General features: G+C 45.1%; 2 protein-coding genes across 2 annotated transcripts; one reads left to right on the top strand and one right to left on the bottom strand.

Moving 5' to 3' along the window:
- Nucleotides 1–3,001: 3,001 nt before the first annotated feature.
- LOC142916539 (mutS protein homolog 4-like) lies at nucleotides 3,002–16,498 on the bottom strand. Its single transcript, XM_076061661.1, has 10 exons — nucleotides 16,259–16,498; nucleotides 14,651–14,902; nucleotides 13,389–13,585; nucleotides 11,113–11,220; nucleotides 9,938–10,053; nucleotides 9,215–9,388; nucleotides 7,629–7,798; nucleotides 6,430–6,497; nucleotides 5,632–5,706; nucleotides 3,002–3,085 (listed from the first exon to the last, which is right to left on the bottom strand). The coding sequence occupies exons 1-10, from the start codon at nucleotides 16,494–16,496 to the stop codon at nucleotides 3,017–3,019; spliced, it is 1,467 nt and encodes a 488-aa protein (XP_075917776.1). The 5' UTR covers nucleotides 16,497–16,498; the 3' UTR covers nucleotides 3,002–3,016.
- Nucleotides 16,499–20,519: 4,021 nt separating this feature from the next.
- LOC142916570 (uncharacterized) lies at nucleotides 20,520–54,791 on the top strand. Its single transcript, XM_076061690.1, has 3 exons — nucleotides 20,520–20,631; nucleotides 49,068–50,234; nucleotides 54,786–54,791. Exons 1-3 carry the CDS (start codon nucleotides 20,581–20,583, stop codon nucleotides 54,789–54,791), a joined length of 1,224 nt encoding a protein of 407 aa, XP_075917805.1. The 5' UTR covers nucleotides 20,520–20,580.
- The last annotated feature ends 15,843 nt before the right edge of the window (nucleotides 54,792–70,634 follow it).

The following is a 70,634-nucleotide window of genomic DNA, read 5'->3' as shown; positions in this document are numbered from 1 at the left end:
AGATCATCGGCATACATTACATGGTTGAACAATCGGGAGCCATCCCTTGACCGCACCCGGGCATCGATCAGCCTCCCATTCTATCTGTACCAGATGGGAATTCCTCCGGTACAGCTACTGAAGGCTTCACGAACTACGTGGTCAAAATAGATGTTTAATAATGTGGGAGCCAGAGGACATCCCTGTCGCACCCCAAGGTGTACAGGGAATGGCTCCGACTCCCGGCCACGTAGTTTTGCCTGGGCCCGCTCACTATCATGAAGGTCCTTAATGATCATGAGCAGAGGGTCAGGGACTTCGAAAGCACGAAGAACAACCCAGAGCCCAGGCCTACTGATGGTGTCATAGGCCTTGACCAGGTCAATAAAGCGGAGATGTAGGTCTTGTTGGAATTCCCTACACCTATACTATACTGTAGACAGAAAATATGACATGTTGCAGGAACGCCTTTTCCTGAAACCGCATTGGGGTTCCGCATGCCTCTCCTAAGCGTGCCTTGAAAGGCGATGTTGAATAATCCTTGCCAGGACCTTTCCCGGCACACTGAGGAGTGAGATACCCCTGTAGTTGTTACAGTCTGTGCGGTCCCCTTACTACAAAGAGGGGGACCACCAGGGCATTCTTCCAATCCTGCGGAACCCATCCAGTGGTCCAGACTGTTGTTATGATGTCATGTAGGGCAGTTTGTGAACAAACGCCACCCTCCCTCAGCATTTTGCTTGGGAGATCGTCTCTGCCCGGTGCCTTTCCTGGTCTCAGACTCTGGATCGCCTTCAGTACTTCCTCAACAGATGGCACCTCAGCCAGCTACTCACAGGGGGTGACTTCTTCCAATATTTGAGGCACCGCAGCCTCAGTAGTGTCATCCCCACTTTGGCCCACGATGTTTTCCAGGTTGAGGGATTTTCCCTCCCCCAGGACCTCACAGAAATGCTCAGCAGATATGCAAACCTGTTCCTCGGGGTCGGAGATCGGATCACTGTTCTTTCCCCTAATGATGGTAATAGGTGTGGCGCTGCTGGTTATATTTTTTATGGAGTTAAAGAGCGATTTGTGATCGCGGGCCATTGAGGCAGACTCCATCTCCTCAGCAACCCGCGACCACCACCCATCCTTGCAGCGCCTCACGGCTCTCCAAACCTCCGAGCGAAGGTTGCGGTAAGCCTCCTCATTCTCCGACGTGGGATGCTGTAGGCTATGAGAGTGGGCCTGTCGCTTTTTCTCAGCCAGCCTGAACACCTCCTCTGTCAGCCAAGGTCTCTGGGGAGGTCTGGACCGTGTACCCAAAGCAGCCATTGCAGCTGCATGAGCCACAGTCCTAAATCTCGCCCATTGTCCCTCGACATCAGGAGGAGTGGGGGACGATGCCAACCCCAGCCGCACTGAGACCAGGCCACTATGAGTTTGAATGGGGTCCTGGGTGTACACCCACTACCGGAGTGGAAGAATGGCAGGCGCATCTTACAGATGACTAGTCAATGGTCAGTGGGCAGATCAGTACCATGGAAGGTCCTGGTGTCAAGGACATGGGCCCGCATCCGCTGTTCCGTCACTATAACATCCAGTAGATGGCCTTGCTTAGACCTGGCATGCATCCATGATGTTGTGTGGATGCGCCGATGCCGGAACAGCGTGTTGGTAATTATAAGCCCATGGGCTGCACAAAAATCTAGCTGCCTCCTGCCGTTGTTATTGAACGGATCTGGCTCATGCCTTCCAATCACTCCAGACCAGGTGCCAGCATCATGACCAACTCGGGCATTGAAGTCACCCAACAAGATGACTCTATCCCGAGGGTCCACTTTAGCTAGCACCTGTGACAGGAGGTTATAGGAGGCATCTGACTCATCGGCCTTGCCTACATCCCTCCACGGATGTTCATCTTCGGTGGGGGCATAAGTAACCACGACCACTACTCCTCACCTCCGGTTGATGGGAAGGCGAGCCCAAAGTAGCCTGGGGACTACAGCTTCCCACACCTTACCACCACGCTCCCACGCCCCCTTCATTCTTTTGTTTAGAAGAAGAGCCACTCCCTGTTGTTTGGCAGTCTCCTCCCCTGAGTAGAAGACTGTCCACCCCTCACAGTGGCAGGAGCCAGAGCCGGTCCACCGGACCTCCTGATTACAACAGAGATCCAGGCGGTACCGGTCCAGCTCCCAACAGAGAAGTGGCAACCTCTCCTCCGCAGTGAGCATTCGAACATTCTACGAGGCCATCCGTAGTGGCTTTTCGTTGTTAAAGGAGGAGCCCCGAGGGGAAGGATTCAGTCTCCTGACTCCGCCAAATAGTGTTTGGCCAGGAGACGTCATAGATGCCTATCCCCCCGGGGCCTCTGGCACAAGCTTATTAATTACATTTTTCATTCATGGTTTGGTGATAATTAATTGAACGTGGATGGGTTACCAGCCCCTCGCACCCATCCAGAGCCCCCAATTGGCCGCTGTGGTGGCTACAAACGTCATGAAGGGAAAAGCCAAAAATCTAAATAGGCACCTCCCCCCATGGCACTGCCCACCACAGCGTTGCCATCCAGCACCAAAGAGGAGGTAGGGGGTTGTTTTTGCCACCGTCACAACCCCCACCATCACCACCATCACCCTCACTACCGTCACCACCACCACCATCACCACCACCCCCACCACCACCCACACCACCACCCCCACTACCACCACCGTCACCACCGTCACCACCGTCACCACCACCCCCACCACCACCCCCACCACCAGCACCACCACTACCACCGTCACCACCATCACCCCCACCACCACCACCACCCCCACCACCACCCACACCACCACCCCCACCTCCACCCCCACCACCACCACCACTGTCACCACCCCCACCATCACCACCACCTCCTCCACCACCCCCACCCACACCACCACCTCTTCCTCCACCACCATCACAAACCACCACCACCCCCACCACCACCCACACCCCCACCACCGTCACCACAGTCACCACCATCACCACCACCACCACCCCCACCACCACCACCAGCCTGGTCTCCTCGTCACCTGCAGTCCAACAGGGAGCTCTGGTAGGCTGTCAGCAGTGGAGTCTTGCAGGGGCTAAGCGCTCGCTGGGAACACAGCAGGGGAGAGATAGGTGAGGGTGACACCTGCACCTGTCACTCACCACTCACCACCTCACCACTCAACTCACCTCACCCTTCACTCAACACTCACCCACCCCTCACCAACCCCTCACCTCACCACTCACCACCTCACCACTCACCACCTCACCACTCACCACCTCACCACTCACCCCACCACCCACCTCACCACGCACCACCTCACCACTCTCCTCACCACTCAACTCACCTCACCCTTCACTCAACACTCACCCACCCCTCACCAACCCCTCACCTCACCACTCACCACCTCACCACTCACCTCACCACCCACCTCACCACTCACCTCACCACGCACCTCACCACTCACCTCACCACTCACCTCACCACTCACCTCACCACCCACCTCACCACTCACCTCACTACTCACCTCACCACTCACCTCACCACCCAACTCACCACGCACCACCTCACCACTCACCTCACCACCCAACTCACCACGCACCACCTCACCACCCAACTCACCACGCACCACCTGACCACTCAACTCACCTCACCCTTCACTCAACACTCACCCACCCCTCACCAACCCCTCACCGCACCACTCACCTCACCTGCCACTCACCCTACCTGTGGGTGTTGTGGAGGCACCCCCAGTGGCAGCTGTCTCTGTGTGTGAGTCTGCTGTTGCCTAGGGGCACCCCCAGTGGCAGCTGTCTCTGTGTGTGTCTGCTGTGGCCTAGGGGCACCCCCAGTGGCAGCTGTCTCTGTGTGTGAGTCTGCTGCTGCCTAGGGGCACCCCCAGTGGCAGCTGTCTCTGTGTGTGAGTCTGCTGTGGCTTAGGGGCACCCCCAGTGGCAGCTGTCTCTGTGTGTGAGTCTGCTGTTGCCAGGGGCACCCCCAGTGGCAGCTTAATGATAATGATAGTGATGATAGTGATGATAGGGATTAACGATAATTAGTGATGACAGTGATTAATAATAATTAGTGATGATAGTGATTAACAATAATTAGTGATGATAGTGATTAACAATAATTAGTGATGATAGTGATTAACAATAATTAGTGATGATAGTGATTAACAATAATTAGTGATGATAGTGATTAACAATAATTTGTGATGACAGTGATTAATAATAATAATTAGTGATGATAGTGATCAACAATAATTAGTGATGATAGTGATCAACAATAATTAGTGATGATAGTGATTAACAATAATTCGTGATGATAGTGATTAACAATAATTAGTGATGACAGTGATCAATAATAATTAGTGATGATAGTGATCAACAATAATTAGTGATGACAGTGATCAACAATAATTAGTGATGATAGTGATTAACAATAATTAGTGATGATAGTGATTAACAATAATTAGTGATGATAGTGATTAATAATAATTAGTGATGATAGTGATTAACAATAATTAGTGATGATAGTGATTAATAATAATTAGTGATGATAGTGATTAATAATAATTAGTGATGATGGTGATCAACAATAATTAGTGATGATAGTGATTAATAATAATTAGTGATGATGGTGATCAACAATAATTAGTGATGACAGTGATCAATAATAATTAGTGATGATAGTGATTAACAATAATTAGTGATGATAGTGATTAATGATAATTAGTGATGATAGTGATCAACAATAATTAGTGGTGATAGTGATCAATAATAATTAGTGATGATAGTGATTAACAATCATTAGTGATGATAGTGATTAATGATAATTAGTGATGATAGTGATTAACGATAATTAGTGATGACAGTGATTAACAATAATTAGTGATGATAGTGATTAACAATAATTAGTGATGACAGTGATTAATAATAATTAGTGATGATAGTGATTAATAATAATTTGTGATGACAGTGATTAACGATTAGTGATGATAGTGATTAATAATAATTAGTGATGATAGTGATTAACAATAATTAGTGATGACAGTGATCAATAATAATTAGGGATGATAGTGATTAATAATAATTAGTGATGATAGTGATCAACAATAATTAGTAATGATAGTGATTAACAATAATTAGTGATGATAGTGATTAACAATAATTAGTGATGATAGTGATTAACAATAATTAGTGATGATAGTGATTAATAATAATTGGTGATGATAGTGATTAACAATAATTAGTGATGACAGTGATCAATAATAATTTGTGATGATAGTGATTAACAATAATTAGTGATGATAGTGATTAATAATAATTAGTGATGATAGTGATTAACAATAATTAGTGATGATAGTGATTAACAATAATTAGTGATGATAGTGATTAGCGATAATTAGTGATGATGGGTGATCAACAATAATTAGTGATGACAGTGATCAATAATAATTAGTGATGACAGTGATCAACAATAATTAGCGATGATAGTGATTAACAATAATTAGTGATGATAGTGATTAACAATAATTAGTGATGATAGTGATTAACAATAATTAGTGATGACAGTGATTAATGATAACTAGTGATCATAGCGATGAACAATAATTAGTGATGACAGTGATCTTGGGCAGGCGATGTAACCTGCAGTGGAGACACCAACTCCAGGACATGCTTGAGGTGGATGGCGTAGTTGATCTTAGACTCAGCAGTTCTCAACTGGAACAGGGTAGATGGATAGACAGATACATAGATAGATACATTTTGATTTAAAGCTTTCGTGACTGCAGGGATTAATATTCTTGGTTCTTTCGGTAAAGTCACCACGTAGAAAGGGAAACTATAAAATAATAAAAATATAAAACAATAAAATTATCACGAAGTTTCGACTGCAACACGAGCAATCATCATCAAGGTGTGAAAACCACAGCAAGAAAATGTTATTCTTTTATATTTATATTATTTCCCTTCTACGTGACTTTACCGAATATAGATAGATACATGTAGAGATAAATATAGACAAATAAATAGATCACTAAATAGCCTCTCTCTCTACATCACGGGTGGGGAACCTTTTTTCTACCAAGGGCCATTTGGATATTTACAACATCATTCGCGGGCCATACAAAATTGATCAACTTAAAAATTAGCCCGTTATATCTGGTCAAACGTTTAATTAACTCGCCCCTAATGTGATGGCCTGGAACTGCTTCTCTTTGGCGAGGCGTTTGGTGATGTTAGCCGGTATTGATGATGTTGTTGCTACTCACAACTGCTCTTCCAGGATTGCTCTACCTAGATTTATTGAATTTCGAGTCCCGCCTGCGGTTGCCTTGGCAGGGCCAGAGGCTGGACGTTCCCCACCCCTGTTTAACGTGATGAAGGGGTACTGTGTGGTGCTGAGCGAGGTGATGCTGATGATGATTAAAGTGATCATCTCACCGTCTCTGTCTTAGGGATTTGAATCAGCATTGAGAGCAGGTGGTCTACATCCAGAAACTGACTGATAGCTGCACACACATACACACAGACATCACACATATACACACAGACACACACACACAGACATACACAACAACAACAACCGCCATTCGCCACTAAGTGGCGGTGACGTCACCACGACGCTTGTGCCAGGCCATGTGCACCTTGAGGCCACGTGAAGTGTCGAACGCCCACCGGCAGGAGGTCACGGGGCAGACCCAGGTGCCACGGGTCGACTGACTGAGATGACTGGCTGATGCACCACCTGTGCCCCCTACTGTGCCAACCTGCTGTGCTTTAGCCACCCGGCGCTCCGCTCATTGTTGTGAGCGTCGCTCCTCCGCCCTCCGTTGTTGTTGGAGGGCGACTGCCTCCAACTGCCCAGTAGCGTCCTTCACGAGCCTCCTCCACAGAGGCCGATCTTGACACCGCTGGTACCAGTCATCGGCAAGTCCACTCAGCTCCACGTCCTCCTGTACCACATCACTCCATCTCTTATCTAGCACAAGCAGCATCCGTTTAGCCCCCTCGATCCGGCCGAACAAAATCTGTTTGGGCATGTGGTGATTGGGCATGCGGGCTACATGGCCCAGCCAACGCAGTCTTGCCTGCCGGAGGAGCTCACCGATGGGACTTTGTCCAGATTTTTCGAGGATTTGTGAGCTCCTTACACAATCCAGCCTGGTTAAACCCAGGATTGATCGTAGGCAGGCCAGCCTAAATATTTCTAACCGGCGAAGATGTTCCATTTGGGGGGTCCACGTTTCACAAGCGTAGAGAAGGGAGGGAAGACCCAAAGCTTCGTGCGGAGCGACAGACCAGGTAACTTCCACACAGCGTTACGCAACCGATGAAAAGACATTGCCGCTCGACTGATTCGGAGTGCGATCTTTGCTGTTAAACCAGAGCCGGTCATGAGCGCACTGCCCAGGTATGGGAAACTCTCCACTCGCTCCACAACTGCCCCATCACCCACCCACCCACTCACCCACCCACATACCCACTCACCCACCCACGCAACCACTCACTCACCCACTCAACCACCCACGCACTCACTCACCCACTCACGCACTCACTCACCCACTCACGCACCCACTCACCCGCCCACCCACATACCCACCCACCCACTCAGCCACCCACCCACCAACCCACCCACCCACCGGCCTGCACTCTATAGAAGTTGTCTTCCTGCATCAGCTCATCCACACAGTCGAGACGGCCTCTGAGCGTCTCTTCGTCCACCAGCGGCTCGTGGATGTTGGCTCTGAGCCGGCGCGCTCCTCCACGCGTCCTCGTGTAGTTGAGCACCCCGAATAGCGAGTGGGAGCTCCTGGGTGCACGCTCGCACGCACACACACACACACATGCACACACACGGGTGGAGGAGGGTCACACACACACACACACCAACACACACCCACACACACTCATACCACACTCGCACCCACACATACACGCACACACACCAACACACACACACACTACCACACTCGCACCCATACACACCCCCACACACACCAACACACACCAACACACACACTAACACACACACACCAACACAAACCACAAAACAACAACAACAACCGCCATTCGCCACTAAGTGGCGGTGACATCACCACGACGCTTGTGCCAGGCTATGTGCACCCTGAGGCCACGTGAAGTGTCGAACACCCGCTGGCAGGAGGTCACGGGGCAGACCCAGGTGCCACAGGTCGACTGACTGAGATGACTGGCTGATGCACCACCTGTGCCCCCTACTGTGGCAACCTGCTGTGCTTTAGCCACCCGGCGCTCCGCTCGTTGTTGTGAGCGTCGCTCCTCCGCCCTCCGTTGTTGTTGGAGGCCGACTGCCTCCAACTGCCCAGTAGCGTCCTTCACGAGCCTCCTACACAGAGGCCGATCTTGACACCGCTGGTACCAGTCATCGGCAAGTCCACTCAGCTCCACGTCCTCCTGTACCACATCACTCCATCTCTTCTCTAGCCCGTGCCGCACCCATTTAGCCCCCTCAATCCGGCCGAACAAAAGCTGTTTCGGCATGCGGTGGCTGGGCATGCGGGTTGCATGACCTATCCGAGGGGCCACTCTATCCCGAGGGGCCACTTTAGCCAGCACCTGTGACAGGAGGTCATAGAAGGCATCTGACTCATCGGCTTTGCCTGCATCCCTCCACGGATGTTCATCTTCGGTGGGGGCATAAGTAACCACGACCACCATTCCTCGCCTCGGGTTGATGGGAAGGCGAGCCCAAAGTAGCCTGGGGCTTACAGCTTCCCACACCTCACCGCCACGCTCCCACGCCCCCTTCATTCTTTTGTTCAAAAGAAGAACCACTCCCTGTTGTTTGGCAGTTTGCTGCCCCGAGTAGAGGACTGTCCACCCCTCATAGTGGCAGGAGCCAGAGCCGGTCCACCGGACCTCCTAAATGCCACATAGATCCAGGCGGTACCGGTCCAGCTCCCGACAGAGGAGTGGCAGGCTCTCCTCCGCAGTGAGCGTTCGAACATTCCACGTGGCCACCCGTAGTGGTTTTTCGTTGTTTCTGGAGGAGCCCCGAGGGTAGATATTCAATCTCCTGGCTCCACACACAACCACACACACCACACACACCCACACACCCACACACCCACACCACACCAACACCCACACACACACACCACACACACCAACACACACACACCAACACACAGAAGGGGGAGTGGCTATCCCCGCTAGCGAGGGAGGAGGAGGAGGAGGCATCGTCTACCGAGGGTCGTGGGAGTTGCGCAGCAGCTCCAGGTTGGCGGCCGTGGTGCCGTCGATCATGGCGGTGCGCTCACTGCCGCAGAAGGAGACGCGCACGGAGGCCGGGGCGAGCACCACGCCCTGGATGAACTCCACATACTGCAGCAGCGCCGCCAGCGAAGCCAGGCAGTAGTATCTGGGGGTGGTGGGCAGGGGCGAGGGTGAGTGGGAGGGTGAGAGGGGGGTGGGTGAGTGGATGGGTGAGTGGGTGGATGAGTGGATGGGTGAGTGGATGGGTGGGTGGGTGAGTGAGTGGGTAACCCTAACCCTAACCACTCCATCTCTTCTCTAGCCCGTACCGTGCCCGTTTAGCCCCCTCGATGCGGCCGAACAAAAGCTGTTTGGGCATGCGGTGGCTGGGCATGCGGGCTACATGGCCCAGCCAACGCAGCCTTACCTGCCGGAGGAGCTCACCGGTGAGCTCCTCACCCACTCACCCACACACTCACCCATAGACCCACACACTCACCCACACACTCACCCACACACTCACCCACACACTCACCCACACAATCACCCACAAACTCACCCACTCACCCACATACCCACACACTCACCCACACACTCACTCACCCACTCACCCACCCACTCACCCACCCACACACACACCCATAGACCCACACACTCACTCACCCACCCACTCACCCACACACACCCACACACTCACCCACACACACCCACTCACTTCCCCTGCACGTCCATGAGCACGGTGGCCATGTGGGGCACGCAGAGCCTTCGCACGGCGTCCATGCCCCGCTCCTCGTTGAAGTATTTCCTCAGCACCGTGGTCACGTGGGCCTCCTGCACACGCACTCACCACGAGGTGGCAGCACCCACTGTGGTGCGTCTGTGGGTCTCTGTGTGATGAGTCTATCGGTCTCTGTGTGGTGAGTCTATGGGTCTCTGTGTGGTGAGTCTGTGGGTCTCTGTGTGATGAGTCTATGGGTCTCTGTGTGATGAGTCTATGGGTCTCTGCGTGATGAGTCTATGGGTCTCTGCGTGATGAGTCTATAGGTCTCTGTGTGGTCTGTGGGTCTCTGTGTGGTGAGTCTATAGGTCTGTATGTGATGAGTCTATGGGTCTCTGCGTGGTGAGTCTATGGGTCTCTGTGTGATGCGTCTGTGGGTCTCTGTGTGGTGAGTCTATGGGTCTGTATGTGATGAGTCTATGGGTCTCTGCGTGGTGAGTCTATGGGACTCTATGTGGTGAGTCTATGGGTCTCTGTGTGGTGAGTCTATGGGTCTCTGTGTGGTGAGTCTAGGAGTCTCTGTGTGATGAGTCTATGGCTCTCTGTGTGATGAGTCTATGGGTCTCTGTGTGATGAGTCTATAGGTCTCTTTGTGATGAGTCTATGGGTCTCTGCAGGATGAGTCTATGGGTCTCTGTGTGGTGAGTCTATGGGTCTCTGTGTGGTGAGTCTATGGCTCTCTGTGTGATGAGTCTATGGGTCTCTGCGTGATGAGTCTATGGGTCTCTGTGTGGTGAGTCTATGGGTCTCTGTGTGGTGAGTCTATGGCTCTCTGTGTGATGAGTCTATGGGTCTCTGTGTGATGAGTCTATGGGTCTGTATGTGATGAGTCTATGGGTCTCTGCGTGATGAGTCTAGGAGTCTCCGTGTGCTGAGTCTATAGGTCTCTGTGTGATGAGTCTATGGGTCTCTGTGTGATGAGTCTATGGGTCTCTGTGTGATGAGTCTATGGCTCTCTGTGTGATGAGTCTATGGCTCTCTGTGTGATGAGTCTATGGGTCTCTGTGTGATGAGTCTATGGCTCTCTGTCTGATGAGTCTAGGAGTCTCTGTGTGATGAGTCTAGGAGTCTCCGCGTGGTGAGTAGTGGCGATGCCGTCCGTGCGTGCTCACAGGGAAGTAGTCCCTCAGCAGGGTGAACATTTTGCTGGCGTTTGGGTTGCAGGCCGTGTGGGGCATCACCACCTCCAGTGGGCGTAGCACCTGCAGCTTGGTGATCGCCTGAACAAGCAGCAGCAGCAGCAGCGCCAGCAACGAGAACAACAGGCTGAGGTGCAGCAGGAGGAAGTCACGGGACAGACCCAGGTGCAGTGGGTTGACTGCTGTGCCAGGCTAGGTGCGCCAGGAGGAGGTCACGGGACAGACCCAGGTGCAGTGGGTTGACTGCTGTGCCAGGCTAGGTGCACCAGGAGGAGGTCACGGGGCAGGCCCAGGTGCAGTGGGTTGACTGCTGTGCCAGGCTAGGTGCACCAGGAGGAGGTCACGGGACAGGCCCAGGTGCAGTGGGTTGACTGCTGTGCCAGGCTAGGTGCACCAGGAGGAGGTCACGGGACAGACCCAGGTGCAGTGGGTTGACTGCTGTGCCAGGCTAGGTGCACCAGGAGGAGGTCACGGGACAGACCCAGGTGCAGTGCGTTGACTCCTGTGCCAGGCTAGGTGCACCAGGAGGAGGTCACGGGACAGATCCAGGTGCAGTGCGTTGACTCCTGTGCCAGGCTAGGTGCACCAGCAGGAGGTCACGGGACAGACCCAGGTGCAGTGGATTGACTGCTGTGCCAGGCTAGGTGCACCAGGAGGAGCTCACGGGACAGACCCAGGTGCAGTGCGTTGACTCCTGTGCCAGGCTAGGTGCACCAGGAGGAGGTCACGGGACAGACCCAGGTGCAGTGGGTTGACTGCTGTGCCAGGCTAGGTGCACCAGGAGGAGGTCACGGGACAGACCCAGGTGCAGTGGGTTGACTGCTGTGCCAGGCTAGGTGCACCAGGAGGAGGTCACGGGACAGACCCAGGTGCAGTGGGTTGACTGCTGTGCCAGGCTAGGTGCACCAGGAGGAGCTCACGGGACAGACCCAGGTGCAGTGCGTTGACTCCTGTGCCAGGCTAGGTGCACCAGGAGGAGGTCACGGGACAGACCCAGGTGCAGTGGGTTGACTGCTGTGCCAGGCTAGGTGCACCAGGAGGAGGTAACGGGACAGACCCAGGTGCAGTGGGTTGACTGCTGTGCCAGGCTAGGTGCACCAGGAGGAGGTCACGGGACAGACACAGGTGCAGTGGGTTGACTGCTGTGCCAAGCTAGGTGCATGAGGTAAGATAAAATAAAAAAAACTAGTGTTTAATAGTTTAAGACTAACCTAACCTGTCAATGTATATATACTGCATACCGTCAGAATAACGACACGCACACATTGGCACGTAGCTACTTACGTGGCTACGGGGCCCCGCACTTTCAAGGGCCCTGCGCTAAACGCTTTCAAGCGATCAATTCCGGTTCGGTGATTCCGCTCTCTTACCAGAGTACGAAACCGCCCTTCAGCTTTTACGAACGGCCGAGTGTGTTGAAGGTTCAGTTTCAGTTTTCAGTTTATTTTGGGTATAGTCCTGTGAGCCATCCGGCTCTTGAATCGGAGTGCAACCGCAACAAACCAACAAAAACACGAGCAAGAAAAGCATCAAATTTTGACTTAAAGCTTCCGTGACTGCAGTGGTTCATATTCTTAGCTCTTTCGGTAAAGTCACGTTAAAGGGAAATAATAAAATAATAAGCACAGAGACAATTTAAACCGAGAAGATGGATTCTGGCTTAGCAATCATTGGAAGGATTTGATAAACCATTTCAGGTCTTAATTGATTGTTCACGCTTACGGTGGCATTTAGACAGCATACATTAATTTTTCGTCTCCCCCCTCCTCTTTTCAGAACATAGATGGACTCGTCCTTCTAAATAAACTGTCAAATCGCTGCCCGTGGTGCTAACGTTTTATAAATAAATAAATGCACCCTTTAAAAATAAATACATAAATGCAAACCGACACACCTGATGACGACTGTTTGTGTTATGGTCGAAACGTCGTGAGAATTTTTATTGTTTTATATATATTTTATTATTTTATTGTTTCCCTTCAACGCGACTTTACCGAAAGAGCTAGGAATATTAATTACTGCAGTCACGAAAGCTTTAAATCAAAACAACCACAGCCACAAGCAAACTTAGGTTAGAAATGCGTCGCATTATCCGGCCGTACGGCAAGTGACAAAAATGACAATCGCTATACCGCACAGGTGAAGAATGTGCGTGTTTTAGTTTTTAATTCAGGGCCCGCTTCATAACACGCACTGCACGGGGGGGGGGGGCCCTTTATGTTCATGCACGGAGAGAGAAGGAGGCTGACCTTGACGTAGGGCTGGCTGTCGGGGAACTGACACAGGACCAGCTCGGGGCAGCGCAGGTCGATGCTGGCCAGGCCGACCTCGCCCCGAGCGATACCTCGGCCCTCTGCCAACGCCACCACCACCGACCTCGCCTCCACCTCCTCCTCCTCGTCGTCGTCGCCGGCGTCGGCGTCGTCAGTCGTGGAGAACGAGGTCGCTGCGGGGCCACAAGAGAGACGGGGTGCTGCCTCCTGTCGTGAGTCGATGAACGGTGGTGAGTCTACGGGTCTCTGTGTGAGTCTACGGGTCTCTGTGTGAGTCTACGGGGCTCTGTGTGTGAGTCTACGGGTCTCTGTGTGAGTCTATGGGTCTCTGTGTGAGTCTACGGGTCTCTGTGTGAGTCTACGGGGCTCTGTGTGTGAGTCTACGGGTCTCTGTGTGAGTCTATGGGTCTCTGTGTGTGAGTCTACGGGTCTCTGTCTGAGTCTATGGGTTTTTGTGTCAGTCTATGGGTCTCTGTGTGAGTCTATGGGTCTCTGTGTGATTCTACGGGTCTCTGTGTGAGTCTATGGGTCTCTGTGTGAGTCTACGGGTCTCTGTGTGAGTCTATGGGTCTCTGTGTGAGTCTACGGGTCTCTGTGTGAGTCTATGGGTCTCTGTGTGAGTCTACGGGTCTCTGTGTGAGTCTATGAAGGGTGGTGAGTCTATGGGTCTCTGTGTGAGTCTATGGGTCTCTGTGTGAGTTTACGGGTCTCTGTGTGAGTCTATGTGTCTCTGTGTGAGTCTATGGGTCTCTGTGCGAGTCTACGGGTCTCTGTGTGAGTCTATGAAGGGTGGTGAGTCTATGGGTCTCTGTGTGAGTATATGGGTCTCTGTGTGAGTTTACGGGTCTCTGTGTGAGTCTATGTGTCTCTGTGTGAGTCTATGGGTCTCTGTGCGAGTCTACGGGTCTCTGTGTGAGTCTATGAAGGGTGGTGAGTCTATGGGTTTCTGTGTGAGTCTGTGGGTCTCTGTGTGAGTCTATGGGTTTCTGTGTGAGTCTATGGGTCTCTGTGTGAGTCTACAGGTCTCTGTGTGAGTCTATGGGTTTCTGTGTGAGTCTATGGGTCTCTGTGTGAGTCTATGGGTCTCTGTGCGAGTCTACGGGTCTCTGTGTGAGTCTATGAAGGGTGGTGAGTCTATGGGTCTCTGTGTGAGTCTATGGGTCTCTGTGTGAGTTTACGGGTCTCTGTGTGAGTCTACGGGTCTCTGTGTGAGTCTACGGGACTCTGTGTGAGTCTACCGGTGGACGTGGTGGCCCTGCTGCTGCTGCCGGGCGCATGCCTCTGGCGTTGCCGCCGCGAGCTGCCCGGCGCTGCACGGAACCGGGAAGCGGGGAGGGGCACCCGCGGGGCCCAGGAGGAGAAGCCTGGCATCACCACGGTGGGAGCATCACCGCAGCCGCCACCGCCACCACCGCCGCCGCGGGCCCTGCCGCCGCCGCTGGTGGTTGTGGCGGTGTCGGCGTTGCCGCTCCGGTCGGCCCAACCCGACTCTGGGAACAAGAGAAACGGGGGGGCGGCGGACGGAGACTTAATTAAAGCGATCCGTTTTCTTTGAGGCTTCTCACGCTCTCGGCCCTGTTCTAACGTGGCACGTGGGGAGTGCGATGGCGTCCCCAGTGGACGCGGGCACCAGAAGACCGACATCGTTCAAGAGAGAGGCTTCACCAAAAACAGAAGCGAGAGAGCTTGCATACTTCGACAGCTGGCGAGGAACGACGCCTCCCTCTCGTCTCCCACCCACCAACCCCAGCGAGGTCTTCTGCAAAAATCCTGTTCGGCAGGATTAACGGTGCTCCCCTTTGACAAGACCCTAGCGGAGGGTGCGAGCTGATTTTTGAAAGGGGGGGGGGGGGGTGGAGAGGCTGCGTAGGGCCACACATTCGCTCGACGCAATATCACAGAACGGTGCCCGGAATGGAAAGCCGTGGGCTTGTTGGGGCCTTAACGCTCCGCAGGGAGCAGAGAGCAGCGAGATGCAATCTGTTCCTTAAAACTGCCGTGACCGCAGGAATTCGTGTTGTTGAGTTATTTCGGCAAAAACTCACGTAGGTACGAAAACATTTTAATGGATCACGACGTTTGGATCGCGACACAAGCAACCGTCACCAGGTGTGAAACGAACACAGAAGGTGGACCGCCGACGTAGGAGCTGACGTAGGAGCAGTCCACGTGACCTCACCGAAAGAACCAAAGGATAAGGAGCAAGAGGATCCAAAGTACGGTAATCCGTCAACATCAAAATAATCCGCGGAGAGGCGTCATCCCCCTCAGGGGCGGAGCCAGGATTTTCAGCCCGGGGTGACATTCAACAAATGTTAACTTCAAAAATGATTAGAGATTTCGATTTAAAGCTTTCGTGACTGCAAGGATTCATCTTCTTTGGTTCTTGCGGTAAAGTCACCACGTAGAATGAGAATAAAATAATAAAACAATAAAATTCTCACGAAGTTTCGGCCACAACACAAGTGGCTTTCTTCAGGTTTAAAGGGACAGACCTGTTTGGACGACAGGTGGCCTGAAGAAGGCCACCTGCGTTGCGGCCGAAATGTCGTGAGAATTTTATTGTTTTATTTTATTATTTTATTCTCATTCTACGTGGTGGTGACTTTACCGAAAGAACCAAAGAAGATGATTAGAGAGTCAGGCTTGTTGAACCAGACGCCATCGGTTTGGCGACACGCTCTGACGGTGCAGTTACACGAAGTCCGCCAGACCAAGTGTCGTGCACTTACACGCACAATGTTTCAGATTTTTCGATTTTTTTTCAGGGGTGACAATTGTCTAACCCTGTCACCCCCCCCGCCCCCTGGCTCCGCCGCTGATTGCCCTCCTGCACTCTCTCCGACCTTGCATCCTGGAGTGGCGTGCCGCGGGCGTGGAGCTGAGCAAAGACGAGGAGGCGGAGGAGGTGGTGGTGCTGTGTAGCTTGGCTCTGGTCTTTGTGCGCCGGGGAGGAGAATCCAGCAGTAGGCCAAACGAGTACTTGGGACCCTTCGTGGACATCCTGCAACCAAGCCTGGGGGTGAGCGAGATGTTGACTACCTCACCTGGTATACAGCAAGACGTCGTGTGTTCCACCACCATCATCATCACGGTGGCTAGGAGATGTTGACTACCTCGCCTGGTATACAGCAGGAGGTTGTGGGTTCCACCATCATCATCATCACGGTGGCTAGGAGATGTTGACTACCTCGCCTGGTATACAGCAGGAGGTCGTGGGTTCCACCACCAACATCATCATCACGGTGGCTAGGAGATGTTGACTACCTCACCTGGTATACAGCAGGTCGTGGGTTCCACCACCACCATCATCATCATCACGGTGGCTAGGTGATGTTAACTACCTCGCCTGGTATACAGCAGGAGGTCGTGGGTTCCACCACCACCATCATCATCACGGTGGCTAGGAGATGTTAACGTCTGAGCCTGGCAGTGATTAGGAAGCTTGGGGAATATTCAAATCTGTGCGAGGGGCTTAACGCTGCTCAAACGATGAGGATCTGCGAGATTACCTCATCCGATTTCAAAAGAGCGGATTACCTGTCAGACACACACACAGACATCACACACACACACAAGACACACACAGACATCACACACACACACAAGACACACACAGACATCACACACACAAGACACACACACAGACATCACACACACACATCACACAAGACACACACAGACATCACACACACACAGACACACACAAGACACACACAGACATCACACGCACACAGCCATCACACACACACACAAGACACACACAGACATCACAAACACACAAGACACACACACACAAGACACACACACAGACATCACACACACAGACATCACACACACAAGACACACACACACACAGACATCACACAAGACACACACACATCACACACACATCATACACACAGACATCACACACAGACACACACAAGACACACACAGACATCACATACACACAGCCATCACACACACACAAGACACACACAGCCATCACACACACACACATCACACACACACAGACACACACAAGACACACACAGACATCACACACACACAGCCATCACACACACACACACAAGACACACACAGACATCACACACACATCACAAAAGACTCACACAGACATCACACACACATCACACACACAAGACACACACAGACATCACACGCACACAGCCATCACACACACACACACACAAGACACACACAGACATCACAAACACACAAGACACACACAGACATCACACACACAGACATCACACACACAGACATCACACACACAGACATCACACAAGACACACACAGACATCACACACACATCATACACACAGACATCACACACACACAGACACACACAAGACACACACAGACATCACATACACACAGCCATCACACACACACAAGACACACACAGACATCACACACACATCACACACACACAGACACACACAAGACACACACAGACATCACACACACACAGCCATCACACACACACACGCACAAGACACACACAGACATCACACACACATCACACACACACAGACACACATAAGACACACACAGACATCACACACACACAGCCATCACACACACACACAAGACACACACAGACATCACACACACAACACACATACAAGACACACACAGACATCACACACACAAAGACATCACACACACACGACACACACAGACATCACACACAGACATCACACACACACACACAGACATCACACACACACGACACACACACAGACATCACACACACACAGACATCACACACACATCACACAAGACACACACAGACATCACACACACAGACACACACAAGACACACACAGACATCACACACACACAGCCATCACACACACACACAATACACACACAGCCATCACACACACACACACAAAAGACTCACACAGACATCACACACACATCACACACACAAGACACACACAGACATCACACGCACACAGCCATCACACACACAAGACACACACAGACATCACAAACACACAAGACACACACACAGACATCACACACACAAGACACACAGACACACACACAGACATCACACAAGACACACACAGACATCACACACACATCATACACACAGACATCACACACACACAGACACACACAAGACACACACAGACATCACATACACACAGCCATCACACACACACAAGACACACACAGACATCACACACACACAGCCATCACACACACACACACAAGACACACATAAGACACACACAGACATCACACACACACAGCCATCACACACACACACAAGACACACACAGACATCACGCACACACAGCCATCACACACACACACACAAGACACACACACGACACACACAGACATCACACACAGACATCACACACACACACAGACATCACACACACACGACACACACACAGACATCACACACACACAGACATCACACACACATCACACAAGACACACACAGACATCACACACACAGACACACACAAGACACACACAGACATAACACACACAGCCATCACACACACACACAATACACACACAGACATCACACACACACACAAAAGACTCACACAGACATCACACACACATCACACACACAAGACACACACAGACATCACACGCACACAGCCATCACACACACAAGACACACACAGACATCACAAACACACAAGACACACACACAGACATCACACACACAGACATCACACACACAAGACACACAGACACACACACAGACATCACACAAGACACACACAGACATCACACACACATCATACACACAGACATCACACACACACAGACACACACAAGACACACACAGACATCACATACACACAGCCATCACACACACACAAGACACACACAGACATCACACACACACAGCCATCACACACACAGCCATCACACACACACAAGACACACACAGACATCACACACACAACACACACACAAGACACACACAGACATCACACATACAAAGACATCACACACACACGACACACACACAGACATCACACACAGACATCACACACACACACAGACATCACACACACACAGACATCACACACACAGACATCACACACACATCACACACACACAGACATCACACACACACAGACATCACACACACACAAGACACACACAGACATCACACACAAAGATCCCCCGTACAGCCTTAACAATCTGTAGGGGCAAGTGCTGTAAGAGAGTAGCAGCACCTATAAGGGCCGGCACTGTGGTACACAAGGGGGTGGGTGGCCAGTACCACGCCCGACCGCCTTTGTCTCCCCCAGTGGTGATGTTTACTACACACCACCACACCAGGTACTCATTTGAGGCTGAGTCGACCTAGGGGAGGCCCAGGACCGGTTCAGAGAATCGTAGCGCGGCGTAGCGCTAATCACTACACTACCGCTCCCCACATACACACACACAGACACACACACAGAGACACACACATCACACACAGAGACACACACACATCACACACAGAGACACACCCAGAGACACACACACAGAGACACACACATCACACACGGAGACACACACATCACACACAGAGACACACACAGAGACACACACACAGAGACACACACCACACACAGAGACACACACAGAGACACACACAGAGACACACACGGAGACACACACACACATCACACACAGAGACACACACCACACACAGAGACACACACACAGAGACACACACGTACACACACAGAGACACACACCACACACAGAGACACACACACGTACACACACGGACACACACGGAGACACACAGAGACATACACAGATACATACTCACATACACACAGATACACACACATACACACAGATACACATACACACACAGAGATAAATACACATACACACAGACACACAGATACACACACTATTACACTATTCAACTACAGACGAGAGACCTTCTGCAGTGATCTGTCAGTGCAGGAGCGGAGCTGCTGTGAGGCGAGGCGCTTGGAGCTCTCTGATTGGTCCAAGCGGCGACTTGGAGCCAATCAGATTTGGTTCCTCCCTAGCCACGTGACGCGGGATTTTTTTTTTCCCGCAAAATTTTTGAGGCTCCTCCTCGGCCAGGCGCCATTTTGAGAGTCGTGAGGTGCGGATTTGATTTTTTTCGGAGCAGAAATTAACGACGATGACGACCCCCCAGGGGTGCGAGATCGCCTCTCGTGAGGGAAAACATGAGGTAAAAAGTGGCCTCAAATGTCCAGCCCGTGATTCGCAGATAGTTTAAATATGCACTGTTGAATTTATGGGCAGTGTTGGGTCTATGGGGCGGTGCTGAATCTATGGGGCAGTGTTGAGTCTATGGGCAGTGCTGAGTCTATGGGGCAGTGCTGAGTCTATGGGGCAGTGTTGAGTCTATGGTGCAGTGTTGAGTCTATGGGGCAGTGTTGAGTCTATGGGCAGTGCTGAGTCTATGGGGCAGTGCTGAGTCTATGGTGCAGTGTTGAGTCTATGGGGCAGTGTTGAGTCTATGGGCAGTGCTGAGTCTATGGGGCAGTGTTGAGTCTATGGTGCAGTGCTGAGTCTATGGGGCAGTGCTGAGTCTATGGGGCAGTGCTGAGTCTATGGGGCAGTGCTGAGTATATGGGGCAGTGCTGAGTCTATGGGGCAGTGCTGAGTCTATGGGACAGTGCTGAGTCTATGGGCAGTGCTGAGTCTATGGGGCAGTGCTGAGTTTATGGTGCAGTGTTGAGTCTATGGGCAGTGTTGAGTCTATGGTGCAGTGCTGAGTCTATGGGACAGTGCTGAGTCTATGGGGCAGTGCTGAGTCTATGGCACAGTGTTGAGTCTATGGGACAGTGCTGAGTCTATGGGGCAGTGCTGAGGCTATGGTCATTGACAAAATACAAACGATTTAATTTGTGAATAGTTTACCTCGTGAGGGGCATAAGATGTGCCAGTATTCGTCGAGATGACTGTTTTCTTTACACCCCGCGAGTAATTTATTGCTTAAAGGAGACATCGTGGAGGGAAACAATGGGAGTGATATAAAACTACATCTGTGTGCTTTGTGGTTGTTCCTACACGAATGTAGACTGTAGTAATGGTTATTAACCAGAGTGTACTGACAGTCTATAATGTAGACTGTAGCCTGGTTATTAAGTATGGTGAGTGTACTGACAGTCTATAATGTAGACTGTAGTAATGGTTATTAAGTATGGTGAGTGTACTGACAGTCTATAATGTAGACTGTGGTAATGGTTATTAAGTATGGTGAGTGTACTAACAGTCTATAATGTAGACTGTAGCCTGGTTATTAAGTATGGTGAGTGTACTGACAGTCTATAATGTAGACTGTAGTAATGGTTATTAAGTATGGTGAGTGTACTGACAGTCTATAATGTAGACTGTAGTAATGGTTATTAAGTATGGTGAGTGTACTGACAGTCTATAATGTAGACTGTAGTAATGGTTATTAACCAGAGTGTACTGACAGTCTATAATGTAGACTGTAGTAATGGTTATTAAGTATGGTGAGTGTACTGACAGTCTATAATGTAGTCTGTAGCCTGGTTATTAAGTATGGTGAGTGTACTGACAGTCTATAATGTAGACTGTAGTAATGGTTATAAAGTATTGTGAGTGTACTGACAGTCTATAATGTAGACTGTAGCCTGGTTATTAAGTATGGTGAGTGTACTGAGAGTCTATAATGTAGACTGTAGCCTGGTTATTAAGTATGGTGAGTGTACTGACAGTCTATAATGTAAACTGTAGCCTGGTTATTAAGTATGGTGAGTGTAATGAGAGTCTATAATGTAGACTGTAGTAATGGTTATTAAGTATGGTAAGTGTATTGAGAGTCTATAATGTAGACTGTAGCCTGGTTATTAAGTATGGTGAGTGTACTGACAGTCTATAATGTAGACTGTAGTCATGGTTATTAATTCTGGGTGAGTGTACTGACAGTCTATAATGTAGACTGTAGTAATGGTTATTAAGTATGGTGAGTGTACTGATAGTCTTTAATGTAGACTGTAGTAATGGTTATTAAGTATGGTGAGTGTACTGGCAGTCTATAATGTAGACTGTAGTAATGGTTATTAAGCTGAGTGAGTGTACTAGCAGTCTATAATGTAGACTGTAGCCTGGTTATTAAGCTGGGTGAGTGTACTGAAAGTCTATAATGTAGACTGCAGTAATGGTTATTAAGTATGGTGAGTGTACTGACAGTCTATAATGTAGACTGTAGTAATGGTTATTAAGTATGGTGAGTGTACTGACAGTCTATAATGTAGACTGTTGTAATGGTTATTAAGTATGGTGAGTGTGCTGACAGTCTATAATGTAGACTGTAGCCTGGTTATTAAGTATGGTGAGTGTACTGACAGTCTATAATGTAGACTGTAGTAATGGTTAAGTATGGTGAGTGTACTGACAGTCTATAATGTAGACTGTAGTAATGGTTATTAAGTATGGTGAGTGTACTGACAGTCTATAATGTAGTCTGTAGCCTGGTTATTAAGTATGGTGAGGGTACTGACAGTCTATAATGTAGACTGTAGTAATGGTTATTAAGTATTGTGAGTGTACTGACAGTCTATAATGTAGACTGTAGCCTGGTTATTAAGTATGGTGAGTGTACTGACAGTCTATAATGTAGACTGTAGTAATGGTTATTAAGCTGAGTGAGTGTACTGACAGTTTATAATGTAGACTGTAGTAATGGTTATTAAGTATGGTGAGTGTACTGAGAGTCTATAATGTAGACTGTAGTAATGGTTATTAAGTATGGTGAGTGTACTGGCAGTCTATAATGTAGACTGTAGTAATGGTTATTAAGCTGAGTGAGTGTACTAGCAGTCTATAATGTAGACTGTAGCCTGGTTATTAGGCTGGGTGAGTGTACAGAAAGTCTATAATGTAGACTGTAGTAATGGTTATTAAGTATACTGAGTGTACTGACAGTCTATAATGTAGACTGTAGCCTGGTTATTAAGTATGGTGAGTGTACTGAGAGTCTATAATGTAGACTGTAGTAATGGTTATTAATTCTGGGTGAGTGTACTGACAGTCTATAATGTAGACTGTAGTAATGGTTATTAAGTATTGTGAGTGTACTGGCAGTCTATAATGTAGACTGTAGTAATGGTTATTAAGCTGAGTGAGTGTACTAGCAGTCTATAATGTAGACTGTAGCCTGGTTATTAAGCTGGGTGAGTGTACTGAAAGTCTATAATGTAGACTGTAGTAATGGTTATTAAGTATGGTGAGTGTACTGACAGTCTATAATGTAGACTGTAGTAATGGTTATTAAGCTGAGTGAGTGTACTGATAGTCTTTAATGTAGACTGTAGTAATGGTTATTAAGTATGGTAAGTGTACTGAGAGTCTATAATGTAGACTGTAGCCTGGTTATTAAGTATGGTGAGTGTACTGACAGTCTATAATGTAGACTGTAGTAATGGTTATTAATTCTGGGTGAGTGTACTGACAGTCTATAATGTAGACTGTAGTAATGGTTATTAAGTATGGTGAGTGTACTGATAGTCTTTAATGTAGACTGTAGTAATGGTTATTAAGTATGGTGAGTGTACTGGCAGTCTATAATGTAGACTGTAGTAATGGTTATTAAGCTGAGTGAGTGTACTAGCAGTCTATAATGTAGACTGTAGCCTGGTTATTAAGCTGGGTGAGTGTACTGAAAGTCTATAATGTAGACTGTAGTAATGGTTATTAAGTATGGTGAGTGTACTGACAGTCTATAATGTAGACTGTAGTAATGGTTATTAAGTATGGTGAGTGTACTGACAGTCTATAATGTAGACTGTTGTAATGGTTATTAAGTATGGTGAGTGTGCTGACAGTCTATAATGTAGACTGTAGCCTGGTTATTAAGTATGGTGAGTGTACTGACAGTCTATAATGTAGACTGTTGTAATGGTTATTAAGTATGGTGAGTGTGCTGACAGTCTATAATGTAGACTGTAGCCTGGTTATTAAGTATGGTGAGTGTACTGACAGTCTATAATGTAGTCTGTAGCCTGGTTATTAAGTATGGTGAGGGTACTGACAGTCTATAATGTAGACTGTAGTAATGGTTATTAAGTATTGTGAGTGTACTGACAGTCTATAATGTAGACTGTAGCCTGGTTATTAAGTATGGTGAGTGTACTGACAGTCTATAATGTAGACTGTAGTAATGGTTATTAAGCTGAGTGAGTGTACTGACAGTTTATAATGTAGACTGTAGTAATGGTTATTAAGTATGGTGAGTGTACTGAGAGTCTATAATGTAGACTGTAGCCTGGTTATTAAGTATGGTGAGTGTAATGACAGTCTATAATGTAAACTGTAGCCTGGTTATTAAGCATGGTGAGTGTACTGAGAGTCTATAATGTAGACTGTAGTAATGGTTATTAATTCTGGGTGAGTGTACTGACAGTCTATAATGTAGACTGTAGTAATGGTTATTAAGTATGGTGAGTGTACTGACAGTCTATAATGTAGACTGTAGTAATGGTTATTAAGCTGAGTGAGTGTACTGACAGTTTATAATGTAGACTGTAGTAATGGTTATTAAGTATGGTGAGTGTACTGAGAGTCTATAATGTAGACTGTAGCCTGGTTATTAAGTATGGTGAGTGTAATGACAGTCTATAATGTAAACTGTAGCCTGGTTATTAAGCATGGTGAGTGTACTGAGAGTCTATAATGTAGACTGTAGTAATGGTTATTAAGCTGAGTGAGTGTACTAGCAGTCTATAATGTAGACTGTAGCCTGGTTATTAGGCTGGGTGAGTGTACAGAAAGTCTATAATGTAGACTGTAGTAATGGTTATTAAGTATGGTGAGTGTACTGACAGTCTATAATGTAGACTGTAGCCTGGTTATTAAGTATGGTGAGTGTACTGAGAGTCTATAATGTAGACTGTAGTAATGGTTATTAATTCTGGGTGAGTGTACTGACAGTCTATAATGTAGACTGTAGTAATGGTTATTAAGTATTGTGAGTGTACTGGCAGTCTATAATGTAGACTGTAGTAATGGTTATTAAGCTGAGTGAGTGTACTAGCAGTCTATAATGTAGACTGTAGCCTGGTTATTAAGCTGGGTGAGTGTACTGAAAGTCTATAATGTAGACTGTAGTAATGGTTATTAAGTATGGTGAGTGTACTGACAGTCTATAATGTAGACTGTAGTAATGGTTATTAAGCTGAGTGAGTGTACTGATAGTCTTTAATGTAGACTGTAGTAATGGTTATTAAGTATGGTAAGTGTACTGAGAGTCTATAATGTAGACTGTAGCCTGGTTATTAAGTATGGTGAGTGTACTGACAGTCTATAATGTAGACTGTAGTAATGGTTATTAATTCTGGGTGAGTGTACTGACAGTCTATAATGTAGACTGTAGTAATGGTTATTAAGTATGGTGAGTGTACTGACAGTCTATAATGTAGTCTGTAGCCTGGTTATTAAGTATGGTGAGTGTACTGACAGTCTATAATGTAGACTGTAGTAATGGTTATTAAGTATTGTGAGTGTACTGACAGTCTATAATGTAGACTGTAGCCTGGTTATTAAGTATGGTGAGTGTACTGACAGTCTATAATGTAGACTGTAGTAATGGTTATTAAGCTGAGTGAGTGTACTGACAGTTTATAATGTAGACTGTAGTAATGGTTATTAAGTATGGTGAGTGTACTGAGAGTCTATAATGTAGACTGTAGCCTGGTTATTAAGTATGGTGAGTGTACTGACAGTCTATAATGTAAACTGTAGCCTGGTTATTAAGTATGGTGAGTGTAATGAGAGTCTATAATGTAGACTGTAGTAATGGTTATTAAGTATGGTAAGTGTATTGAGAGTCTATAATGTAGACTGTAGCCTGGTTATTAAGTATGGTGAGTGTACTGACAGTCTATAATGTAGACTGTAGTCATGGTTATTAATTCTGGGTGAGTGTACTGACAGTCTATAATGTAGACTGTAGTAATGGTTATTAAGTATGGTGAGTGTACTGATAGTCTTTAATGTAGACTGTAGTAATGGTTATTAAGTATGGTGAGTGTACTGGCAGTCTATAATGTAGACTGTAGTAATGGTTATTAAGCTGAGTGAGTGTACTAGCAGTCTATAATGTAGACTGTAGCCTGGTTATTAAGCTGGGTGAGTGTACTGAAAGTCTATAATGTAGACTGTAGTAATGGTTATTAAGTATGGTGAGTGTACTGACAGTCTATAATGTAGACTGTAGTAATGGTTATTAAGTATGGTGAGTGTACTGACAGTCTATAATGTAGACTGTTGTAATGGTTATTAAGTATGGTGAGTGTACTGACAGTCTATAATGTAGTCTGTAGCCTGGTTATTAAGTATGGTGAGGGTACTGACAGTCTATAATGTAGACTGTAGTAATGGTTATTAAGTATGGTGAGTGTACTGACAGTCTATAATGTAGTCTGTAGCCTGGTTATTAAGTATGGTGAGGGTACTGACAGTCTATAATGTAGACTGTAGTAATGGTTATTAAGTATTGTGAGTGTACTGACAGTCTATAATGTAGACTGTAGCCTGGTTATTAAGTATGGTGAGTGTACTGACAGTCTATAATGTAGACTGTAGTAATGGTTATTAAGCTGAGTGAGTGTACTGACAGTTTATAATGTAGACTGTAGTAATGGTTATTAAGTATGGTGAGTGTACTGAGAGTCTATAATGTAGACTGTAGCCTGGTTATTAAGTATGGTGAGTGTAATGACAGTCTATAATGTAAACTGTAGCCTGGTTATTAAGCATGGTGAGTGTACTGAGAGTCTATAATGTAGACTGTAGTAATGGTTATTAATTCTGGGTGAGTGTACTGACAGTCTATAATGTAGACTGTAGTAATGGTTATTAAGTATGGTGAGTGTACTGATAGTCTTTAATGTAGACTGTAGTAATGGTTATTAAGTATGGTGAGTGTACTGGCAGTCTATAATGTAGACTGTAGTAATGGTTATTAAGCTGAGTGAGTGTACTAGCAGTCTATAATGTAGACTGTAGCCTGGTTATTAGGCTGGGTGAGTGTACAGAAAGTCTATAATGTAGACTGTAGTAATGGTTATTAAGTATGGTGAGTGTACTGACAGTCTATAATGTAGACTGTAGCCTGGTTATTAAGTATGGTGAGTGTACTGAGAGTCTATAATGTAGACTGTAGTAATGGTTATTAATTCTGGGTGAGTGTACTGACAGTCTATAATGTAGACTGTAGTAATGGTTATTAAGTATTGTGAGTGTACTGACAGTCTATAATGTAGACTGTAGTAATGGTTATTAAGCTGAGTGAGTGTACTGATAGTCTTTAATGTAGACTGTAGTAATGGTTATTAAGTATGGTAAGTGTACTGAGAGTCTATAATGTAGACTGTAGCCTGGTTATTAAGTATGGTGAGTGTACTGACAGTCTATAATGTAGACTGTAGTAATGGTTATTAATTCTGGGTGAGTGTACTGACAGTCTATAATGTAGACTGTAGTAATGGTTATTAAGTATGGTGAGTGTACTGATAGTCTTTAATGTAGACTGTAGTAATGGTTATTAAGTATGGTGAGTGTACTGGCAGTCTATAATGTAGACTGTAGTAATGGTTATTAAGCTGAGTGAGTGTACTAGCAGTCTATAATGTAGACTGTAGCCTGGTTATTAAGCTGGGTGAGTGTACTGAAAGTCTATAATGTAGACTGTAGTAATGGTTATTAAGTATGGTGAGTGTACTGACAGTCTATAATGTAGACTGTAGTAATGGTTATTAAGTATGGTGAGTGTACTGACAGTCTATAATGTAGACTGTTGTAATGGTTATTAAGTATGGTGAGTGTGCTGACAGTCTATAATGTAGACTGTAGCCTGGTTATTAAGTATGGTGAGTGTACTGACAGTCTATAATGTAGACTGTAGTAATGGTTAAGTATGGTGAGTGTACTGACAGTCTATAATGTAGACTGTAGTAATGGTTATTAAGTATGGTGAGTGTACTGACAGTCTATAATGTAGTCTGTAGCCTGGTTATTAAGTATGGTGAGGGTACTGACAGTCTATAATGTAGACTGTAGTAATGGTTATTAAGTATTGTGAGTGTACTGACAGTCTATAATGTAGACTGTAGCCTGGTTATTAAGTATGGTGAGTGTACTGACAGTCTATAATGTAGACTGTAGTAATGGTTATTAAGCTGAGTGAGTGTACTGACAGTTTATAATGTAGACTGTAGTAATGGTTATTAAGTATGGTGAGTGTACTGAGAGTCTATAATGTAGACTGTAGCCTGGTTATTAAGTATGGTGAGTGTAATGACAGTCTATAATGTAAACTGTAGCCTGGTTATTAAGCATGGTGAGTGTACTGAGAGTCTATAATGTAGACTGTAGTAATGGTTATTAATTCTGGGTGAGTGTACTGACAGTCTATAATGTAGACTGTAGTAATGGTTATTAAGTATGGTGAGTGTACTGACAGTCTATAATGTAGACTGTAGTAATGGTTATTAAGCTGAGTGAGTGTACTGACAGTTTATAATGTAGACTGTAGTAATGGTTATTAAGTATTGTGAGTGTACTGGCAGTCTATAATGTAGACTGTAGTAATGGTTATTAAGCTGAGTGAGTGTACTGATAGTCTTTAATGTAGACTGTAGTAATGGTTATTAAGTATGGTAAGTGTACTGAGAGTCTATAATGTAGACTGTAGCCTGGTTATTAAGTATGGTGAGTGTACTGACAGTCTATAATGTAGACTGTAGTAATGGTTATTAATTCTGGGTGAGTGTACTGACAGTCTATAATGTAGACTGTAGTAATGGTTATTAAGTATGGTGAGTGTACTGACAGTCTATAATGTAGTCTGTAGCCTGGTTATTAAGTATGGTGAGTGTACTGACAGTCTATAATGTAGACTGTAGTAATGGTTATTAAGTATTGTGAGTGTACTGACAGTCTATAATGTAGACTGTAGCCTGGTTATTAAGTATGGTGAGTGTACTGACAGTCTATAATGTAGACTGTAGTAATGGTTATTAAGCTGAGTGAGTGTACTGACAGTTTATAATGTAGACTGTAGTAATGGTTATTAAGTATGGTGAGTGTACTGAGAGTCTATAATGTAGACTGTAGCCTGGTTATTAAGTATGGTGAGTGTACTGACAGTCTATAATGTAAACTGTAGCCTGGTTATTAAGTATGGTGAGTGTACTGAGAGTCTATAATGTAGACTGTAGTAATGGTTATTAAGTATGGTAAGTGTATTGAGAGTCTATAATGTAGACTGTAGCCTGGTTATTAAGTATGGTGAGTGTACTGACAGTCTATAATGTAGACTGTAGTCATGGTTATTAATTCTGGGTGAGTGTACTGACAGTCTATAATGTAGACTGTAGTAATGGTTATTAAGTATGGTGAGTGTACTGATAGTCTTTAATGTAGACTGTAGTAATGGTTATTAAGTATGGTGAGTGTACTGGCAGTCTATAATGTAGACTGTAGTAATGGTTATTAAGCTGAGTGAGTGTACTAGCAGTCTATAATGTAGACTGTAGCCTGGTTATTAAGCTGGGTGAGTGTACTGAAAGTCTATAATGTAGACTGTAGTAATGGTTATTAAGTATGGTGAGTGTACTGACAGTCTATAATGTAGACTGTAGTAATGGTTATTAAGCTGAGTGAGTGTACTGATAGTCTTTAATGTAGACTGTAGTAATGGTTATTAAGTATGGTAAGTGTACTGAGAGTCTATAATGTAGACTGTAGCCTGGTTATTAAGTATGGTGAGTGTACTGACAGTCTATAATGTAGACTGTAGTAATGGTTATTAATTCTGGGTGAGTGTACTGACAGTCTATAATGTAGACTGTAGTAATGGTTATTAAGTATGGTGAGTGTACTGACAGTCTATAATGTAGTCTGTAGCCTGGTTATTAAGTATGGTGAGTGTACTGACAGTCTATAATGTAGACTGTAGTAATGGTTATTAAGTATTGTGAGTGTACTGACAGTCTATAATGTAGACTGTAGCCTGGTTATTAAGTATGGTGAGTGTACTGACAGTCTATAATGTAGACTGTAGTAATGGTTATTAAGCTGAGTGAGTGTACTGACAGTTTATAATGTAGACTGTAGTAATGGTTATTAAGTATGGTGAGTGTACTGAGAGTCTATAATGTAGACTGTAGCCTGGTTATTAAGTATGGTGAGTGTACTGACAGTCTATAATGTAAACTGTAGCCTGGTTATTAAGTATGGTGAGTGTACTGAGAGTCTATAATGTAGACTGTAGTAATGGTTATTAAGTATGGTAAGTGTATTGAGAGTCTATAATGTAGACTGTAGCCTGGTTATTAAGTATGGTGAGTGTACTGACAGTCTATAATGTAGACTGTAGTAATGGTTATTAAGTATGGTGAGTGTACTGATAGTCTTTAATGTAGACTGTAGTAATGGTTATTAAGTATGGTGAGTGTACTGGCAGTCTATAATGTAGACTGTAGTAATGGTTATTAAGCTGAGTGAGTGTACTAGCAGTCTATAATGTAGACTGTAGCCTGGTTATTAAGCTGGGTGAGTGTACTGAAAGTCTATAATGTAGACTGTAGTAATGGTTATTAAGTATGGTGAGTGTACTGACAGTCTATAATGTAGACTGTAGCCTGGTTATTAAGTATGGTGAGTGTACTGACAGTCTATAATGTAGACTGTAGTAATGGTTATTAAGCTGAGTGAGTGTACTGACAGTTTATAATGTAGACTGTAGTAATGGTTATTAAGTATGGTGAGTGTACTGAGAGTCTATAATGTAGACTGTAGCCTGGTTATTAAGTATGGTGAGTGTAATGACAGTCTATAATGTAAACTGTAGCCTGGTTATTAAGCATGGTGAGTGTACTGAGAGTCTATAATGTAGACTGTAGTAATGGTTATTAATTCTGGGTGAGTGTACTGACAGTCTATAATGTAGACTGTAGTAATGGTTATTAAGTATGGTGAGTGTACTGACAGTCTATAATGTAGACTGTAGTAATGGTTATTAAGCTGAGTGAGTGTACTGACAGTTTATAATGTAGACTGTAGTAATGGTTATTAAGTATGGTGAGTGTACTGAGAGTCTATAATGTAGACTGTAGCCTGGTTATTAAGTATGGTGAGTGTAATGACAGTCTATAATGTAAACTGTAGCCTGGTTATTAAGCATGGTGAGTGTACTGAGAGTCTATAATGTAGACTGTAGTAATGGTTATTAATTCTGGGTGAGTGTACTGACAGTCTATAATGTAGACTGTAGTAATGGTTATTAAGTATGGTGAGTGTACTGATAGTCTTTAATGTAGACTGTAGTAATGGTTATTAAGTATAGTGAGTGTACTGGCAGTCTATAATGTAGACTGTAGTAATGGTTATTAAGCTGAGTGAGTGTACTAGCAGTCTATAATGTAGACTGTAGCCTGGTTATTAGGCTGGGTGAGTGTACAGAAAGTCTATAATGTAGACTGTAGTAATGGTTATTAAGTATGGTGAGTGTACTGACAGTCTATAATGTAGACTGTAGCCTGGTTATTAAGTATGGTGAGTGTACTGAGAGTCTATAATGTAGACTGTAGTAATGGTTATTAATTCTGGGTGAGTGTACTGACACTCTATAATGTAGACTGTAGTAATGGTTATTAAGTATTGTGAGTGTACTGGCAGTCTATAATGTAGACTGTAGTAATGGTTATTAAGCTGAGTGAGTGTACTAGCAGTCTATAATGTAGACTGTAGCCTGGTTATTAAGCTGGGTGAGTGTACTGAAAGTCTATAATGTAGACTGTAGTAATGGTTATTAAGTATGGTGAGTGTACTGACAGTCTATAATGTAGACTGTAGTAATGGTTATTAAGCTGAGTGAGTGTACTGATAGTCTTTAATGTAGACTGTAGTAATGGTTATTAAGTATGGTAAGTGTACTGAGAGTCTATAATGTAGACTGTAGCCTGGTTATTAAGTATGGTGAGTGTACTGACAGTCTATAATGTAGACTGTAGTAATGGTTATTAATTCTGGGTGAGTGTACTGACAGTCTATAATGTAGACTGTAGTAATGGTTATTAAGTATGGTGAGTGTACTGATAGTCTTTAATGTAGACTGTAGTAATGGTTATTTAGTATGGTGAGTGTACTGGCAGTCTATAATGTAGACTGTAGTAATGGTTATTAAGCTGAGTGAGTGTACTAGCAGTCTATAATGTAGACTGTAACCTGGTTATTAAGCTGGGTGAGTGTACTGAAAGTCTATAATGTAGACTGTAGTAATGGTTATTAAGTATGGTGAGTGTACTGACAGTCTATAATGTAGACTGTAGTAATGGTTATTAAGTATGGTGAGTGCACTGACAGTCTATAATGTAGACTGTTGTAATGGTTATTAAGTATGGTGAGTGTGCTGACAGTCTATAATGTAGACTGTAGCCTGGTTATTAAGTATGGTGAGTGTACTGACAGTCTATAATGTAGACTGTAGTAATGGTTAAGTATGGTGAGTGTACTGACAGTCTATAATGTAGACTGTAGTAATGGTTATTAAGTATGGTGAGTGTACTGACAGTCTATAATGTAGTCTGTAGCCTGGTTATTAAGTATGGTGAGTGTACTGACAGTCTATAATGTAGACTGTAGTAATGGTTATTAAGTATTGTGAGTGTACTGACAGTCTATAATGTAGACTGTAGCCTGGTTATTAAGTATGGTGAGTGTACTGACAGTCTATAATGTAGACTGTAGTAATGGTTATTAAGCTGAGTGAGTGTACTGACAGTTTATAATGTAGACTGTAGTAATGGTTATTAAGTATGGTGAGTGTACTGAGAGTCTATAATGTAGACTGTAGCCTGGTTATTAAGTATGGTGAGTGTAATGACAGTCTATAATGTAAACTGTAGCCTGGTTATTAAGTATGGTGAGTGTACTGACAGTCTATAATGTAGACTGTAGCCTGGTTATTAAGTATGGTGAGTGTACTGACAGTCTATAATGTAGACTGTAGCCTGGTTATTAAGTATGGTGAGTGTACTGACAGTCTATAATGTAGACTGTAGTAATGGTTATTAATTCTGGGTGAGTGTACTGACAGTCTATAATGTAGACTGTAGTAATGGTTATTAAGTATGGTGAGTGTACTGATAGTCTTTAATGTAGACTGTAGTAATGGTTATTAAGTATGGTGAGTGTACTGGCAGTCTATAATGTAGACTGTAGTAATGGTTATTAAGCTGAGTGAGTGTACTAGCAGTCTATAATGTAGACTGTAACCTGGTTATTAAGCTGGGTGAGTGTACTGAAAGTCTATAATGTAGACTGTAGTAATGGTTATTAAGTATGGTGAGTGTACTGACAGTCTATAATGTAGACTGTAGTAATGGTTATTAAGTATGGTGAGTGCACTGACAGTCTATAATGTAGACTGTTGTAATGGTTATTAAGTATGGTGAGTGTGCTGACAGTCTATAATGTAGACTGTAGTAATGGTTATTAAGCTGAGTGAGTGTACTGACAGTTTATAATGTAGACTGTAGTAATGGTTATTAAGTATGGTGAGTGTACTGAGAGTCTATAATGTAAACTGTAGCCTGGTTATTAAGCATGGTGAGTGTACTGAGAGTCTATAATGTAGACTGTAGTAATGGTTATTAATTCTGGGTGAGTGTACTGACAGTCTATAATGTAGACTGTAGTAATGGTTATTAAGTATGGTGAGTGTACTGATAGTCTTTAATGTAGACTGTAGTAATGGTTATTAAGTATGGTGAGTGTACTGGCAGTCTATAATGTAGACTGTAGTAATGGTTATTAAGCTGAGTGAGTGTACTAGCAGTCTATAATGTAGACTGTAGCCTGGTTATTAGGCTGGGTGAGTGTACAGAAAGTCTATAATGTAGACTGTAGTAATGGTTATTAAGTATGGTGAGTGTACTGACAGTCTATAATGTAGACTGTAGCCTGGTTATTAAGTATGGTGAGTGTACTGAGAGTCTATAATGTAGACTGTAGTAATGGTTATTAATTCTGGGTGAGTGTACTGACAGTCTATAATGTAGACTGTAGTAATGGTTATTAAGTATTGTGAGTGTACTGGCAGTCTATAATGTAGACTGTAGTAATGGTTATTAAGCTGAGTGAGTGTACTAGCAGTCTATAATGTAGACTGTAGCCTGGTTATTAAGCTGGGTGAGTGTACTGAAAGTCTATAATGTAGACTGTAGTAATGGTTATTAAGTATGGTGAGTGTAGTGACAGTCTATAATGTAGACTGTAGTAATGGTTATTAAGCTGAGTGAGTGTACTGACAGTCTATAATGTAGACTGTAGTAATGGTTATTAATTCTGGGTGAGTGTACTGACAGTCTATAATGTAGACTGTAGTAATGGTTATTAAGTATGGTGAGTGTACTGATAGTCTTTAATGTAGACTGTAGTAATGGTTATTAAGTATGGTGAGTGTACTGGCAGTCTATAATGTAGACTGTAGTAATGGTTATTAAGCTGAGTGAGTGTACTAGCAGTCTATAATGTAGACTGTAGCCTGGTTATTAAGCTGGGTGAGTGTACTGAAAGTCTATAATGTAGACTGTAGTAATGGTTATTAAGTATGGTGAGTGTACTGACAGTCTATAATGTAGACTGTAGTAATGGTTATTAAGTATGGTGAGTGTACTGACAGTCTATAATGTAGACTGTTGTAATGGTTATTAAGTATGGTGAGTGTGCTGACAGTCTATAATGTAGACTGTAGCCTGGTTATTAAGTATGGTGAGTGTACTGACAGTCTATAATGTAGACTGTAGTAATGGTTAAGTATGGTGAGTGTACTGACAGTCTATAATGTAGACTGCAGTAATGGTTATTAAGTATGGTGAGTGTACTGACAGTCTATAATGTAGTCTGTAGCCTGGTTATTAAGTATGGTGAGGGTACTGACAGTCTATAATGTAGACTGTAGTAATGGTTATTAAGTATTGTGAGTGTACTGACAGTCTATAATGTAGACTGTAGCCTGGTTATTAAGTATGGTGAGTGTACTGACAGTCTATAATGTAGACTGTAGTAATGGTTATTAAGCTGAGTGAGTGTACTGACAGTTTATAATGTAGACTGTAGTAATGGTTATTAAGTATGGTGAGTGTACTGAGAGTCTATAATGTAGACTGTAGCCTGGTTATTAAGTATGGTGAGTGTAATGACAGTCTATAATGTAAACTGTAGCCTGGTTATTAAGCATGGTGAGTGTACTGAGAGTCTATAATGTAGACTGTAGTAATGGTTATTAATTCTGGGTGAGTGTACTGACAGTCTATAATGTAGACTGTAGTAATGGTTATTAAGTATGGTGAGTGTACTGACAGTCTATAATGTAGACTGTAGTAATGGTTATTAAGCTGAGTGAGTGTACTGACAGTTTATAATGTAGACTGTAGTAATGGTTATTAAGTATGGTGAGTGTACTGAGAGTCTATAATGTAGACTGTAGCCTGGTTATTAAGTATGGTGAGTGTAATGACAGTCTATAATGTAAACTGTAGCCTGGTTATTAAGCATGGTGAGTGTACTGAGAGTCTATAATGTAGACTGTAGTAATGGTTATTAATTCTGGGTGAGTGTACTGACAGTCTATAATGTAGACTGTAGTAATGGTTATTAAGTATGGTGAGTGTACTGATAGTCTTTAATGTAGACTGTAGTAATGGTTATTAAGTATAGTGAGTGTACTGGCAGTCTATAATGTAGACTGTAGTAATGGTTATTAAGCTGAGTGAGTGTACTAGCAGTCTATAATGTAGACTGTAGCCTGGTTATTAGGCTGGGTGAGTGTACAGAAAGTCTATAATGTAGACTGTAGTAATGGTTATTAAGTATGGTGAGTGTACTGACAGTCTATAATGTAGACTGTAGCCTGGTTATTAAGTATGGTGAGTGTACTGAGAGTCTATAATGTAGACTGTAGTAATGGTTATTAATTCTGGGTGAGTGTACTGACACTCTATAATGTAGACTGTAGTAATGGTTATTAAGTATTGTGAGTGTACTGGCAGTCTATAATGTAGACTGTAGTAATGGTTATTAAGCTGAGTGAGTGTACTAGCAGTCTATAATGTAGACTGTAGCCTGGTTATTAAGCTGGGTGAGTGTACTGAAAGTCTATAATGTAGACTGTAGTAATGGTTATTAAGTATGGTGAGTGTACTGACAGTCTATAATGTAGACTGTAGTAATGGTTATTAAGCTGAGTGAGTGTACTGATAGTCTTTAATGTAGACTGTAGTAATGGTTATTAAGTATGGTAAGTGTACTGAGAGTCTATAATGTAGACTGTAGCCTGGTTATTAAGTATGGTGAGTGTACTGACAGTCTATAATGTAGACTGTAGTAATGGTTATTAATTCTGGGTGAGTGTACTGACAGTCTATAATGTAGACTGTAGTAATGGTTATTAAGTATGGTGAGTGTACTGATAGTCTTTAATGTAGACTGTAGTAATGGTTATTAAGTATGGTGAGTGTACTGGCAGTCTATAATGTAGACTGTAGTAATGGTTATTAAGCTGAGTGAGTGTACTAGCAGTCTATAATGTAGACTGTAACCTGGTTATTAAGCTGGGTGAGTGTACTGAAAGTCTATAATGTAGACTGTAGTAATGGTTATTAAGTATGGTGAGTGTACTGACAGTCTATAATGTAGACTGTAGTAATGGTTATTAAGTATGGTGAGTGCACTGACAGTCTATAATGTAGACTGTTGTAATGGTTATTAAGTATGGTGAGTGTGCTGACAGTCTATAATGTAGACTGTAGCCTGGTTATTAAGTATGGTGAGTGTACTGACAGTCTATAATGTAGACTGTAGTAATGGTTAAGTATGGTGAGTGTACTGACAGTCTATAATGTAGACTGTAGTAATGGTTATTAAGTATGGTGAGTGTACTGACAGTCTATAATGTAGTCTGTAGCCTGGTTATTAAGTATGGTGAGTGTACTGACAGTCTATAATGTAGACTGTAGTAATGGTTATTAAGCTGAGTGAGTGTACTGACAGTTTATAATGTAGACTGTAGTAATGGTTATTAAGTATGGTGAGTGTACTGAGAGTCTATAATGTAGACTGTAGCCTGGTTATTAAGTATGGTGAGTGAAATGACAGTCTATAATGTAAACTGTAGCCTGGTTATTAAGTATGGTGAGTGTACTGACAGTCTATAATGTAGACTGTAGCCTGGTTATTAAGTATGGTGAGTGTACTGACAGTCTATAATGTAGACTGTAGCCTGGTTATTAAGTATGGTGAGTGTACTGACAGTCTATAATGTAGACTGTAGTAATGGTTATTAATTCTGGGTGAGTGTACTGACAGTCTATAATGTAGACTGTAGTAATGGTTATTAAGTATGGTGAGTGTACTGATAGTCTTTAATGTAGACTGTAGTAATGGTTATTAAGTATGGTGAGTGTACTGGCAGTCTATAATGTAGACTGTAGTAATGGTTATTAAGCTGAGTGAGTGTACTAGCAGTCTATAATGTAGACTGTAACCTGGTTATTAAGCTGGGTGAGTGTACTGAAAGTCTATAATGTAGACTGTAGTAATGGTTATTAAGTATGGTGAGTGTACTGACAGTCTATAATGTAGACTGTAGTAATGGTTATTAAGTATGGTGAGTGCACTGACAGTCTATAATGTAGACTGTTGTAATGGTTATTAAGTATGGTGAGTGTGCTGACAGTCTATAATGTAGACTGTAGTAATGGTTATTAAGTATTGTGAGTGTACTGACAGTCTATAATGTAGACTGTAGCCTGGTTATTAAGTATGGTGAGTGTACTGACAGTCTATAATGTAGACTGTAGTAATGGTTATTAAGTATTGTGAGTGTACTGACAGTCTATAATGTAGACTGTAGCCTGGTTATTAAGTATGGTGAGTGTACTGACAGTCTATAATGTAGACTGTAGTAATGGTTATTAAGCTGAGTGAGTGTACTGACAGTTTATAATGTAGACTGTAGTAATGGTTATTAAGTATGGTGAGTGTACTGAGAGTCTATAATGTAGACTGTAGCCTGGTTATTAAGTATGGTGAGTGTAATGACAGTCTATAATGTAAACTGTAGCCTGGTTATTAAGTATGGTGAGTGTACTGACAGTCTATAATGTAGACTGTATTAATGGTTATTAAGTATGGTGAGTGTACTGACAGTCTATAATGTAGACTGTAGTAATGGTTAAGTATGGTGAGTGAGTTTACTGACAGTCTATAATGTAGACTGTAGTAATGGTTATTAAGTATGGTGAGTGTACTGACAGTCTATAATGTAGACTGTAGTAATGGTTATTAAGTATGGTGAGTGTACTGACAGTCTATAATGTAGACTGTAGTAATGGTTAAGTATGGTGAGTGTACTGACAGTCTATAATGTAGACTGTAGTAATGGTTATTAACCTGAGTGAGTTTATTGACAGTCTATAATGTAGACTGTAGTAATGGTTATTAAGTATGGTGAGTGTACTGACAGTCTATAATGTAGTCTGTAGTAATGGTTATTAAGTATGGTGAGTGTACTGACAGTCTATAATGTAGACTGTAGTAATGGTTATTAAGCTGAGTGAGTGTACTGACAGTCTATAATGTAGACTGTAGCCTGGTTATTAAGCTGAGTGTACTGACAGTCTATAATGTAGACTGTAGTAATGGTTATTTATTATGGTGAGTGTACTGACAGTCTATAATGTAGACTGTAGTAATGGTTATTAAGTATGGTGAGTTTACTGACAGTCTATAATGTAGACTGTAGTAATGGTTATTAACCTGAGTGAGTGTACTGACAGTCTATAATGTAGACTGTAGCCTTGTTCTTAACCTTGGTGAGTGTACTGACAGTCTATAATGTAGACTAGTAATGGTTATTAACCTGAGTGAGTGTACTGACAGTCTATAATGTAGACTGTAGTAATGGTTATTAAGCTGAGTGAGTGTACTGATAGTCTTTAATGTAGACTGTAGTAATGGTTATTAAGTATGGTAAGTGTACTGAGAGTCTATAATGTAGACTGTAGCCTGGTTATTAAGTATGGTGAGTGTACTGACAGTCTATAATGTAGACTGTAGTAATGGTTATTAATTCTGGGTGAGTGTACTGACAGTCTATAATGTAGACTGTAGTAATGGTTATTAAGTATGGTGAGTGTACTGATAGTCTTTAATGTAGACTGTAGTAATGGTTATTAAGTATGGTGAGTGTACTGGCAGTCTATAATGTAGACTGTAGTAATGGTTATTAAGCTGAGTGAGTGTACTAGCAGTCTATAATGTAGACTGTAACCTGGTTATTAAGCTGGGTGAGTGTACTGAAAGTCTATAATGTAGACTGTAGTAATGGTTATTAAATATGGTGAGTGTACTGACAGTCTATAATGTAGACTGTAGTAATGGTTATTAAGTATGGTGAGTGCACTGACAGTCTATAATGTAGACTGTTGTAATGGTTATTAAGTATGGTGAGTGTGCTGACAGTCTATAATGTAGACTGTAGTAATGGTTATTAAGTATTGTGAGTGTACTGACAGTCTATAATGTAGACTGTAGCCTGGTTATTAAGTATGGTGAGTGTACTGACAGTCTATAATGTAGACTGTAGTAATGGTTATTAAGTATTGTGAGTGTACTGACAGTCTATAATGTAGACTGTAGCCTGGTTATTAAGTATGGTGAGTGTACTGACAGTCTATAATGTAGACTGTAGTAATGGTTATTAAGCTGAGTGAGTGTACTGACAGTTTATAATGTAGACTGTAGTAATGGTTATTAAGTATGGTGAGTGTACTGAGAGTCTATAATGTAGACTGTAGCCTGGTTATTAAGTATGGTGAGTGTAATGACAGTCTATAATGTAGACTGTAGTAATGGTTATTAAGTATGGTGAGTGTACTGATAGTCTTTAATGTAGACTGTAGTAATGGTTATTAAGTATGGTGAGTGTACTGGCAGTCTATAATGTAGACTGTAGTAATGGTTATTAAGCTGAGTGAGTGTACTAGCAGTCTATAATGTAGACTGTAACCTGGTTATTAAGCTGGGTGAGTGTACTGAAAGTCTATAATGTAGACTGTAGTAATGGTTATTAAGTATGGTGAGTGTACTGACAGTCTATAATGTAGACTGTAGTAATGGTTATTAAGTATGGTGAGTGCACTGACAGTCTATAATGTAGACTGTTGTAATGGTTATTAAGTATGGTGAGTGTGCTGACAGTCTATAATGTAGACTGTAGTAATGGTTATTAAGTATTGTGAGTGTACTGACAGTCTATAATGTAGACTGTAGCCTGGTTATTAAGTATGGTGAGTGTACTGACAGTCTATAATGTAGACTGTAGTAATGGTTATTAAGTATTGTGAGTGTACTGACAGTCTATAATGTAGACTGTAGCCTGGTTATTAAGTATGGTGAGTGTACTGACAGTCTATAATGTAGACTGTAGTAATGGTTATTAAGCTGAGTGAGTGTACTGACAGTTTATAATGTAGACTGTAGTAATGGTTATTAAGTATGGTGAGTGTACTGAGAGTCTATAATGTAGACTGTAGCCTGGTTATTAAGTATGGTGAGTGTAATGACAGTCTATAATGTAAACTGTAGCCTGGTTATTAAGTATGGTGAGTGTACTGACAGTCTATAATGTAGACTGTATTAATGGTTATTAAGTATGGTGAGTGTACTGACAGTCTATAATGTAGACTGTAGTAATGGTTAAGTATAGTGAGTGAGTTTACTGACAGTCTATAATGTAGACTGTAGTAATGGTTATTAAGTATGGTGAGTGTACTGACAGTCTATAATGTAGACTGTAGTAATGGTTATTAAGTATGGTGAGTGTACTGACAGTCTATAATGTAGACTGTAGTAATGGTTAAGTATGGTGAGTGTACTGACAGTCTATAATGTAGACTGTAGTAATGGTTATTAACCTGAGTGAGTTTACTGACAGTCTATAATGTAGACTGTAGTAATGGTTATTAAGTATGGTGAGTGTACTGACAGTCTATAATGTAGACTGTAGTAATGGTTATTAAGTATGGTGAGTGTACTGACAGTCTATAATGTAGACTGTAGTAATGGTTATTAAGCTGAGTGAGTGTACTGACAGTCTATAATGTAGACTGTAGCCTGGTTATTAAGCTGAGTGTACTGACAGTCTATAATGTAGACTCTAGTAATGGTTATTTATTATGGTGAGTGTACTGACAGTCTATAATGTAGACTGTAGTAATGGTTATTAAGTATGGTGAGTTTACTGACAGTCTATAATGTAGACTGTAGTAATGGTTATTAACCTGAGTGAGTGTACTGACAGTCTATAATGTAGACTGTAGCCTTGTTCTTAACCTTGGTGAGTGTACTGACAGTCTATAATGTAGACGGTAGCCTGGTTATTAAGTATGGTGAGTGTACTGACAGTCTATAATGTAGACTGTAGTAATGGTTATTAAGCTGAGTGAGTGTACTGACAGTCTATAATGTAGACTGTAGCCTGGTTATTAAGCTGAGTGTACTGACAGTCTATAATGTAGACTGTAGCCTGGTTATTAAGTATGGTGAGTGTACTGACAGTCTATAATGTAGACTGTAGTAATGGTTATTAAGTATGGTGAGTGTGCTGACAGTCTAGAATGTAGACTGTAGCCTGGTTATTCAGCTGGGTGAGTGTACTGACAGTCTATAATGTAGACTGTAGTAATGGTTATTAAGTATGGTGAGTGTACTGACAGTCTATAATGTAGACGGTAGCCTGGTTATTAAGTATGGTGAGTGTACTGACAGTCTATAATGTAGACTGTAGTAATGGTTATTAAGCTGAGTGAGTGTACTGACAGTCTATAATGTAGACTGTAGCCTGGTTATTAAGCTGAGTGTACTGACAGTCTATAATGTAGACGGTAGCCTGGTTATTAAGTATGGTGAGTGTACTGACAGTCTATAATGTAGACTGTAGTAATGGTTATTAAGCTGAGTGAGTGTACTGACAGTCTATAATGTAGACTGTAGCCTGGTTATTAAGCTGAGTGTACTGACAGTCTATAATGTAGACTGTAGTAATGGTTATTTATTATGGTGAGTGTACTGACAGTCTATAATGTAGACTGTAGTAATGGTTATTAAGTATGGTGAGTTTACTGACAGTCTATATTGTAGACTGTAGTAATGGTTATTAAGTATTGTGAGTGTACTGACAGTCTATAATGTAGACTGTAGCCTGGTTATTAAGTATGGTGAGTGTACTGACAGTCTATAATGTAGACTGTAGTAATGGTTATTAAGCTGAGTGAGTGTACTGACAGTTTATAATGTAGACTGTAGTAATGGTTATTAAGTATGGTGAGTGTACTGACAGTCTATAATGTAGACTGTAGTAATGGTTATTAAGTATGGTGAGTGTACTGACAGTCTATAATGTAGACTGTAGTAATGGTTAAGTATGGTGAGTGAGTTTACTGACAGTCTATAATGTAGACTGTAGTAATGGTTATTAAGTATGGTGAGTGTACTGACAGTCTATAATGTAGACTGTAGTAATGGTTATTAAGTATGGTGAGTGTACTTACAGTCTATAATGTAGACTGTAGTAATGGTTAAGTATGGTGAGTGTACTGACAGTCTATAATGTAGACTGTAGTAATGGTTATTAACCTGAGTGAGTTTACTGACAGTCTATAATGTAGACTGTAGTAATGGTTATTAAGTATGGTGAGTGTACTGACAGTCTATAATGTAGACTGTAGTAATGGTTATTAAGTATGGTGAGTGTACTGACAGTCTATAATGTAGACTGTAGTAATGGTTATTAAGTATGGTGAGTGTACTGACAGTCTATAATGTAGACTGTAGTAATGGTTATTAAGTATGGTGAGTGTACTGAGAGTCTATAATGTAGACTGTAGCCTGGTTATTAAGTATGGTGAGTGTAATGACAGTCTATAATGTAAACTGTAGCCTGGTTATTAAGTATGGTGAGTGTACTGACAGTCTATAATGTAGACTGTAGTAATGGTTATTAAGTATGGTGAGTGTACTGACAGTCTATAATGTAGACTGTAGTAATGGTTAAGTATGGTGAGTGAGTTTACTGACAGTCTATAATGTAGACTGTAGTAATGGTTATTAAGTATGGTGAGTGTACTGACAGTCTATAATGTAGACTGTAGTAATGGTTATTAAGTATGGTGAGTGTACTTACAGTCTATAATGTAGACTGTAGTAATGGTTAGGTATGGTGAGTGTACTGACAGTCTATAATGTAGACTGTAGTAATGGTTATTAACCTGAGTGAGTTTACTGACAGTCTATAATGTAGACTGTAGTAATGGTTATTAAGTATGGTGAGTGTACTGACAGTCTATAATGTAGACTGTAGTAATGGTTATTAAGTATGGTGAGTGTACTGACAGTCTATAATGTAGACTGTAGTAATGGTTATTAAGTATGGTGAGTGTACTGACAGTCTATAATGTAGACTGTAGTAATGGTTATTCAGCTGGGTGAGTGTACTGACAGTCTATAATGTAGACTGTAGTAATGGTTATTAAGTATGGTGAGTGTACTGACAGTCTATAATGTAGACTGTAGTAATGGTTATTAAGTATGGTGAGTGTACTGACAGTCTAGAATGTAGACTGTAGCCTGGTTATTCAGCTGGGTGAGTGTACTGACAGTCTATAATGTAGACTGTAGTAATGGTTATTAAGTATGGTGAGTGTACTGACAGTCTATAATGTAGACGGTATCCTGGTTATTAAGTATGGTGAGTTTACTTACAGTCTATAATGTAGACTGTAGTAATGGTTATTAACCTGAGTGAGTGTACTGACAGTCTATAATGTAGACTGTAGCCTGGTTATTCAGCTGGGTGAGTGTACTGACAGTCTATAATGTAGACTGTAGCCTGGTTATTAAGAATGGTGAGTGTACTGACAGTCTATAATGTAGACTGTAGTAATAGTTATTAAGTATGGTGAGTGTACTGACAGTCTACAATGTAGACGGTATCCTGGTTATTAAGTATGGTGAGTTTACTTACAGTCTATAATGTAGACTGTAGTAATGGTTATTAACCTGAGTGAGTGTACTGACAGTCTATAATGTAGACTGTAGCCTGGTTATTCAGCTGGGTGAGTGTACTGACAGTCTATAATGTAGACTGTAGCCTGGTTATTAAGAATGGTGAGTGTACTGACAGTCTATAATGTAGACTGTAGTAATAGTTATTAAGTATGGTGAGTGTACTGACAGTCTACAATGTAGACTGTAGTAATGGTTATTAAGTATGGTGAGTGTACTGACAGTCTAGAATGTAGACTGTAGCCTGGTTATTCAGCTGGGTGAGTGTACTGACAGTCTATAATGTAGACTGTAGTAATGGTTATTAAGCTGAGTGAGTGTACTGACAGTCTATAATGTAGACTGTAGCCTGGTTATTAAGTATGGTGAGTGTACTGACAGTCTATAATGTAGACTGTAGTAATGGTTATTAAGCTGAATGAGTGTACTGACAGTCTATAATGTAGACTGTAGTAATGGTTATTAAGTATGGTGAGTGTACTGACAGTCTAGAATGTAGACTGTAGCCTGGTTATTCAGCTGGGTGAGTGTACTGACAGTCTATAATGTAGACTGTAGTAATGGTTATTAAGTATGGTGAGTGTACTGACAGTCTATAATGTAGACTGTAGTAATGGTTATTAAGTATGGTGAGTGTACTGACAGTCTAGAATGTAGACTGTAGCCTGGTTATTCAGCTGGGTGAGTGTACTGACAGTCTATAATGTAGACTGTAGTAATGGTTATTAAGTATGGTGAGTGTACTGACAGTCTATAATGTAGACGGTATCCTGGTTATTAAGTATGGTGAGTTTACTTACAGTCTATAATGTAGACTGTAGTAATGGTTATTAACCTGAGTGAGTGTACTGACAGTCTATAATGTAGACTGTAGCCTGGTTATTCAGCTGGGTGAGTGTACTGACAGTCTATAATGTAGACTGTAGCCTGGTTATTAAGAATGGTGAGTGTACTGACAGTCTATAATGTAGACTGTAGTAATAGTTATTAAGTATGGTGAGTGTACTGACAGTCTACAATGTAGACGGTATCCTGGTTATTAAGTATGGTGAGTTTACTTACAGTCTATAATGTAGACTGTAGTAATGGTTATTAACCTGAGTGAGTGTACTGACAGTCTATAATGTAGACTGTAGCCTGGTTATTCAGCTGGGTGAGTGTACTGACAGTCTATAATGTAGACTGTAGCCTGGTTATTAAGAATGGTGAGTGTACTGACAGTCTATAATGTAGACTGTAGTAATAGTTATTAAGTATGGTGAGTGTACTGACAGTCTACAATGTAGACTGTAGTAATGGTTATTAAGTATGGTGAGTGTACTGACAGTCTAGAATGTAGACTGTAGCCTGGTTATTCAGCTGGGTGAGTGTACTGACAGTCTATAATGTAGACTGTAGTAATGGTTATTAAGTATGGTGAGTGTACTGACAGTCTATAATGTAGACTGTAGCCTGGTTATTAAGTATGGTGAGTGTACTGACAGTCTATAATGTAGACTGTAGCCTGGTTATTAAGTATGGTGAGTGTACTGACAGCCTATAATGTAGACTGTAGTAATGGTTATTAAGCTGAATGAGTGTACTGACAGTCTATAATGTAGACTGTTGTAATGGTTATTAAGTATGGTGAGTGTACTGGCAGTCTATAATGTAGACTGTAGTAATGGTTATTTTGTATGGTGAGTGTACTGACAGTCTATAATGTAGACTGTAGTAATGGTTATTAAGTATGGTGAGTGTACTGATAGTCTTTAATGTGTACTGTGTACTGATAGTCTTTAATGTCACAAGCGACCTGCCCATCACAAATGAAAGCTCAACACAAAGTGACTTCATCGTGTGGAAATGTATTGCAGTTAAATATTTTAAATGCGTGATGTTAATTCTAAATCTGGAGGGGGGGAAACCGGAGGAACCAGAAACAAATCCACGTGACCACGAGGCGAGAGACACTCACACTCCAAATATACTACCAGCAGCTCCACTGTCAACAACAACAACCGCAGTTCGCCACCAAGTGGCGGTGACGTCACCACGATGCTTGTGCCAGGCCATGTGCACCTTGAGGCCACGTGAAATGTCGAACGCCCGCTGGCAGGAGGTCACGGGGCAGACCCAGGTGCCACGGGTCGACTGACTGAGACGACTGGCTGATGCACCACCTGTGCCCCCTACTGTGCCAACTTGCTGTCGTCAACGGATGGCACCTCAGCCAGCCAATCACAGTGGGTGACTTCCTCCAATATTTGAGGCACCGCAACCTCAGCAGGGTCATCCCCACTTTGTCCCACGTTTTCCTGGCTGAGGGATTTCCCCTTTACTAGGACCTCAGGAATGCTCAGAAAATCTGCAAACCTGTTCCTCGGGGTCGGATATTGGATCACCGTTCTTTCCCCTAATGACGGTAATAGGTGTGGCGCTGCAGGTTACTTTTTTGATGGAGTTAAATAGAGATTTGTGATCGCGGGCCACTGAGGCAGACTCCATCTCCTCAGCAACCCGCGACCACCACCCATCCTTGCAGCGCCTCACGGCTCCCCGAACCTCCGAGCGAAGGCTGCGGTAAGCCTCCTCATTCTCCGACGTGGGACGCTGTAGCCAATGAGAGTGGGCCTGTCGATTTTTCTCAGCCAGCTTGAACACCTCCTCTTGTCAGCCAGGGTCTCTGGGGAGGTCTGGACCGTGTACCCAAAGCAGCCATTGCAACTACATGAGCGACAGTCCTAAACCTCGCCCATTTCCCCTCGACATCAAGAGGAGTGGGAGACGATGCCAATCCCAGCCGCAAGCGATGATGAAATTCTCGTTTGTAACTTTCATCAGCTAGCTGAGACCATGCCACTATGGGTTTGAATGGGGTCCTGGGTGTACACCCACCACCGGAGTGGAAGAATTGCAGGTGCATCTTACAGATGACAAGTCGATGGTCAGTGGGCAGATCAGCTCCGCGGTCGGTCCTGGTGTCAAGGACATGGGCTCGCATTCGCTGTTCAGTCACTATGTAGTCCAGCAGATGTTCTTGCTTGGACCCGGCATGCATCCATGATGTGGTGTGGATGCTCCGATGCCGGAACAGTGTGTTGGTAATTACAAGCCCATGGGCTGCACAAAAATTTAGCAGCCTCCTGCCGTTGTTATTGAGCTGATCTGCCCGATGCCTTCCAATTACTCCAAACCAGGTGCCAGCATCATGACTAACTTGGGCATTGAAGTCACCCAACAAGATGACTATCCCGAGGGGCCACTTTAGCCAGCACCTGTGACAGGAGGTCATAGAAGGCATTTGACTCATTGGCCTTGCTTGCATCCCTCCACGGATGTTCGTCTTTGGTGGGGGCATAAGTTACCATGACCACCACTCCTCGCCTGTGGTTGATGGGAAGGCGAGCCCAAAGTAGCCTGGAGCTTACAGCTTCCCACACCTCATCACCACGCTCCCACAGCCCTTCATTCTTTTATTCAGAAAAAGAGCCACACCCTGTTGTTTGGCAGTCTCCTGCCCCGTATAGAGGACTGTCCACCCCTCATGGTGGCAGGAGCCAGAGCCGGTCCACAGGACCTCCTTATTACCACAGAGATCCAGGCGGTACCGGTCCAGCTCTTGACAGAGGAGTGGCAGCCTCTCCTCCGCAGTGAGCATTCGAACATTCCACGTGGCCACACGTAGTGTTTTTTTTGTTGTTTTTGGAGGAGCCCCGAGAGGAAGGATTCAGTCTCCTGGCTCCGCCAAATGGGGTTTGGTCAGGAGACGTCATAGACGCCTGTCCCCCCGGGGCCTCCGGCACAAGCTTATTTATAAAATGTTGTGGTCGTGGTTTAGTGGTAATTAATTGGAGGTGGAGGGGTTTCCAGCCCTTCACACCTGTCCAGAGCTCCCACTTAGCCACTGTGGTGGTTACAAACGCCATGAGGGGAAAGGCCAATCCGAATTGGCCCTCCCCCCCGGCACTGCCCACGGCAGCATTGCCCGTCCGGCACCACAAGGAGGTAGGGGGTTGTTTTGCCGGACACCACCACCATTACCACCACTACTACCACCAACACTACCACCACCATTACACCAACACTACTACCACCACCACTAGCACCACCACCACTTCCACCACTTCCACCATTACCACCACTACTACCATACACTACCATCACTACCACCACCACCATTACCACCACTACTACCAGCAACACTACCACCACCATTACACCACCACTACTACCACCACCACTAGCACCATCACCACCACCACTTCTACCGCCACTTCCACCATTACCACCACCACCACCACTACTACCATACACTACCATCACTACCACCAATACCACCACCACCACTACTACCGTACACTACAATCACTACCATCACCACCACCATTACCAACATCACTACAATCACTGACCACCACCACTACCACCAATACCACCACCACTACCAGGACGTTTGCGTGCTGAATGTTGGAATCTGATCCCGCGTCTCCTCCCTCTCCTCCGGCCCTCCCCCCTCACCAGTGGCCTCCCAGACGGCCTCCCCCGGCCCGGGCCCCGGCCCCGGCCACGGCCACGGCCGCCCCCTCCGTGAGGGCTCGCTCCTCCTGGCCCATCCGGGTGCCCAAGCGCTCCGCGGACGACGCCGGAGGAGGAGGAGCCGAGTCCCACGCGGCGCCCTTCAAGGTCGCTCGCCCGCTCCACGATGACGACGCCAGGGGGCCGGGGCCCGCGCCGGGGCCTCCCCGCCGCGACCGTCATCTTCGTCGCCCCGTGACGTTCCGGGCTCTCGAGGGGGGGCGCCGCTGCCGGGAGACTCCGGCGGCGGCGGCGGCGGCGCCCCCCCAGGAGAGCTCCCGCGGCGGCAGCGGCGGCAGCGGCGGCGCCCGGACGACGCCGACGCCGGAAATCGGCCCGAGGGTCGCCCCGGAGCGTGGAGACGGCGGCGGAGAGTCGGGGCCGGCGCTCGGCGCTGACGAGGCGGCGGGCAAGGAGGAGGCGGAGGAGGCGGAGAGACGCAGGGAGGCCGCGGTTGGACCGCGTGCGGCGCGGAAGAGACACTTCGACTTTTGGTGGCAGGGCGTGGGCAGGAGGGGGAGCAGCAGGAGGGGCGGAGGAGGAGGAGCGAGAGGAGGAGGGGAAGAGGAGGCCGAGGCGGCGGCGGAGGAAGAGGAGGAGGAGGTTTTGGCCGGGCGGTCACCGCTAAGCAAGCGGCGGGAGGCAGCGGCGGCGGCGGATTGCCCGGCGGGACCGAATCCCAATCCCTGCCCGGGCTCCTCTACCTGCCACGCTCCTCCGCCTCCTCCGCCTCCTCCGTCTCCTCCGACGCCGCCGGCTCCTCCTCCGACGCTGCTGGCGCCGGCGGTCGCGGGCAAGCGGCGCTCGGCCCCGCGTGGGGCGACGTTCCACTTCTCCTCGCTGATGCCGCGGCCGCTGGCTGAGCCGCCGCCACCCACCGAGAGGCGCCGGGGTCGCGCCCTGGAGAAGCAGCGGCAGCGACGGAAACAAATTCAGCAACAATACCGGCAGCAGAGAGCGTCGTCATCGTCGTCCAACTGTTGGTCGTTCTCGGACGCATCGTCGTCGTCGTCGTCGTCTTCAACGCCGGAGGAGGTGGTGGAGGGTGACGAGGTGAAGGAGCGGAGGGACGACGAGGAGGAGGAGGGGGAGGTGGTGGTGGAGGGTGACGAGGTGAAGGAGCGGAGGGACGACGAGGAGGAGGAGGGGGAGGTAGTGGTGGAGGGTGACGAGGTGAAGGAGCAGAGGAACGAGGAGGAGGAGGAGGAGGTGGTGGAGTCTACGGGGGGCGTCCGCAGGCTGCTGCTGAAATTTTACGCCAGCCGCCTGCAGCCGAGTGTCGACATAGCACGAGACGATGAGGAGGTGGCGGACGAGGAGAAGGAGGAGGAGGAGGAAGAAGAAGAAGAGGACGAGGAGGAGGAGGAGGGGACTACGGAGATCACGCAGTGCAGCCGATGATGGCGACTGCAAGTCGGGCGACGAGGAGGAGGTGGAGGAGGAGGAGAGGGTGGCGAGTCTCAAGAGGGTGGAGGAGTGCCGGATTCTCAAGCAGATAGACGACATCATGGCTGAGATACACCAGCTGGAGGGGAGATGCAGGGTGAGGAGGAGCAGATGAGGTGTAGGGTGGTGAGGAGGGGCTGGGTGGTGAGGTGTAGGGTGGTGAGGAGGGGCTGGGTGGTGAGGTGTAGGGTGGTGAGGAGGGGCTGGGTGGTGAGGTGTAGGGTGGTGAGGAGGAGGGTGAGGAGACTCCAGGCCAGCGGGTGAGGGCGTTGGGAGTGGTTCACTCGCTCGCTCGGACACAGTCAGTCAGTTACTCACTCAGACACTCACTCAGTCACTCAGTTACTCACTCAGACACTCATTCAGTCACTCGCTCAGTCACTCACTCAGACACTCAGTCACTCATTCAGACACTCACTCAGACACTCAGACACTCAGTCACTCAGACACGTACTCAGACACTCAGTCACTCACTCAGACAGTCACTCAGTCACTCACTCATACACTCAGTCACTCAGACACACACTGACACACACACACTGACACACACACTGACAACAACAACAACAACCGCCATTCGCCACTAAGTGGCGGTGACGTCACCACGACGCTTGTGCCAGGCTATGTGCACCCTGAGGCCACGTGAAGTGTCGAATGCCCGCTGGCAGGAGGTCATGGGGCAGACCCAGGTGCCACGGGTCGACTGACTGAGATGACTGGCTGATGCACCACCTGTGCCCCCTACTGTGCCAACCTGCTGTGCTTTAGCCACCCGGCGCTCCGCTCGTTTTTCTGAGCGTCGCTCCTCCGCCCTCCGTTGTTGTTGGAGGGCGACTGCCTCCAACTGCCCAGTAGCATCCTTCACGAGCCTCCTCCACAGAGGCCGATCTTGACACCGCTGGTACCAGTCATCGGCAAGTCCACTCAGCTCCACGTCCTCCTGTACCACATCACTCCATCTCTTCTCTAGCCCGTGCCGCGCCCGCCTAGCCCCCTCAATCCGGCCGAACAAAAGCTGTTTCGGCATGCGGTGGCTGGGCATGCGCGCTACATGACCCAGCCATCGCAGCCTTGCCCGCCGGAGGAGCTCACTGATGGGACCTTGCCCAGATCTTTCACACAATCCAGTCTGCTTAAACCCAGGATGGATCGTAGGCAGGCCAGACTAAATGTTTCTAACCGGCGAAGATGTTCCATTAGGGGGGTCCACGTTTCGCAAGCGTAGAGAAGGGAGGGAATGACCATGGCCAAGAAGACCTGAACCTTAGTGCGGAGCGACAGACCAGGTAGCTTCCACACAGCGTTACGCAACCGATGAAAAGATATTGCCGCTCGACTGATTCGGAGTGAGACCTCTGCTGTTAAACTGGAGCCAGTCATAAGCACACTGCCCAGATATGGGAAACTCTCCACTCTCTCCACAACTGCCCCATCAACGATTGGGAGTTGTGGGGGTGGAGTGTCCGATGGTACAAAATACCCAGGCAGGTGCTTAGTTTTGGTGGGGCTGATGGTAAGGCCCCACTTCTTAGTGGCACGCTCCAGTCTCAGCAGCAGCGTCTCCAACTCCTCCTCTGACTGAGCAGCTATTACCAAATCATCAGCATACATAACGTGGTTGAGCAATAGGGAGCCATCCCTTGACCGCACCCGGGCATTGATCAGCCTCCCATTATATCTGTACCATATGGAGATTCCCCCGGTACAGCTATTGAAGGCTTCACGAACTACGTGGTCAAAATAGATGTTAAATAATATGGGAGCCAGAGGACATCTCTGTCGCACCCCAAGGTGTACAGGGAATGGCTCTGACTCCCGGCCACGTAGTTTTACCCGGGCCCGCTCACCATCATGAAGGTCCTTAATGATCGTGAGCAGAGGGTCAGGTACTCCAAAAGCACGAAGAACAACCCAGAGCCCAGGCCTACTGATGGTATCATAGGCCTTGACCAGGTCAATAAAGCAGAGAGTTAATCACACACTGACACAAAGATAAAAACAAAGATCCCCCATATAGCCTTAACAGACTGTAGGGGCAAGTGCTGTTAGCGAGCACCTATGAAGGCCGGAACGGTACACGAGGGGGTGGGTGGCCAGCACCACGCCCGACCGCCTTTGTCTCCCTAGTGGCAATGTTTACACACCGCACCAGGTACTCATTTGAGGCTGAGTCGACCTAGGGGAGGCCTGGGACCGGTTCAGATAATCGTCACTGGTGTTGGCCGTGAGCGGGAATCGAACCCGGGTCGCCAGGTTCATAGCGCAGCGCGCTAACCGCTACACTATCGCTCCCCACACTGACACACACACTGACACACACACACTCAGACAACAACAACAACCGCCATTCGCCACTAAGTGGCGGTGACGTCACCACGACGCTTGTGCCAGGCTATGTGCACCCTGAGGCCACGTGAAGTGTCGAACGCCCGCTGGCAGGAGGTCACGGGGCAGACCCAGGTGCCACGGGTCGACTGACTGAGATGACTGGCTGATGCACCACCTGTGCCCCCTACTGTGCCAACCTGCTGTGCTTTAGCCACCCGGCGCTCCGCTCGCTGTTGTGAGCGTCGCTCCTCCGCCCTCCGTTGTTGTTGGAGGGCGACTGCCTCCAACTGCCCAGTAGCATCCTTCACGAGCCTCCTCCACAGAGGCCGATCTTGACACCGCTGGTACCAGTCATCGGCAAGTCCACTCAGCTCCACGTCCTCCTGTACCACATCACTCCATCTCTTCTCTAGCCCGTGCCGCGCCCGCTTAGCCCCCTCAATCCGGCCAAACAAAAGCTGTTTCGGCAAGCGGTGGCTGGGCATGCGGGCTACATGACCCAGCCACTCAGACACACACTGACACACACACTGACACACACACCATGATACACACACTGACTGGAGGAGGTGGAGCGTGGTCAACACATCTACGCCTGAAACATTTTAGAAAGAAGCGGAGAATACGGAACAACCCACCTGTTGTCCATTTCGATTTCCGCGTTGCCTCTAATCTTCAGTCTTGCTGTGTATCCACCGTCTGCTGGAGCTCACCTTCTATAGCGAGGATATCCATCATCTCCAGTTTGTGTGTCTTTAATAAATTGTCTCGGATATTTCTTGCTGCTCTCTATATCCTTCATACATGCTGCTACATTGACATTAAGGTTTCTGCATGGCCCATGAATCATATTTGCGGTCACTACTGCAAACAGATTTTGGGTCTTCCTCTGGATTTGGAAACTCGGCAGATATAACATCGATTTGGATTGGATGATTTTTTTCTTTCAGCCGGATTAAAATATGAGCGTGGGGAAGTCATCTACATCATTAGACCTCCTTTGCCAGTACCAAAATATAATAATAGGGGTTTTTCCCCTTTTTTCTGGCAACAAAACTGAAACCTTTTTACAAGGATTCATGTCTACTGCATTAACCACAATACCTGCAGTCAAAATGCAAACAAAACACACGCACTATGATAATATATGTGGCATTGTCCTTGAAACCGATTGGTCCAGACCAAGGGACGGCTTTCTTTAGAGCCTCGACCCAATTGGTGCTCGACCAGAGGACGCCAAAAGGTTTCAGTTTTGTTGCCAGAAAAAAAGGGGAAACCCCTATGATGTGGAAGTCCTCGTTTCTGCCACTCAGTTGAGTACATCCAGCATCTTGTTTCTCCAAAAAACACGACTCTCAGTGAATGCTCTCGATGAATTTGACTTGCTTTTGTCTGAACACCCTGGCTGTGAAGTCGTATCGACGGCTGGGTGTCTGGCCGAATGAAAGTTATTACTTTTTTTGTTTTATCTGAGGCCAAGTTGGATTACATGTAAAGGTAATAAATAAGTCGGGGACATCCATACGCTCGAACGTATGACATGGCACCTTGAGCATATTCGTGCATGCGTCTAGGGCTTCCTGTGAACGTAGCAGACGCCTGGATGCTACGGGGGGGGGGGGGGGGGGATGATGTAGCGCCATGTTGGGCTGTATGCGTATTACCACGGGAGCTGACCTGTAAAGCGGACATGCGTCAACAGGGGGTGGTGTACAGACCAGGTGGGACGAACAGGGCCCCCAGACCCCAAGAGGGGAGGGGGGGGGGGCTGAGGGATGTTCCAGGGCCCCCTAGAGAGTTCCAGAAGGCTTGGCCAGGGGCAGAGAGACCCTGGAACGGGGATAAAAGCCGGACCCCTGAACGGGTTTGGCGGTCCTTGTCCACCTGAAGCTCTGAAGAAGACTCTGAGCACTACCCTGAAGACTCTGAAGACCCTGAAGCGAAGAGCCCAGTGACCCTGGCTAGGGTCGGGTTCAGACATAACCAGTGTAGGGTTAGCGCTAGAACCAGAGTAAGGGCACCGTAGTGTGGAGGGACTGCCTCCTGAGGTTATCGGCTGTGAGGGGTCGTCACCCCTCTGTGCTGTGGTTCCCTTGTTGAATAAACGTGTTGCCTCTAGCGAACCGTCTCGCCTCGTCTTGGGCCCACTGCACGTGTAACCTGTGGTAATGAAACCTCTTGTCGCAAAAAAATAGCGGCGTGTGAAAGTGAAAGGTGTTAGCGGAGTAATAATAAATGTTGATTTAAAGCTTTCGTGACTGCAGGGATTCATATTTGCAGCCAGCTATGGCTCTAGGGTTTGGTGTTACATGTTATTTATGTAGTTTATTGTTAAAAGTTCGGTCACAGTCCCTATGATCACGGTTACATTGCATTTATGGCTCTATTTTGGTGATTTCGAAAACGTTTTTTTGGTTTGGCCATGTTTTTGTTTATTGTAGCACGGAGTTAGACTGATGGCCTTAATCTTAGTTGTCTTGTGGTTGTTGTTGTTGTTGTTGTTTGACTTGCATCCCACTGGGATTTTTGCACACAGCGTTGGTGTACGGTGCTATTTCAGGAATATTTTGATGTTTTTTTCCTGGATTTTCTGTTTGCACAGTCACGTAATCACTTTAAGATGTTTTCTTGTTCATGTTTTTGTATGTTGCGGTTGCACCCAATTCAAGAGCCGAATGGCTCACAGGGCTATACCAAATAAATGGAACTATGAACTATTCTTGGTTCTTTTGGTAAAGTCACCACGTAGAAGGGAAACAATCAAATAATAAAAATATAAAACAATAAAATTCTCACGACGTTTCGACTGCAACACAAGCAATCATCATCAGGTGTGAAAACCACAGCAAGAAAATAAAAAAGTGGCGTTTTTTTAACGTTAGCACCACGGAGAGCGATTTGACAGTCATTCAGATGGACGAGTCCATATATGTTGGGGATAGAGGAGGGGGGAGACGAAAATAATGGATGCAGTCTGGAAGCCACCATAAGTGTGAACAATCATTTAAGACCCGAAATGGTTTATCAAATCCTTCCAATGATTCCTAAGCCAGAATTCCTTCCTCTCGGTTGAAATTGTCTCTGTATATGTGGATAGCCTCATGAACGAATCTCTCATGGTAGCCAGATGGATTGCAAATAACCTCCGTCTTGGAGAAGTCAATGTCATGTGAGCCTACTGAATTATAAGTCATCTGCCACGGCCGAGGTGTTGGTCCTACCGTGTTTTAGGTCTGCATTCTGTTCACGAATGAGGTCCGAGACATGTCGTATGGTTTCTCCAATGTAACTACTACCACAGAGGCAACTTAGTTTATAGACACCAGGATACTGTATGTCCGGAATCACATCTTTTACAGACGGAACCAGATCACGGATTTTATGTTATGTGTTGAAACGGACCTGGATCTTGTGTTCATTCAAGATTTTGGAGATCTTTTTTGTGATCCCCGCAATGTAGGGCAAAGTGATGGTTTTGAAAGGCTCCTCAAGAGGGTCCTTCTTCATGGTTGCAGTGATAGCTTTGCGGATTGTGTAGTCAGAGTAACCATTAGCCTTAAGAGCTTGGTGTACGTGCTTTAGTTCACTGGCTATGTGTTCCTGGTCGGATATGCATTGGGCTCTATGGTGCAGAGTCTTGATGAGGGAATTCTTCTGGGATGGATGGTGGTGGGAATCCTGTTTCAGGTAAGCATCCATATGGGTAGCTTTCCCCTAGACAGAGTGGCTCATTGAACCATCTATTTTTTTTTACCAATTCCACTTTACAGTAAAATTGTAGACACGGCACAATATATATTTCTGAATCTTTATTTTTACCAACATTTAAAAAAATATTCTCCCTTAAGTCAAAATTATGAAATATTGGATTTTTTACAAAGCCTTGTGAATTCACCTTGTATCTGAACAAGTTCAATTTGTGCAAATATATTTTTTCAAACGTATAAATAAAAAAACTGCTTAAAACTATCAGCTCTATGTTTTCAAGTCAATACAGTTTGGGTAGTGAATAAATTATAGTCTAAATAAGCTACACATGACGAATTGTAGGCAATTATAGTTATAATCAAAGACATTTTTAAACAATCACGTGGTCCCTGTAGTCGCCGTTAGAGACACAAACTATGCTTGAAAACAGTTTATCAACATATATGAATACATTTATTCTAATAAGCAGAGTTAATTTCCTATTTATGGCATGCCAGTTACGTGTCAGTTTTCGATATCAACATCACCTGACATGTGGAGCGATTTAATTGTTTCATCTCCCTACTGGTCATCCTCTCGGATGACCACCTCGCCGCCCATCGGCATCACTCGCCCCCGTCGCGCCCTCCACCGTCACCCTCAACTCCACCCGCGGTGTTTTCAACACTGCCTGGTTGGGCACTGGAACGGTATCCCAGACAGTGCCGGATTAAGCTCGTGCGGGTCCTGTGGCATGTATTATAAAGGTGCCCAAAATAAAAAAACAATTATTAAAACGCAAAGTTTACACATCTACCGGGTCTCCACTTGACTTTGTATTGTCTCGGAGGAAGTCCACCCACACCTCCACTTCCACAAACTGCTGGGAGTTGCCTCGCTCTGCCTCAGTCAGAATTCTCCTCCTGCTTTACGATGTGAAGGTCCCATTTTGGAGTTGAATCTTCATCTTCACATTTTACCTTCACTTCTTCCCTCTTCACCATCACCTCTTCACATTTCACCTTCACCTCTTCATATGTCACCTCGATACCTTTAAAAGTGTCCAAGCTGGGATTTTCATCCGGTTCGTGTTTCATGAGGGATGGGCTCATTGCGGCACTTTCACTTTCACAAGCTGATTTCAGACTCCACTCCTTGTGGATCTTCTATTGCAGGGGTCGGGAACCTATGGCTCGCGAGCCAGATGTGGCTCTTTTGATGATTGCATATGGCTCGCAGATAAAACAAAATATTCTCACTTGTTTTAATCCATCCATCGATTTTTCACTGCGCATGTCCTGTTCAGGGCTGCAGGAGCAATTGTCCATTATTTTAATTGGATGATACTGGCCTACGTTTGCCGTTGCTGGGTAAAACAGGTAAACGCCCCCTTTTGATTCAGTCTGAGACTGCGTCTGCTCGGTCATTAGCTCAAAGCTAACCCTTCGACGAAGAAGATGGCGAAAAGAAAAAAAGACGACGAGTATCGTACATTTCAGGACGAATGGACCGAAGAATTCGCCTTTGTGGAGAGAGCGGGTTCTGCGGTGTGTCTAATTTGCAATGACAAAATTACATCGTTGAAACGGTCGAATGTAAAGCGGCACTTCGACACGCGCCACGCTACCTTTGCATCAAAATACCCTGCGGGAGACAGCAGAAAGAAAGCGTGCCAAGAGCTTCTGAGCAGGGTGCAAGCTAGCCAGCAGCAACTCCGCGTATGGACCCGGCAAGGTGACTATAATTCGGCTAGCTTTGCTGGTTCTTTAGCAATAGTGAGGAACGGAAAACCATTCACAGATGGCGAGTATGCTAAAACGTTCATGCTGGATGTAGCCAATGAACTTTTTGATGATCTTCCGAACAAAGACAAGATAATCAAACGGATACAAGACATGCCTCTGTCGGCAAGAACTGTTCATGATCGTACCATCGTAATGGCAAACAAAGTGGAGGAAACGCAAGTGAAGGACATAAATGCAGCGCCGTTCTTTTCTCTGGCTTTGGATGAGTCAACAGACGTGAGCCATTTGTCGCAGTTCAGCGTGATTGCAAGATATGCTGTTGGTGACACACTGCGCGAAGAAAGTCTTGCTGTTCTGCCATTAAAAGGGTCCACAAGAGGTGAGGATTTATTCAAGTCTTTCATGGAGTTTGCTCAAGAAAAAAGTCTACCTATGGATAAACTTCTCTCAGTGTGTACTGATGGTGCTCCGTGTATGGTGGGGAAAAACAAAGGATTTGTGGCGCTTCTCCGTGAACATGAAAATAGACCCATCCTAAGTTTCCATTGCATTATACACCAGGAGGCACTTTGTGCTCAGATGTGTGACAGGCAGTTTGGCGAAGTGATGTCGCTGGTCATTCGTGTGATCAACTTTATTGTTGCCCGAGCCTTAAATGATCGCCAGTTTAAAACACTGCTGGATGAAGTTGTAAATAACTATCCTGGTCTGCTTTTGCACAGCAATGTGCGTTGGTTGTCAAGAGGGAAGGTGCTTAGCCGTTTTGCGGCTTGCCTGAACGAAATCCGGACTTTCCTTGAAATGAAAGGCGTCGGGCATCCTGAGCTAGCCGACACCGAGTGGCTCCTCAAGTTTTACTATCTCGTAGATCTGACTGAACATCTGAACCAGCTCAACGTGAAAATGCAAGGCATTGGAAATACAGTGTTATCCCTTCAACAAGCTGTATTTGCTTTTGAAAACAAGCTGGAGCTTTTCATCACGGATCTTGAAACAGGTCGTTTACTACATTTTGAAAAACTGAGCCAATTTAAAGATGCATGCACAGCAAGTGAGCCCATTCAAAACCTTGATCTCCACCAGCTAGCTGGCTGCACATCCAGTCTCCTACAGTCATTCAAAGCACGCTTTGGAGAATTTCGTGAGCACACTCGTCTTTTTAAGTTCATCACCCATCCAAACGAGTGTTCACTGAACACAGCCGACCTGAATTACATCCCTGGTGTCTCCGTCAGAGATTTTGAAGCAGAAGTGGCTGACCTGAAGGCCTCAGACATGTGGGTGAATAAGTTCAAGTCACTGAATGAAGATTTGGAAAGAATCACACGACAGAAAGCGGAGTTGGCGAGCAAGCACATGTGGACAGAAATGAAAAAACTCCAACCCGAAGACCAGCTGATTCTCAAAACTTGGAACGCGCTTCCTGTCACATACCACACACTGCAGCGTGTGAGTATTGCTGTATTGACCATGTTTGGATCTACGTATGCATGTGAGCAGTCATTCTCACATCTTAAAAACATCAAGTCCAACCTACGATCACGTTTAACGGATGAAAGCCTCAACGCTTGCATGAAGCTTAACCTCACCAAGTACCAACCCGACTACAAAGACATCAGCAAATCCATGCAGCACCAGAAGTCGCATTAATGGTGAGTGTTATAACAACATTATTTAAAAGAATAAATTCAGAGGCTTATTATACTGACATTTAGTTGAATTCACTTTTAAAATATATTATATGGCTCTCACTGAAATAAATTTCCAAATTTTTTGCTTTCATGGCTCTCTTAGTCAAAAAGGTTCCCGACCCCTGGTCTACACTGTGCGTGTACACTTGTGTGTGTACACTATGTGTATACACTGTGTGTGTTACTGTGTGTCACTGTGTGTCGCTGTGTGTCACTGTATGTGTCACTGTGCCTGGCACAAGCGTCGTGGCGACGTCACCGCCACTTAGTGGCGAATGGCGGTTGTTGTTGTGTCACTGTGTCACTGTGTGTGTGTCAGTGTGTGTACACTGTGTGTGTACACTCCGTGTGTGTACACTGTGTGTGTACACGGTGTGTATACACTGTGTATACTATGTGTATACACTGTGTGTGTACACTGGGTGTGTACACTGTGTGTGTGTACACTATGTGTATACACTGTGTGTGTGTACACTGTGTGTACACTGTGTGTGTGCACTGTGTGTGTGTACACTGTGTGTGTACACTGTGTGTACACTGTGTGTGTACACTGTGTGTGTGCACTGTGTGTGTGTACACTGTGTGTGTACACTGTGTGTACACTGTGTGTGTACACTGTGTGTGTACACTGTGTGTGTGTACAATGTGTGTATACACTATGTGTGTGTGTACACTGTGTACACAGTGTGTACACTGTGTGTATACACTGTGTGTGTACACTGTGTGTGTACACTGTTTGTGTCCGCATTGAACCGAACCCCCGGCAAGGCCATCTACTTAATGACGAGAGAAAATTCACACGAAATGTCCTTTTCAATGAAGTCTTCCAGATGTAAATTGATACAAGCTTTTAATGAAGAAATAAAATCATCTATTTCAAAACACAACACAATTCAAAGATGTTTCATTTTAAAACTTCAAAACGGAGCATGGGGTACTTGCGTGAATGCGTCCTTCGTGTGCAAATGTTGTGACTTTCCTGGCCTGAAGGCCGTCAATGTGTTGGACCCTTATTGGTGCACAGCGTCTCAACAACAGCAGTGGGGTTTGCTTCAACCAATAGGTACGAACATCCAGACGTGAATCAGCAAGGAGCATTTCTAGTCCCAGTTAGACAAAATCTACGTCAACACGTAAGACAAATCTACAATTCGTGTTGTAGAGAATGTACCTCCTCCTATACGTGTAACTTTCAAGTGGTATGCCTTGTAACTGATGAATGATCCGAGCATGCTTCCTACTTCAAAGAGAATTAGTTGCTCCAGAGGCAGACGCTTCGTGAAACACAAAAGTACCCTTTGACCTGTATCACAAGAACAACGGGTCTCACCCGAGTTCTCTGTACAGGTTACTTCCAAAACACACACACACACTTTGTCCTAACATCACTTATTCAATGTTTGTTCCTCATACAAAATGTTACACGTACGCACACAATCAGACAAGTATTCATTCTAAATTATCATTGACGGGCATATTAACATTGAATTACTGCAGCGAAATTGACTGCATCGCGTTACATCGTATTAACAAGAAGTTATTTTACAAATACGCACCGTCAGCTTAACAGTGTATGTACACCGTACTATTGTTGCGTCATTCAAAACGAGTAGGCCGTTGCATGCTGGCGTCTGGGTCAAAATGTAGCAAATTCTAAACATTACGCTACAAATAATAGATCACGGCGTTTCGATGGCAACACAAGCAATCGTCATCAGGTGGGACAAGCACAGCAGCAAGAAGAAGAAACTGCTGGAGTAGGCGCCTACTACTTCAGCATCTTCTTCTTGCTGTGGTTGTCCCACCTGATGACGATTGCTTGTGTTGTGATCTAAACGCCGTGATCTGTTATGTTTCTACCCACGTGGTGACTTTACCGAAATAACTAAAGAGTGTGGATTCCTGCAGTCACAAAAGCTTTGAATCAAGATTACCTACAAACTACGCAACTGAGATGACGCATAAATCATCGCCCCCTACTGACAGGCTCTTGTCCACATGCAGGCCGGTGCAGGGCCACCACCTTGTGCCACACAGGGGCAGCTGCTACTTGGGGATGCTCTTCGTGTGTCTGAGACGAGACACAAAACTCCGAATTGCCAGAGGCGATTAAGCAAGCACCATATAAGTGGAATAATTAAATAACAAAAATCACGACGTTTCGGCCACAACACAAGTGGCCTTCATCAGGTGAAGGGACCGTGCTGTCATGATGAAGGCCACTTGTGTTGTGGCCGAAACATCGTGATTTTTGTTATTTTATCTTTTAACCTACGTGACTTTACCGAATAGAACAAAAGAGTATGGATCATTGCAGTCACGAAAGCATCAAATCTAGAATGGAATCATTAAAACTGAGTGAATGCTTGGGAGCTTATTGGCTCTCGCTCCTGGTTAGAGATCTACCCAACCCACAGGTCCACAAAGACTGGCCGCTCTAACCATGCAGGTTGCACCTAGAAACTGAGTGTTCAACTTCACATTCTTGTCATTAAAGGCCTGTGACTAAGCTGCATCCATTGGAGCGACCAGAGTGGAGTCGGCTCCGGGAGAGGCAACCACCTCGCCCCACGCTGCTCCTCCACTTCGAGGTCTGCGGAGAACTTCGCCACCACCACCACCAGCGTGGCGATCTTCACGGCTGTGCTCACTGTGGTTCTGCTGCTCACGCAGCCGGTGGTGGGACTCCTCGGAGGATCTCGGCGTGGGGGTTCGAACATCAACGGCTCCACCGCCACCACCACCACGATCAACAACTACTCGGGACTCGTGAAGGACGTCTCTCCACCGGCAGCGGTCGCCACCTGGGGACCGATGTTCACCAGCGGCCATGCAGACGGACAGGAGAGGGACGGCCCAGCCTGGCCCCCCGGGATGTCCTGGCTCATGGACAGCGCGCCGACTCCTCTCCTGCACGCTGCGGGTCAGCTGTGCAGTAGCCACAGTGAGGACATAGTGAACAGCGTGCTCCCTGCCCTAGTGCAGGCTATGGGTCAGCTGTGCAGTAGCCACAGTGAGGACATAGTGGACAGCGTGCTCCCTGCCCTACTGCAGGCTATGGGTCAGCTGAGCGGCAGCTGACAGGACATAGTGGACAGCGTGCTCCCTGCCCTGCTCCACGTCGTGCGTCAGCTGTACAGCGGCTGCAAGGAGGCCATAGGCTCCACCGTGCCGCTGAACACCCCGCACATCGCCGTGCGTCTCCGGCGTTTCGTACGTCGCAGAGTTGAGTGAGCAACATCCATCGTCGTCGTCATCACCAACAGCCACGGTCAATCCACTGGCGGGTAGAGACCTCCACGTGCCGTCGCCACCTCCCACGATGCCGCTGTGCGGTGATCCACCCAGCGCCTGACACGGGGAGCGATTTCATTGCTTCGTCTCCCCACTGGGCATCATCTCGGATGACCCCCTCACCGCCCATCGGCATCACTCGCCCCCTTCGCGCCCTCCACCGTCACCCTCAACTCCACCCGCGGTTAAATTTTGATTTAAAGCTTTCGTGACTGCAGTAATTCATATTCTTAGCTCTTTCGGTAAAGTCACGTTGAAGGGAAACAATAAAATAATAAAATAAATATAAAACAATAAAAATTATCACGACGTTTCGACACACCTGATGACGACCGTTTGTGTTATGGTCAAAACGTCGTGATAATTTTTATTGTTTTATATGTATTTTATTATTTTATTGTTTCCCTTCAACGTGACTTTACCGAAAGAGCTAAGAATATCCACTCACGGTGTTTTCAACAGCCTGGTTGGGCACTGGACAGTGCCGGATTAAGCTCGTGCAGGTCCTGTGGCATGTATTATAAAGGTGCCCAAAATAAAATAAAAAAAACACAATTATTAAAACGCGAAGTTTACACATCTACCGGGTCTCGACTTGACTTTGTATTGTCTCGGAGGAAGTCCACCCACACCTACACTTCCACAAACTGCTGGGAGTTGCCTCGCTCTGCCTCACAGTCAGAATTCTCCTCCTGCTTCACGTTGCCTCCGTCGATGTGAAGGTCCCATTTTGGAGTTGAATCTTCATCTTCACATTTCACCTTCACTTCTTCCCTCTTCACTTCTTCCCTCTTCACCATCACTTCTTCATATTTCACCATCACTTCTTCCCTCTTCACCATCACTTCTTCCCTCTTCACCATCACCTCTTCATATTTCACCCCGATAACTTTAAAAGTGTCCAAGCTGGGATTTTCTTCAGGTTCGTGTTTCATGAGGGATGGGCTCATGGTGGCACTTTGACTTTCACGAGATGATTTCAGACTCCACTCCTTGTGGATCTTCTGATGCTTCTGTGTTCTCTGGTGTACTTGAAGATGTTGCTGTGCAAACGCCTTCCCACACAGAGTGCACTTGAAGGGTTTCTCTCCCGTGTGTGTCCTCTGGTGTATTACAAGAGCAAATGAACGTGCAAACGCCTTCCCACACACAGTGCACTTGAAGGGTTTCTCTCCCGTGTGTGTTCTCTGGTGTATTACAAGAGCAGATGAATGTGCAAACGCCTTCCCACACACACTGCACCTGAAGGGTTTCTCTCCTGTGTGTGTTCTCTGGTGTTTTTTAAGAGTAGATAAATCTGAAAATGCCTTCGCACACACACTGCACTTGAAGGGTTTCTCTCCTGTGTGTGTTCTCTGGTGGTTCTGAAAAACTGATGGCCATGCAAATGCCTTGTTACACACAGTACATTTGAAGGGTTTCTCTCCTGTGTGAGTTCTCTGGTGCCGTGTCAAATCTCCAGTCCGATCCGTGCTGTATGCACACCGGTCGCATTGGAGCCTTGTCCTACCGAGCTGCGCTGAGTGCATTTGCTCCATCAGACCAATTCTGCGGAGGAAGCGTCAGAGGAAGTGTCAGCTGCAGACAGAAAAAAATAATATCCACACCATCTACACGTCAGTATCGAGGCACAGAGGAATGCATATATAGTCACATGTGACTTACACGCCTATATTCATGATGTAGTAAAAACTTTCCCAAATTCATCACAGGGCTGTTATGGCACACAATGAGAGGGCAAATGGTTATAAACATGCCTGGAAGCCCTCGTATCTTCAAAATTAATGTTCACCCAAAACTCCGAGCACACAATTTCGGCTGTCAGGCTACAAAAGGAATATTTATGAGTGCTAAATTCAGCTGACATAGCAAAGGGTGTTAAAAACAATGCTATCTGTGTTAATTCATAAATTAATTCATAAATTAATGTTCAATCGCAACTTAGAGGTGTGAATCCAGGCTCAGATCTCCTTAAATGCTGGGATGAACAGTTCCGACTTCAGCTGCATGTGTGTGCTGTGTTCACATCCTGTTTCCATTCATATAAAGAGTTCCAGAGGAAAACAAAAGTAAACTATTGTTATGATATAACCTCCGTGTTCAACAGAGTTAATAGACGTTACTGCAAACACAAACTGTACACTGTCACTGGGTAAACAGGCGGTGGCGTGTCTAGAATCACGCCTGGCCACCTTCATCTGCTTGGCATGAATGCTTCCTCACTTCACCAAGTAATTAATTGAGGATCAACGAACATAACCGAGGCTAACTGGAGTTTGCGTGTCTCTCTCCGTGGTGAGATGTTAACTACCTCACCTGGTATACAGGAAGTCGTGGGTTCGATCCCGACCCTGAGGCCTGCTGTATATTTGGAGTTTACGCGTCTCTCCGCTGAGTGTCTTTGACCGATAGACATTGACACACGTATTCTTGTTGATTTCAGTAAAGTTACGTAGATAGAAAATAACAATAACAGATAATACAATTACATTAAATAAAGACCACTTGTGTTGCGATCAAAACGTGAGTTTTTTTGCTTTATTTACAATTTATTTTTATTTTATTTTTTATTTTCTATCTACGTGACTTTACCGAAAGAACCAAAAATATTAATTCCTGCAGTCACCAAAGTTTTAAGTCAAAACATTCACACACGTTGACAAAGCCTCACCTTGTGTTGTTGTGGGCAGGTCGCTTCTGATAACAAGAGCGATATAGCAGCTCAAGCGGGCTTGGCCTGCTAACAAAAGAACTAAAATAAAAACTGCGTGAATATTTACAATAAAACAAAGTTACAAAGTGGCGAGCCGGGTGAAGACAAATAAAACTTAAGCGAGAAAATTAAAGTGAATGCAAATCAGGCGAGGGCAGGAGGCAAGGCCCCACGTGGCTAGGCCCCGCGTTGTAAAGATCCAACCTGGACATCGATTCCCATGCTCGCTGCTACTCAACTGACATCCCTACGAGAGAGAGCGAGGCTCTACCTTGGTAAACAACAACAACCACCACAACCACCACCACCACAACGATGAGAATTTCTCACCTCGGATTTCAGTGCAAGCGCGCTCACGGCAGCTTCCTGTTACCTCGCGACAGCAGGAAGTAGTATGACATCCCTTCCCTCCTACGAGCGGCTCTCCAACTGAATAAATTATAATCTTAGTTTTTTCGGTAAAGTCACGTTGAAGAGAAACAACAAAATAATAAAATATATATAAAACAATAAAAATTCTCACGACGTTTCGACCATAACTCAAACGGTCATCTTCAGGTGTGTTGGTTTGCATAAATTTATTTTTAAACGGCACATTTATTTATTTATAAAAACGTTAGCGTCACGCGCAGCGATTTGGCAGTTTACCCAGGACTAGTCCATCTATATTTTGAAAAGAGGAGGGGGGAGACGAAATTTTTTTTTATAATGTATGCTGTCTGAAAGCCAATGTAAGCGTGAACAATCAATTAAGAACTGAAATGGTTTATCAAATCTTTCCAATGATTGCTAAGATAGAATCCATCTTCTCGGTTGAAATTGTCTCTGTGCTTGTATATGTGGATAGCCTCATGAACGAATCTCTCATGGAAGCCAGATGGCTTACAAAAAACCTCTGTCTTGGAAAAGTCAATGGCATGTGAGCCTACTGAATTAGAACAATGATTTGCTACGGCCGAGGTGTTGGTCCTACCGTGTTTAAGGTCTGCTTTGTGTTCACGAATGCGGTCCGAGACATGGTGTTTGGTTTCTCCAATGTAACTACTACCACAGAGGCAACTTAGTTTGTAGACACCAGGGTATTGTATGTCCGGAATCACATCTTTTACAGACGGAACCAGATCACGGATTTTATGTAATGTGTTGAAACGGACCTGGATCTTGTGTTTATTCAAGATTTTGGAGATCTTTTTTGTGATCCCAGCAATGTAGGGTAAAGTGATGGTTTTGAAAGGCTCCTCAAGAGGGTTCTTCTTCATGGTTTGAGTGATAGCTTTGCGGATTGTATAGTCGGAGTAACCATTAGCCCTAAGAGCTTGGTGTACGTGCTTGAGTTCACTGCTTATGTGTTCCTGGTCGGATATGCATTGGGCTCTATGATAGAGAGTCTTGATGAGAGAATTCTTCTGTGATGGATGGTGGTGGGAATCCGGTTTCAGATAAGCATCCGTATGGGTAGCTTTCCTGTAGACAGAGTGGCTCATTGAACCATCAGGTCTCTTTTTAATTAGGACATCCAAAAAAGGTATCTTGGATGTCCTAATTAAAAAGAGACCTGATGGTTCAATGAGCCACTCTGTTTACAGGAAAGCTACCCATACGGATGCTTATCTGAAATCGGATTCCCACCACCATCCATCACAGAAGAATTCTCTCATCAAGACTCTGTATCATAGAGCCCAATGCATATCCGACCAGGAACACATAAGCAGTGAACTCAAGCCGTACACCAAGCTCTTAGGGCTAATGGTTACTCCGACTATACAATTCGCAAAGCAATCACTCAAACCATGAAGAAGAACCCTCTTGAGGAGCCTTTCAAAACCATCACTTTACCCTACATTGCTGGGATCACAAAAAAGATCTCCAAAATCTTGAATAAACACAAGATCCAGGTCCGTTTCAACACATTACATAAAATCCGTGATCTGGTTCCGTCTGTAAAAGATGTGATTCCGGACATACAATACCCTGGTGTCTACAAACTAAGTTGCCTCTGTGGTAGTAGTTACATTGGAGAAACCAAACGCCATGTCTCGGACCGCATTCGTGAACACAAAGCAGACCTTAAACACGGTAGGACCAACATCTCGGCCGTAGCAGATCATTGTTCTAATTCAGTAGGCTCACATGCCATTGACTTTTCCAAGACAGAGGTTCTTTGTAAGCCATCTGGCTTCCATGAGAGATTGGTTCATGAGGCTAACCACATATACAAGCACAGAGACAATTTCAACCGAGAAGATGGATTCTATCTTAGCAATCATTGGAAAGATTTGATAAACATTTAAGTTATTAATTGATTGTTCATGCTTACATTGGCTTTCAGACAGCATACATTATATATATAAAAAAAAAAAATTTCGTCTCCCCCCTCCTCTTTTCAAAATATAGATGGACTAGTCCTGGGTAAACTGCCAAATCGCTGCGCGTGACGCTAACGTTTTTATAAATAAATAAATGCGCCGTTTAAAAATTAATTTATGCAAACCAACACAACTGAAGATGACCGTTTGAGTTATGGTCGAAACGTCGTGAGAATTATTTATTGTTTATATATATATTTTATTATTTTGTTGTTTCTCTTCAACGTGACTTTACCGAAAAAACTAAGAATATGAATTACTGCAGTCACGAAAGCTTTAAATCAAAATTTGAATAAATTATGTTAACGAGGCCGGCCCACACGTCGAGGGATGGGGGCGTCGGCGCTGAACCCGTCGCAACTCGCCAGTCACTGGGCGTAGCTTTGCCCAAATAAGGATTGCCACTGGAACGATATCGGCAGTGACCCAAGCGGAGGTGACGTCACGCACAAGGGCGCGGTGGACGGGGGAGGGGTGAATACCTTGGTGACATGACGTCACTAGCGAGGTACACCTCCCACTGGCGATTCACGCCGATGAGGTAATGCAGAGTGGTGACGTCACAGAGTTGGAGTTTAAGTTGATTTCGATTCATTCTCCATTGCTCCCTCCCTTGGGTGTGTGAGCTCAGCAACAACGTGGACATTATTGTGTATACACCGTGTGTGTGTACACTGTGTGTGTGTACACCATGTGTCACTGTGTGTGTCACTGTGTGTCACTGTGTGTCGCTGTGTCACTGAGTACCTAGTGTGGTGTAAACATCGCCACTAGGGAGACACAGGCGGTCGGGCGTGGTGCTGGCCACCCACCTCCTCGTGTACCGTTCCGGCCTTCATAGGTGCTCGCTAACAGCACTTGCCCCTACAGTCTGTTAAGGCTATACGGGGGATCTTTGTCTTTGTGTGTCACTGTGCCTGGCACAAGCGTCGTGGTGACGTCACCGCCACTTAGTGGCGAATGGCGGTTGTTGTTGTGTCACTGTGTGTGTACATTGTGTGTGTACACTATGTGTATACATTGTGTGTGTACACTGTGTACACTGTTTGTGTGTACACTGTGTGTGTACATTGTGTGTGTACATTGTGTGTGTACACTGTGTATAAACTGTGTGTACACTGTGTGTGTGTACACTGTGGGTGTACAATGTGTGTGTACATTGTGTGTACACTGTGTGTATACTGTGTGTACACTGTGTGTACAGTGTGTGTACACTCTGTGTGCACACACACAGTGTACACTGTGTGTGTGCGCACTGTGTGTACATTGTGTGTACACTGTGTGTGCACACTGCGTGTTTGTACACTGTGTGTATACACTGTGTGTACACTGTTTGTGTCCAAACCCCCGGCAAGGCCATCTACTTAATGACGAGAGAAAGTTCACACGAAATGTCCTTTGCAATGAAGTCTTCCAGATGTAAATTGATACAAGCTTTTAATGAAGAAATAAAATCATCTAATTCAAAACACCACACAATTCAAAGATGTTTCATTTTAAAACTTCAAAACGGAGCATGGGGTGCTTGCGTGAATGCGTCCTTCGTGTGCAAATGTTGTGACTTTCCTGGCCTGAAGGCCGTCAATGTGTTGGACCCTTATTGGTGCACAGCGTCTCAACAACAGCAGTGGGGTTTGCTTCAAGCGATAGGTACGAACATCCAGACGTCAATCAGCAAGGTGCCTTTCTAGTCTCAGTTAGACAAAATCTACGTCAACACGTATGCCAAACTACAATTCGTGTTGTAGAGAATGTACCTCCTCCTATACGTGTAACTTTCAAGTGGTATGCCTTGTAACTGATGAATGATCCGAGCGTGCTCCCTATTTCAAAGACAATGAGTTGCTCCAGAGGCAGACGCTTCGTGAAACACAAAACACCCTTTGACCTGTATCACAAGAACAACGGGTCTCACCCGAGTTCTCTGTACAGGTTACTTCCAAACACACACACACACTTTGTCCTAACATCACTTATTCAATATTTGACCCTCAGACAAAATGTTACATGTACGCGCACAATCAGACAAGTATTAATTCTAAATTATTGACGGGCATATTGACGGGCATATTAACAACATTGAATTACTGCAGCGAAATTGACTGCATCATGTTACATCGTATTAACAAGAAGTTATTTTACAAATACGCACCGTCTGCTAAACCGTGTATGTACACCATACTATTGTTGCGTCATTCAAAACGAGTAGGCCGTTGCATGCTGGCGTCTGGGTCAAAATGTAT

This window comes from Petromyzon marinus, unplaced genomic scaffold (assembly GCF_048934315.1).
Source record: "Petromyzon marinus isolate PM22_M1 ecotype Great Lakes invasive population unplaced genomic scaffold, UKy_Petmar_22M1.pri1.0 PM_G_Scaffold_4, whole genome shotgun sequence".
Lineage (NCBI taxonomy): Eukaryota > Metazoa > Chordata > Hyperoartia > Petromyzontiformes > Petromyzontidae > Petromyzon > Petromyzon marinus.
Note: the sequence above shows the minus strand (reverse complement) of the source record. Positions and strands in the feature narration are given on the sequence as shown.

What these genes read in the sequence shown, in the direction of transcription:
- LOC142916539 (XM_076061661.1), bottom strand. Translation starts at nt 16,496, where the DNA reads ATGGTGGTGGAACACACGACGTCTTGCTGTATACCAGGTGAGGTAGTC. An exon ending in ACGCCACTCCAGGATGCAAG is followed by an intron (nt 14,903 to 16,258) that starts GTCGGAGAGAGT and finishes TCTTGTTCCCAG; the next exon opens with AGTCGGGTTGGGCCGACCGG. An exon ending in AGTTGGTGTCTCCACTGCAG is followed by an intron (nt 3,086 to 5,631) that starts GTTACATCGCCT and finishes CTGTGTTCCCAG; the next exon opens with CGAGCGCTTAGCCCCTGCAA.
- LOC142916570 (XM_076061690.1), top strand. Translation starts at nt 20,581, where the DNA reads ATGACGACCCCCCAGGGGTGCGAGATCGCCTCTCGTGAGGGAAAACAT. An exon ending in CTCGTGAGGGAAAACATGAG is followed by an intron (nt 20,632 to 49,067) that starts GTAAAAAGTGGC and finishes CCCCCTCACCAG; the next exon opens with TGGCCTCCCAGACGGCCTCC.